Here is a 72,089-nt window from a genome sequence, read left to right on the forward strand (position 1 = left end):
GGCCTATAAGAATTAATCCAGATTTCTCACCAGAGAATATGAAAGCCAGAAGATACTGGACAGATGTTATGCAGACACTAAGAGAATACAAATGTCAGCCTAGGCTACTATACCCAGAAAAACTCTCAATTACCACAGATGGAGAAAACAAAGTATTCCATAACAAAAATAAATTCACAAAACATCTTTCCATGTATCTTGCCGTGCAAAGGATAATAATGGGGAAACACCAACACAAGGATGAAAACTACACCCTAGAAAAAGCAAGAAAGTAATCCTTCACCAAACCTAATAGAATACAGCCACAAGAAGAGAATCCTAACTTTAACATCGATAATAACAGGAAGCAACAATTACTTTTCTGTAATTTCTCTTAACATCAATGGACTTACTTTCTCCATAAAAAAACATAGATTAATAGACTGGATATACAAACAGGACACAACATTTTGCTGCTTGCAAGAAACCCAGCTCAGGGACCAGGACAGACACTACCTCAGAATGAAAGGCTGGAAAACTCTTTTATATGCAAATGATCCAATGAAAAATGCTGGAGAAGCCATTCTAATATTGAAAAATATGACTTTCAACCAAAAGTTATTAAAAAAAAAAAAAAACAGAAGGAGTGGCACTTCATACCCATCAAAGGTAAAATCTTGAAGAGGAACTATCAATTCTGAATATCTATGCTCCAAATGCAAGGGCACCCACATTCATAAAAGAAACTTTAGTAAAGCTCAAAACACACATTGCACTGCACACAATAATAGTGGAAGACTTCAACACTCCTCTTTCATTAATGGACAGATTCTGGAAACAAAAACTCAACAGAGACCCAGTGAAACTAACAGAAGTTTGGAAACCAATGGATTTAGTTGATCTCACAAGCGCTATTGTCTCGCCAGCAAGAACATACGTGTGTGAAACCGGATCCTTCTGCAGCAATTTTATTACACCAGTTTCAAAATGAAGAGGAAGACCGCAAGCACCAAAAAGTCACTGCTTATATACACCTTAGTGTGGCATTTTCACACCTGATTGGCTGCTCTCATAGGGCCTCATCACCACGCCCCAGGATGGGCCGTGACTTGGCATGAAAATACTCTCGCACATGCCATGCAGGCACAGCAGAAACTGCTTCCCACGTCTCCCCCTTTTGGTTTTATTAAAATGAGGCTGGTCTAGGCCTCTGCAGTTACGTTCATCTGCTGTGGCCCCTTTTTTAGGTTGTTCCTCTAATGTCACAGCCTTACCTACACACCTGCACAGCTCTCCTGACTGCTTGTGGCAGGTGCATCAAAAGGCCAGGATGTTGATTAATCTATGGCCAGATTTTGATTGCTTCAAAGAAGGCTCATGGATGAAGGTAGAGGTCTGATCCCCAGTGTGCAAGCATAGGGTCCCTACACAAAACCATCCCTTGGGCTCATCACCCAGAGAGGTCTTGGCCAGCTCCTGTGTTGTTTTTTCCTGGGGGAAGGAAACTAGGACACTGAACCTTCATGCAATCAGACGTGCCTTCCACAGGATGCCAACAGCAAGCTATCCTCTCTGCAGTGCTTAGCCTCACAACCCATGGCATAACGCAGCATTATAGGTTGTTCTGTGCACGAGGAAAGTTGCCCATCTCTGGATACTACAGTGCTGTGTGACAATAACTGCTAGATGGCCTAGGGTGAACTCTACGAGCAAGGCCAGCCAGGTTTTAAGGAAAAATTTTAGTGGAGAAATCATGATCACCCTGTCATGTGCAATGAGGAAACCTCAGCGATGTGCAAGGGCTGATCAATGATCATTGAGTCTCTCTCATCCCAGTGCAATGGATCCGCAGATCCATGGGGTGAAAAAGCAGAGAACTCAGACGCCGAACTAATTTCAGGGGAGGCCCCTTTTCAATGGCCACAAGTGCTTGAGTGATAACGACCTTGTCACATTTCTCTTGAGATCTGAGTTTGCAAACCAACCATAGCATAAACACTATCCCACAACATAAGGCTGCGCCAAACAATATAGTCCCCTCCCACTCCTTAAAATAATAAAATACAGAGACAAGCCAAGAGGTATAATCTCCAAGCGTCACTGGTTCCACTCTGGTCCCATTGAGGTTCAGGATCTGTATCTGCAGCCGCGTCTGCAACCTTTCCAGCTCCTGTGACCAGTACCCATTCAGGTGATTCGATAGGTCTGTACTCTTAATAAAAGAATCATTGATATACCTAATGGGAGTAATGCTCAATTAAAGATAATCTACTCTTATACACTCGGGGCTCTTGAGGAGTTTGTTGTGCATAAGGCACATCAAAAAATATTTCTTTGCAAAAAACAAAGGCAAGGTGAAAGAATTGGAATGTACAGATAAATGTACTGGCCATGATCTTACTATGGCCCACAGAGGTATACTTATCCTGGTCTCAATCATCAGGAGCAAGAGGCTCATCTTGGTGTTCCTCTTGCTCTTTCACAGTCCTTGTCATTCGCGTCAGGACCCAAAGTGAATTTTCTTCACCCTATAGAAAAACACAAATAGCTCCCCGGGATCTGATTAAAATAGGATCCGGGCCATACCATTTATTATCAAGGACATTTTTCCATTTGACCATTTCCTTTGGTCTATCGGGCTCCGAACTATGATGATCAGCCACAGAGTGACCATGTTCATCAAGATTTAAAAAATTAATAGTAAAGAGTGCCATGAAAACAGCTACTCTGGTAATGGAAATATCACGTCTTCCACAATTCCCCTTCTTTGTTTTATTAAATAAGCATGTATAGGCCGATGAGCACGTTCCCCAATGCCTTGTCCTTGTGGATTGTAAGGAAGGCCAGTCAGATGTGAAACATTCACTTGATGGCAAAATTGTTGAAACTTATTAGAAACATAAGCTGGCCCATTGTCAATTTTTTGAATTTTAGGTTTACCCCAAGCACTCCATGCCTCTAGGCAGTGCTGTATTACATGTGAAGCTTTTTCACCTGTCAAAGTTGTGGCAAACATGATGCCTGAACAAGTATCAATTGACATATGTAAGTATTGACTTCTTCCAAAAGAAGGGATATGTGTGACATCCATTTGCCAGACATGTAATGGTCTTATACCATGTGGGGTTATTCCCACATGAGGAGTAGGCAAAAATCCACAGCAATTTTGGCATTGAATGACAATTTCCCTACCTTCCTTTCTAGTCAAATTAAATCGGTGGCGTAAAGTTTCAGCCGTCACATGAAAGCATTTATGAAATTCTGTTGCTGTTTCTAACTGTGAAGACAATGCTGCGACTATAAGCTTTGTTGCTTTATCAGCCAAATCATTTCCATTGGACATTGGACCTGGGAGGCCCGAATGTGCCCTAATATGGGTTCTGTAGACAGGATGTCTTCTATTAATTACGTCAGACTGTATTTGTTGGAAAAAGTTAGCAACTCTGCTAGAGGATATTACTAATACTGCTGCTTCAAGAATATTAACTGCATTCACCACATAAGCAGAATCAGACACAATAGTAAGAGGTCCTTGTATAATCTTTGTCAGATGTCCTCCTGCCCCTCCTTTCCATGAAAGTGCTTTCCATGACTTAATGGCAGCAGCTGAAACCTGAGCTTATGCTTTGTCTGATTAGCTGCATATGGTCCCTGACCTGTCTGCAGATCAAACATCCAATTTCTCTGATCACCTTCAAATGCAGCATTAGCCCTTGCTTACATTTGAGAGATGTCATACCATAAGACTTTCCATTCTAAATACTGCCCCATATTAGTGAGCACAGCCTTTGCCACCATTTGCCAGTCTCCGGGAGTCATGGCCAAAGTAGCAAGTCTTTCAACTTGAGACAAAGTAAAATTGGCAGTATTTCCATAATTATGGACCGACTCAGCAAGTTCTTTGATCTGTATGTGCTCCACAGACACCTGAACTTGTCCTGCATCCGCTGCCTCAAAGATAGGAAACATCTGTTGTAATTTTTGCCGCTCATCTCGAGGGATAAAAGAATCTGAGTAGAAATTTTCTGCATAAGGTCGAGGGGCGCTAGGGCCCGGAGACTGAACCATGCCCTGACTTAAACCACCATTTCCTTTTAACTTCCTCCTTTGCTTGCTATTTCTACCCTCATCAGGGTGGTATCTTTCTTCCCCATAGTGGGCTGCTTCTTCCTCTAAGTCTTCTTCCTCTGAGGAACTAAGTTCTTCACTTGAACTTGAGCTCTCAAGTCCTAAACCCTCAATTTCTTTTAACGAGTAAAGGTTCTTCCTCGCGGGGGACCCTTCCCCTACTTTTTTCTCTTTTCCCCTTTATCTTTCCTCATCTTTCTCTCTCCATTCTCCTTTTTCTCTCCCAGGGCGTCCTTACCCTTTTCTCTTTCTTCCTCGGATCCAGAATCCTTGGAAGTGTCTTGTTTCTTAAGTATACCTTTTTTTTTCTTTGAGTTCCCAATCTTTTACCTCACTTTGTTTCTGACGTGCTGTCTTGAACCTCCTCCAGCACTCCCTGTCCTGCTTTCACTATAAGGAAAAGGATAAGTGCGGCAAAAACAATTACAAAGGCTCCCATTGCCCCTTCTAATTATAGAGAAAGACCAGAACCAAGCATGCCACTCAGAAATTAAAAAAAAAAAAAAAAAAAACAACCTGACTGCAGTTCTGAATCCTCCCCACAAAAGGAGGGCCTCCTCAGTGCTGGCGAGAGTAAGGCAGTTCCGGGTTTCGGCACGAATTCTCACACAGGCTATTGTCTCACCAGCAAGAACACACATGTGAGAAAACGGATCCTACTGCAGCAAATTTATTACACCACTTTCAACATGAAGAGGAAGACCCCAAGCACCAAAAAGGCGCTGCTTATATACACCTTAGTGTGGCGTGTCCACACCTGATTGGCTGCTCTCCCAGAGCCTCATCACCATGCCCCGGGATGGGCCATGACTTGGCACGAAAACATTCTCGCACATGCGCACATTGCTTGTTTACCAATTAGGCCATGCAGGCACAGCAGAAACTGCTTCCCACAAGTTGATATCTATAGAATATTTTATCCTAAAACAAAAGGATATCCCTTCTTTTCAGCACCTCATGAGACCTTCTCCAAATTTGACCATAAAATCATTCACAAACATGCCTCAACAGATATAAAAATATTGAAAAAATCCCATGCATCCTATTAGATCACCACAGACTAAGGCTAATCTTCAATAACAGTATAAATAATAGAAACCCCACATACATGTGGAAGATGAACAACAACAACCTACTCAATGATAACTAGGTCAAGGAAGAAATAAAGAAAGAAAAATTAAAGACTTTTTAGCGTTCAATGAAAATGAAGCCACAACATACCCAAACTTATGGGACACAATGAAAGCAGTGTTAAGAGGAGAACTCACAGCTTTGAATGCCTCTAAAAAGAAACTGGAGAGAGGATACAGGAGCAGCTTGACAGCATAACTAAAAGCTCTAGAACAAAAGGAAGCAAATTCACTCAAGAGGTGTAGAAGGCAGGAAATAATCAAACTCATGGCTGAATTCAACCAAGTGGAAACAAAAAGATGTATACAAAGAATCAACCAAACTTGGAGTTGGCGGTTTGAGAAAATAAACAAGATAGATAAACTCTTAGCCAGACAAACTACTGGGCACCAGGACAGTATCCAAATTAACAAAAACAAAAATGAAAAGGGAGATATACCAACAGAATCTTAGGCAATCCAAAAAATCATCAGATCCTACTACATGAGCCTATACTCAACAAAACTGGAAAATCTGGATGAATTGGATAATTATCTAGACAGCTATCAGGTACCAAATTAAATTCAGGATTAGATAAACCCTGTAAATATTCCCATAACCCCTAAAGAGATAGAAGCAGTCATTAATAGTCTTCCAAACAAAAACAGCCCAGAATCTGATGGGTTTAGTACAGAATTCTATGAGATCTTCTGATGGAAGCTGGCCTGCGGCTCACAAGAAAAGAGATACACCTGGGAGGCAAGCCAGGGCTGAAAAGAGAGGGGAAACTAGGCCGTCAAGAGAAAGAATGGAGCTCAGTCAATTTCCTGATCAAAGCTCAAATGTTTAATGGCAAATGTGCTTATAAAGTGGGAGGGGTGAGTCCCATTCCTGCCAATACTTCCTTGGAGCCTGGAACAAGCTGCAGGTGATGAGTTGCAGGATAGGGTGTCATCTCTAGAATAGTTCAGTTTTCTCACAGTAGGTAGCAGTATCATGAAGGGGAACAGCTGCAGTGGCTGAACAATACAGTGAACTAGGGAGGATAGCTCCACCCTAGGTAATATCCTTGGTGGCAGCAAGGTCAAGTTCTGACTCAGCCTGCTATAGGCTAGGGAGGTTACAATCTTCAAAGAATGTGGGGAGCCGCACTCACATTTGCCATTACAAGATGGCGCTGACAGCTGTGTTCTAAGTAGTAAATAATCTGCACATGTGCAGGGGCAGTTTTCCCGCCATGTGCTCTGCCTTTCTCGTGATGACAATTGGGCCGATGGGCTGCAGCCAATCAGGGAGTGACAAGTCCTAGGCAGAGGATAATTCTCCTTAAAAGGGACGGGGTTCTGGCACTCCCTCTCTTTGTCTCTTTCTCTTCGTCTTTTCCTCTGCTCTCTTCCTCTGCTCTCTGCCCCTCTCTCTTCATCTCTCTGCATCTCACTCTCTCTTCCTCTCTGCCTCTTTCTGCCGCACTCTTCCTCTCTTGCTCCTGAGTAAGCAATAAAGCTTTGCTGCAGAAGATTCTGGCTTGTTGCTTCTTTCCTGGCCGGTCGCGAACGCGCGTAAGAAAAGAAGACCTAGTACCAATACTCTTCAAAATATTGTGTGAAATCAAAAGATAAAGAACATTATTCAATTTGTTGTATGAAGCCAGAATTACAATTATACTCAAACCATACAAAGACCCATTGAAGAAAGGCAACTTCAGACCAATTTCCCTTATGAATATCGATGCAAAAATACTCACTAAAATTCTTGCAACCTGAATCCAAGAATACAACTAAAATATCATCCATCATGATTAAGTAGGCTTCATCCCTGTGATGCAGGGATGGTTTAATATACGGAAATCCATCAACTTAACTTACTATAGAAACAAACTAAAGACAAAAACCACATGATCATCTCCTTAGATGAAGACAAACATTTGAAAAAAAAACTACACACATTCATTTTAAAAGTCAAGGAAAGATCAGGGATTCAAGGCCCAAACCTAAACATAATAAAAGCAAGGGACAGCAGAGAGAGAGCCAGCATCAAACTAAATGGTGAGAAACTCAAAGCAATCCCACTAAAATCAGGGTCTAGACAAGGCTGCCCACTTTCTCCCTACCTATTCAATATAGTACTTGAATTCCTAGCCAGAGCAATTCGACAACAGAAGGAGATCAAGGGGATACAAATTGGAAAAGATGAAGTCAAAATATCACTACTTGCAGATGATATGATAATATATATAAGTGACCCTAAATATTTCACCAAAGAACTTCTAATCCTGATAAACAGCTTCAGTGAAGGAGATGTATATAAAATTAACTCAAACATATCAGTGGCCTTTCTCTACAAAAAGGATAAACAGGATAAGAAAGAAATTAGGGAAACAATACCCTTCAAAATAGTCAAAAATAATAAATACCTAAGTGAGATTCTAAGGAAGTGAAAAATCTGTATGACAAAAACTTCTAGTCTCTGAAGAAAAAAATTGAAGAACTCAGAAGATGGAAAGATCTCCCCTGCACATGGATTGGCAGGATTAGTATAATAAAAATGTATATTTGCCGAAAGCAATCTACAGATTCAATGTAATGCCTATCAAAATTCCAATTCGATATTTCAATGAGTTACAAAAGGCAATTTGAAAATTCATCTGGAATACCAAAGAAACAGTAAGATAGCAAAAACTATTCCAACAATAAAAGGTCTAGAACTGCATGGTACTGGTACAGCAACAGACAGGTAGATCAATGGTATAGAATTGAAGACTCAGAAATGAACCCACACACCTATGGTCACTTGATCTTTGACAAGGGAGCTAAAACTATGCAGTGGAAAAAAGACAGCATTTTCAACAAATGGTTCTTGCACAATTGGCAGTTATCATGTCGAAGAATGAGAACTGATCCATTCTTATCTCCTTGTACAAAGCTCAAGTCTAAATGGATCAATGACCTCCACATACAAGCAGAGACACTGAAATTTATAGAAGGAGAAAGTGTTGAAAAGCCTCAAAGATATGGGCACAGCGGAAAACTTCCTTAACTGAACAGCAATGGCTTGTGCTTAAGATCTAGAATCAAAAATGGGACCAGATAAAATTGCAAGGCTTCTGTACGGCAAAAGATACTGTCAATAGAGAAAAAAGGTCACCAACATATTGGGAAAGGATTTTTCCCAGTCCTAAATCAGATTGTGGAACTAATATGCAATATAAACAAAAATCTCAAGAAGATGGACTCCAGAAATTCAAATAACCCATTAAAAATGTGGTACAGAGCAATACCTCTCCTGGGCATATATCCAGAAGATGCCCCAACAGGTAAGAAGGACACATGCTCCACTATGTTCATAGCAGCCTTATTTATAATAGCCAGAAGCTGGAAAGAACCTAGATGCCCCTCAACAGAGGAATGGATACAGAAAATGTGGTACATCTACACAATGGAGTACTACTCAGCTATTAAAAAGAATGAATTTATGAAATTCCTAGCCAAATGGATGGACCTGGAGGGCATCATCCTGAGTGAGGTAACACATTCACAAAGAAACTCACACAATATGTATTCACTGATAAGTGGATATTAGCCCCAAACCTAGGATACCCAAGATATAAGATATAATTTGCTAAACACATGAAACTCAAGAAGAATGAAGACTGAAGTGTGGACACTATGCCCCTCCTTAGATTTGGGAACAAAACACCCATGGAAGGAGTTACAGAGACCAAGTTTGGAGCTGAGATGAAAGGATGGACCATGTAGAGACTGCCATATCCAGGGATCCACCCCATAATCAGCATCCAAACGCTGACACCATTGCATACACTAGCAAGATTTTATTGAAAGGACCCAGATGTAGCTGTCTCTTGTGAGACTATGCCGGGGCCTAGCAAACACAGAAGTGGATGCTCACAGTCAGCTAATGGATGGATCATAGGGCTCCCAATGGAGGAGCTAGAGAAAGTAGCCAAGGAGCTAAAGGGATCTGCAACCCTATAGGTGGAACAACATTATGAACTAACCAGTACCCCGGAGCTCTTGACTCTAGCTGCATATATATCAAAAGATGGCCTAGTCGGCCATCACTGGGAAGAGAGGCCCATTGGACTTGCAAACTTTATATGCCCCAGTACAGGGGAACACCAGGGCCAAAAAGGGGGAGTGGGTGGGCAGGGGAGTGGGGGTGGGTGGATATGGGGGACTTTTGGTATAGCATTGGAAATGTAAATGAGTTAAATACCTAATAAAAAATGGACAAAAAAACCTTAAAAAAAATGTGGTACAGAACTAAAAAAGGATTCTCGACTGAGGAATACCAAAGGGCTGAAAAGCACTTGAAAAAATGTTCAACATCCTTCACCATGCACTAGTATTTTCATGGCAGCCTTATTTATAATGGCCAGAATCTGGAAAGAACCCAGATGCCCCTCAACAGAGGACTGGATATAGAAAATGTGGTACATTTGAACAATGGAGTACTAATCAGCTATTAAAACAATGGATTTATGAAGTTCTTAGGCAAATAGATGTATCTGGAAAATTTCACCCTGAGAGAGATAATCCAATCACAAAGAAGTCACTTGAAATGAACTCACTGGTAAGTGGACATTAACCCAGAAATTTAGAATACCCAAGATACAATTTGCAAAACACAAGAAAATCAAGAAGGAAAATCAATATGTGGATACTTCATGCGTCCTTAGAATAGGGAACAAAATACCCATGGAAAGAGTTACAGAGATAAAGTTGGGAAATAAGGTGAAAGGATGGACCATCCAGAGACTACACCACCGAGGTATTCATCCCATAATTCGCCACCAAATGCAGACACTACTGACCATGCCAGCAGGATTTTGCTGAAAGGACCCTTATATAGCTGTCTCATGTGAGGAAATGCCAGTGCCTGTCAAATAAAAAGTGGATGCTCACAGTCAGCTATTGCATGGAACACAGGGCCCCCAATGGAGGAGCTAGAGAAAGCATCCAAGGAGCAGAAGGGGTCTGCAACCCTATAGGTGGAACAACAATATGAACTAATCAGTACCATCAGAGCTTGTGTCTCTAGTTTTTTATGTAGCAGAAGATGGCCCAATCGGCCAACTATGGGAAGAGAGGCTCCTATGTTTGCAAACTTTATTTGCTGCAGTACAGGGAAATGCCAGGGACAAAAAGTGGGAGTGGATGGGTAGGGGAGCAGGACAGGATTAGGGGGAAGGTATAGGGGACTTTCAGGATCGCATTTGAAATGCAAATGAAGAAAATATCTAGTAGAAAATTCTGAAAAAAATAAACAAAGAACAAAGAAACAAAATGAAAAGGAATACCCCTCACAAGAAAACTGGACAAGTTATGACATAGGACAAAAGGGGTAAAAGAGAAATATGCAAATTAAAAAATATATCATTATGTGTGTTTGTTTGTGTATGTGTGTGTGTCTGTGTGTGTGTGTGTGTGTGTGTGTGTGTGTATGTGTGTTGGGTTAACATAAATTTAAACACACCACATGTATGTCCTGTACCTGAAGAGGCCAAAGGAGTGCAAATAAGTGCAAAAAACAGTGGTTGGAAAAATGACTCAGCTGTTAAAAGCACCTGTTCTATGCAGGTGACCAGGCACAAAGCATCCACATAGTGGCTCACAATTTATGCACAGCTAAAGTTTCAGAAAATCAGTGCACACTTCCAGCCTCTGTAGGCAACAGAGTAATAAGTTAGAGAGAGGGCCTGCAGGGCCTAGCACACTCTTGTAATCAAGCTCAGTACCAGGAAGGTGGAGACAGGATGGTATCAGAATTATAGGGGATCTGAATGCTCCATTCTGATCGCTTAGGACAGAATATCCACGTGTGGTGTGCTTATGTACATGCCGAAAAAGTCCACACACATTAAATGTTATGAACATAAATAAATAGAAAACAAAATTGCATACAAGAGCCTCTACAGTTGAAATAAAGTAGTGCCATTTGCAGTGTTTCATATGTTTCACATGTATTCAAGTTTGTTCAAGTTTTTCAAGTCTGTAAGGGCTTATACATGTAGAAATTGTCTTAAAGCCAGTAGTAACTCATTCCCACCTCCTGAAAACTCCCTTAGAAGTGATGGTGTCTGGTACTCCATGTACGCATGTGCAGGGTATATTCAGCCAATCAGCGCAGTCCCTGGGTGAGACCTATTTTCTCCAGCTGGCATCACAAAGGGTCCTCAGAATCCTCTGTCCGGGCATCGTTGCTGACAACGGTTTTTTTACCATTGAGGATCTGAGCGTGGAAGGGTGCAGTTGTGAAGGTGTTCACCTCTGAGATAACCTGTAAGTGATAATCGGCTCTGGTCAGGGTTGTTGGACAGTTAATCAAGGTGTGACAGGGCATCTCAGGCCCAGGAGGCCACTCTGTGGGGAAAAGCCTCCTCATCGCCATTTCTATGGCTTCTGAGGGTAAAATGAAGGTGGACTACTGTATTCATGGCAGAGGATTGAACAGCCCAGGGCCTTAGAGAATTGTGAACCCTAGGAGGACACAATCTTGGGTCCCCGGGATAGGATCAGAGAGCTGGCTGCAGGACTGGCGGTCAAGGGAGCAGGGAGCCATTGGGTGAGGAGCCTTGGCACTTGTCCTGTGTGCTGTCCTAGAACCGTTAGAAACACACTGAGGATTCCTCCCTCTTCGTTGTTTTCTCTATGGTGTGTTCCTTTGGTACAGACTGTATGGAAATTGCAGACAGGGAAGTGGCATAGGAAGAATGAAAGTAAAGAAGAAGAGGAGACATTGAAAGAGTTTAATAAGTAATCTGGGATGGATTCAGACCAAAGATTCTCCTATTTCAATCGCCCATGTATTGGGATTAAAGACTTGGACCACCAAGTTCAGCTTTTTCTCTCAATTTTAGTTCCGTAGGATGGGATCTTCCTTTGTAGCTCAGGCTGGCCTGGCTTGGGCTGGCTTTGAACTTGCAATCTATAGATGTTTGAAATCCTGGGCTTCCCCCAATCCCTAATTTCTCCAATATAAGAATTTTCTGTGTGGGTGGCAGTGGTGAGTGTTCGTTGTAGACTGAGCATTGGGGTTTCTTGACATGGATATATAATTACCATGTTCATTATCTTTCTGCATAGTACTGTGATTTTACTTTAATACTGAGATACACTGAGAAACAGAATTGGTGATGTATTGTTTAAAAAGAATCTTTGGGGGATAGTATCAAAATTCAGATGCCTCAAAGGTTACATGCAAACACGTTTTGCTCATTGTTTTGGTGGGAAGGGGAGGACTCACATATTAAAGGCTAGCCTGTTTTTGCCTTTTTAAAACTGAGAAATGGCAGATTGTTAACTTTGGTTCTAAAGAAGGTTTTTAAATAACTAAGTTAAGTAAGTTAAAGAAGATTTTAAAACAAATTTGCGAGGGAGAAGGACATGATAAATGGGATACATGGAGGAAACCGAAAGGGGAAGCACACACACACACACACACACACACACACACACACACACACACACACACACATATATATATATATACATTCATACATATAAATATATATATACATATATACACACACACACATATATATATATGTCACCATATTGAATATATATACGTATATATATGTCACCATATGGAATATGTATACAAAATGCTCTGATAAAGACAAATTATTAAAAATATAACTGTTATAAAACAAAAGAAACAATCTTTCATTGAGCTAAGATAATTATTTGACCTTTTGACATGTTTAACTATTAAAATGATACCTTTGGATTCAGATAACTAATTTTTTTCTTTTTTCCTTTTTATTTTATTTTTTTAACTAAGAAGACATCTGAGTGCTTAAGAGAAAAATGGCTCTTAAGAAACTGTGGGCGATACCAAAGGACGGTTACTTATTACTTCTTGACTATGATGATGAAGACGATGACATAAATTTTTTGGAGGAGGCTCATTCTGAAGGTCTAGTATATCCAGTGTTGGGTATTGTGTCCTGCAGATATTTAGACTTTAAGTTAGTCACCTGAAATTGAAGAATTCTTTGCTAAGAGTTTTCATATACTTCCTTTCTAATTTTACCTATATCTATATATTCCTATACCTGAGTTTTAGCAGCACATATACTTACTCTTAGCGCTGTAGTCACAATATGTTTAGAAACAATAACTAGCTATGATTTTACCCCAGGAAAAGACCTGATGTTTTTCCTATATGTTAGCAGAAAGGGTGTTTATTTTATAAAACCTGCAAATAAATTATTTCATTCCTTTTTTTCTATCATATATTTTCTTTATTTACATTTCAAATATTATTCCCTTTTCTATTTTCCCTTTGAAAATCCCCTCTCCTCTCCCCTCTCCCCCTGCTCTCTGCCATACCCACTCACACTTCCTGGCCTAGGTATTCCCTAATTCTGGGGCATAGGACATTTACAGGACCAAGGGTCTCTTTTCCCATTGATAACTGACTAGGCCATCCTCTCCTACATAGGCAAGTGGTATGGTAAGTCCCACCATCTGTTTTATTTGATTGGAGATATATTCCCATGGAACTCTGGGGGTACTGGTCAGTTCATATTGTTGTTCCTCCTATGGGGCTGCAAATCCCTCATGTTCCTTGGGTACTTTCTCTAGGTCCATCATTGGGGACACTGTGCTCAGTCCAATGGATGTCTGTGATCATCCACTTCTGTATTTGTCAGGCACTGGCAGAGCCTCTCAGGAGACAGCTATATCAGTCTCCTGTCCACACGCTCTTGTTGGCATCTTCAATAGTGTCTGGCTTTGGTGTTGGTTTATGGGATTGATCCCCTAGTGAGCCAGTCTCTGGATTCTTTCAGTCTCAGCTCAAATCTTTGTCTCTGTAACTCCTGCCATTGGTATTTTCCCCATTTTAAGAAGGAAAAATATATCCATACTTTGGTCTTCTTTCTTCTTGAGTTTCATGAGTTTTGAAGATTGTATCTTGGTTATTCTGAGCTTCTGGGATAATATCCACATAGCAGTGAGTGCATATCATGTGTGTTCTTTTGTGATTGGGTTATCTCACTTAGGAAGATATCATCCAGATGCATTCATTTGTCTAAGAATTTCATGAATTCATTATTTTTAATGGCTATGCAGTAATTCATTATGTAAATGTACCATATTTTCTGTATCCCTTCCTCTGAAGAGGGACATCTGGGTTCTTTTCAGCTACTTGCTATTATAAATAAGGCTGCTATGAACATACTGAAGCATGGGTCATTATAACAAGTTGGAATATCTTCTGGAAATATGCCCAGGAGGAATATTGCTGAATCTTCCAGTAGAACTCTGTCAAATTTTCTGAGGAAACACCAGACTGCTTTCCAGAGTGGTTGTAACAGCTTGCAATCCCACCAGCAATGGAAGAGTGTTCTTCTTTCACCACATTATCACCAGCATGTGCTGTCATCTGAGCTTTAGATCTTAGCCATTCTGACTCGTGTGATGTGGAATCTCACGGCTATTTTGACTTACACTTCCCTGATAATTAAGGATGTTGAACATTTTTAGGTGTTTCTCAGCCATTCAGAATTCCTTACTTGAGGATTCTTTGCTTAGTTCTGTCCCAAATTTTTAATAGGGTTATTTGATTTTCAGGAGTCCAGCTTCTTGATATATATATATTGGATATTAGTCCCCTATCTGATTTAGTATTGGTAAAGATTTTTTCCCATCTCTTGGTTGCTGTTTTGTCCTATTGTCAGTGTCCTTTGTCTTACAGAAGCTTTGCAATTTTATAAGGTCAAATTTGTCTAATCTTAATCTTATAACACAATCTATTGCTGTTCTGCTCAGGAATTTCCCCCCTGTGCCCATATCTTCGAAGCTCTTCCCCACTTACTCCTCTATAAGTTTCAGTGTCTCTGGTTTTATGTGGAGTTCCTTGATCCACTTGGATTTGACCTTAGTACAAAGAGATAGAAATGGATCAATTCACATTATTCTACATGATAACCATTAGTTGTGCCAGCACCATTTGTTGAAAATGATGTTTTTTTTTTTCCACTGGGTGGTTTTAGCTCCCTTGTCAAAGTCAAGTGACCATAGGTGTGTGGGTTCATTTCTGTGTCTTTGATTCTATTCCATTGGTCGACTTGTCTGTTGCCATACAAGTACCATCCAGTTTTTATCACAATTGTTCTGTAGTACAACTTTAGGTCAGGCATGATGATTCCACCAGAGGTTCTTTTACTGTTGAGAATAGTTTTTGTTGTCCTAGGTGTTTTTTTTTTTTTTTTTTAATCCAGATGAGTTTGCAAATATCTCTTTCTAACTCAGTTAAGAATTATGTTAGAATTTTGATGGGGATTGCATTGAATCTGTAGATTGCTTTCCACAAGATAGCCATTTTTAGTACATCAATCCTGCCAATTCCTGAGCATGGGAGATCTTTCCATCTTCTGAGGTCTTTGATTTCTTTCTTCAGAGACTTACAGTTTTTTTCATACAGATCTTTCACTTCCTCACTTAGAGTCACATCAAAGTTTTTTATATTATTTGTGACTATTGTGAACGGTGTTGTTTCCCTAATTTCTTTTTCATCTTCTTTATCCTTTGAGTGTAGAAAGGCCACTGATAAGTTTGAGTTAACTTTATATTCAGCTACTGCACTGAAGTTGTTTATCAGATTTAGGATTTCTCTGGTGTAATTTTTATGGTCTCTGATACATGCTATCATATCTTCTGGATATACGATATTTTGACTTCTTCCTTTCCAATTTGAATCCCCTTGATCTCCTTTTTGTTTTCAAATTTCTCTGGCTAGGACTTCAAGTACTATAGTGGATAAGTAGGCAGAAAGGGGGCAGCCTTGTTTAGTCCCTGATTTTTGTGGGATTGCTTCAAGTTTCTAACCATTTATTTTGATGTAGGCTACAGGTTTGTTCTCTATTGCTTTTATTATGTTTAGTTATGGGCCTTGACTTCCTGATCTTTCCTGGACTTCTATTATGACTGGGTGATGTATTTTGTCAAATGCTTTCTCATCATCTAATGAGATGATCATGATTTTTTTTCTTGGAGTTTGTTTCTATTTTGGATAAAGTTGATGGATTTCCATATATTAAGCCACCCCTGCATCACAGGGATGAAGTGTACTTGATTATGATGGATGATCATTTTGATATATTCTTTGATTCGGTTTACAAAGCTTTTATTGAGTATTTTTGCATCAATATTCAGTCACTTACAATCACTTTAAAAATTCAGGCTGCAGCCCAGTGCTGAGTAGGTAGAAACAGCTAGCTGGCTAGCCAGGCTAGATACATTGGTGAGCTGCAGATTCAGAGAGACTCTGTCTCAAGATTTAAGTTGGGTCAGGCAGTGGTGGCACATGCATTTAATCCCAGCATTTGGGAGGCAGAATCAGGGGGGCAGGGGGATTTCTGAGTTTGAGGCCACTCTGGTCTACAGGGTGAGTTCCAGGACAACCAGGGCTACACAGTGAAACCCTGTCTCAAAAAAACAAATATATATATATATATATATATAATGTGTGTGTGTGTGTGTGTGTGTGTGTGTGTGTGTGTATGTAAGTTGGAATATGATTGAGAATACAGAGGATGTCCATTTCTAGACTCCATATGCAAACATATACTAAAATGTATACACATCATTTTTGCTCAATCTCTTTTTATGATTTACACAATCCATTAAAATTATGGTGTTTTTTTTCTTCTTTTTATGGAAATACACAATATTAGGAAAGTGTCATGTTTTTATAATGTCCACTGTATAGTAAAAATAAACACCTATCAAGAGAAATGATCCAGCATACCCTAAAACATGCACAAGACAGGGATGGAAAGATGGCTTAGAAATTAAGAGCACTTGTTGCTCTTGGAGAGAACAAAGGTTTAGTTCCTAGGACCCACATAATGGCGCACAGCCATTTGTAATTCTAGAACCAGGGGATTTGGCATCCTGTTCTAGTTTCTATGAGCACAAAACATGCATGTTGAACAAATACAAACATGCACAATCACGTTAGTTTAATAATAAAACAAATCAGAATTGCACACAACAGCCCCTTCGACTGAAACAAAGTAGGAGAGTCTTCTTTGGGGTTCATTTTATTTTATCTTTCAAGTTAGTATTGCAACCTTTGAAAAAGGAAGGCTTCTGGGTAGCAGTGGCAGCTAAAATACTAGCTCTTTTTTGCTAGTTCAATGACAGATGTCTGATAGAGCCTATATCACATTGAGTACGCATGTGCAATCACAGCCAATCAGCAAGGGTCATGTCTGAGATTGTTTTCCCACTGTCCAAACCCTGTTACCAGTATGCTTTGTGGTGGCTACCAAGACTAGTTCTTGAGGAAGCATGGTAGGGAGAAGTCTCTGTGGAGGATGTCAGTGACCTGTTGAAAGTTGGTTAATTATGCTTCAGCTGTGGGTCAAGGTGGGGTGAAGGTGTTGGGGCAGAGGTGTTACTTCAGGAGTAAGGAGAGGAGGTGAGCCTTACTGGACCCTGGATTATACCACTTCTGGGTTCACAATCGACTTTACCCACCTAGACCTCTGTGGAGAAAAACAGAGAAATTCGCTAAGGGCAGGAGTTTAAACAGACAGCACCTAGCAGAAAGCAGGAAGTCCAGGGATTTGGAGACCCTGAAAGTCTTTTTGGGGCCTGGGGATGTGAGGTGTGAGTAAACTGGAGGTCGATTAGTGGTGGAAACAGACTAGAACATTTTCTGTGTTGTTGCTGCTGCTGCCTGCCAGGAATTCATGAAAAACAAACTGAAGACCAGTCTTCATTGTCCTCTACCTGGTATTGAAAGTCCAGATTGCCGACATTTGTATATATAGGCCGCAAACTGCCTCCAAAACCAGAGGCTCCTCTCAGCCTGAGAAGTTCTGGGTCTTCAGACATAATTCAGGCCAGGCTGTGTTTATTTATGCATTGTTTTGGTTTAGGGAAGTGAACTCTAACTTTGTATCTCAGGAGTGTCAGAAACCTCATGTGCAGCTTGGACTTGCCTTGAAACTGAAGTCCTCAGCCTTACAAATGTACTGGGGCCTGAGTGAACATGCCTGCTTTATTTTTTTTTTAATTTTATTTTCATTGTTGAAGATTGAAACCAGAGTTTCTTGCTGTAGCAGTAAAATATATGTCCAGCCAGGCAGAACTTTATAATTTACATTTGCTTTAGATTTGTATTGCAATGAAAAAGATTGAGGAACTTGCTTGTGATAATAAGAACTATGATTTTATTTGGAGATTGAAATGCAGACAAAGTTGCTTAATTTTATCAAAAACCTGCAGGAATCGGACCAAAATGCAGATCCTCCTATGATTAGATATAAACCAAATTGATGTCACAGTTAAAGCCACCATAGCGTTTTTGTGTGTGTGTGTGAGAAAGAGAGAGAGAGAGAGAGAGAGAGAGAGAGAGAGAGAGAGAGAGAGAGAGAGAGTTTTTAAACTGAAAAATAACAACCTCTTAGTCCTTTATAGTAAGGAAGCCCAAGATACTTTATTCAACTTAAATAATTCTTTGTAAAAATTTGTATATATTAAAGACAAGGTTAATAATGGCTATTTTTGAAGGCAACTATTGTGTTCCATATTCAAATACTAAAGTCTTTTGGATTAAATAAGAGGGTAATAGAAATATGGTTTTATCTTTAAACCCTTCATGCAATTATGAAGTACTGTTTTTATAAAAATCATTCCTTAATGTTATTTTATATTTCAATTTTATTAGTTTAAATATTTTTTTGGATTCAAATGGCTTGAGAAAATTTATTTATTCATTTTTATTTTAATTCAGAAAACGTAAGTTTCTCAGAGGAATGGCAGCGTTTTGCAAGTTCTGTAGAGACACCAATAGAAAACAGGAATTTGTTAAGTGGTGAACAGCAAGATGGGAATGCTTCAAAATTGGATCTTATGGAAGGTACCAGATATTTAATGTTGTGCATTGATGTTACACTTCCTTTTTTTCTCAGTTATTCTAATTAGGCTTGTAAAGGAGATCGAAAATCTCATATTGTATCTCTTGTCTTTAAACACAACATGTAAATAAAGAACTTAAAACATATTTTAGATGACAATTAGACATTACTTCATTTTGTTTAAGTTCTAGACAAATAATAGATCTGTTTGAAACCTAATGTTGGCACTATGCCTGAATGATCACAAAGTATTTCATTAAAATTTGCAAAATAAAATAATTGTTTTAATATCATGTTTTATTATCAACCCAGAACAGAATCCAGTAACTCATGATGATGAGAATGAAATTCCTGAAGAAATCGTTGGAGATACACGGTAATATGTTCAAACTTATTATTTCCTTCTTAGTGTAAGTACTTCCAGAAAATTTTAATTGATTGTATAGCAAGTAATCTGTATTAATAATTGGAATGTGATGTATATTACAAACAATGTTTCCGTAAGATTAATCTGTAATTTGAGTGGTTTTCTTGGAGGGTATAGTGCTGTGGGTCAAATTCTCATCATCCTGCTTGTAGGACAAAAGCTGAGCCATCAAACTGTATCCCCATCATCCTTAATTTTTAGAACTTGAATTACTTCACAGATATCCAGTACAAAATATTCTGGGAAAATTTGAAGGAACATTTTAGATATATAATTTGTTTGAAACTATATAGTATTAACATAATTTACATATTAGGAAATATTAGTTAATATACTATATTATATCTTAATGAGTTATTCCTATTTTTGTAATAATTTTTATTTTAATTCATTTTTATTTTTATTAGATATTATCTTTATTTGCTTTTCAAGTAATAGCCCTTTCTTGGTTTCACCCCAGAAACTCCCTATTCCATTACACCTCTCTGTGCTTCTATGAGGGTTTTTCCCACCCACCCACTCCCACCTCCCCACACTTGTATTTGCCTACACTGGGACATCGAACCTTCACAGGACCAAGGACCTCTCCTCCCACTGATGTCTGACTAGGCCATCCTCTGCTATATATGCAGCTGGAGCCATGGGACCCCATCTTTGGTTGGTGGCTTAGTCCCTGGGTGCTCTGGGGGTGGTCTGGTTCTTTCATATTGTAGTTCTTCCTATAAGATTGCAAACCCCTTCAGCTCCTTCAGTCCTTCCTCTAACTGTTCCACTGGGGACCCTATGATTGGTCTGATGGTTGGCTATGAGCATCAGCCTCTTTTCTCTGAAAGAGCCTCTCAGGAGACAACATTATTAGGCTCCTGTCAGCAAGTACTTGTTGGCATCCACAATCGTGACTGGGTTTGTGTTCTGTCTGTGTATGGAATGAATCTACATGTTAGGCAGATTCTAGATTGTCATTCCTTCAGTCTCTGCTCTGTATTTTGTCTCCATATTTTTCCCAGGTTTATATAGTTCCCCATTCTAAGAAGGACTGAAACACCCACACTTTATTTTTCTTTCTTCCTGAGCTTCATGTTCTGTTAATTACATTTTGGGTATTCTGAGCATTTAGGCTAATATCCACTTATCAGTGAGTGCATGCCATGTTTGTCCTTTTGGGATTGGGTTACTTCACACAGGATGATATATTTTAGATCCATCCATTTGCCTGTGAATTTCATGAAGTCATTGTCTCTGTACCATTACCATACATTTTTCTCACTATTTCTCTATAATACAGCTTGAGGTCAGGGATGGTTCCGCCTGAACTTCTTTTATTGTTGAGAATATTTTTTTATATCCTGGAATTTTGTTATTCCAAATGATTTTTCAAATTCCTCTTTATATCTCAATGAAGAATTTAGATTCAATTTTGATGGAGATTGCATTGAATCTATAGATTGCTTTTGGCAAGATGGCCATTTTTACTGAATTAATTGTGCCAACCTATGATCATGGGAGATCTTTCCATCTTCTGAGATTTTCAATTTCTATTTTCAGAGACATGAAGTTCTTGTCATACAGATCTTTCGCTTGCTTGGTTCGAGTCACACCAAGGTTTTATAGTTTGTGACTATTGTGAAGGGTGTTGTTTCCATAAATTCTTTTTCAGCCTGTTTATCCTTTGATTAGAGGAAAGCTACTGATTGGTTTGAGTTAATTTTATATCTAGCCACTTTGCTGAATTTCTTACTGCTTTTAACAGTCTATCTTTCTTTATTGCATTTGTTGTTCTGATTATTATGTTTGGGGAATGATTTCTTTTCTGGTCCAGTTTATTTGGACTTCTAATATGTTCATGTGCATCACTTTCTTTAGATTTGGGAAGTTTTCTTCTATAATTTTGTTGAAGATATTTGCTGGCCCTTTGACTTGTGAATCTTCTCTCTCGTCTATACCTATTTTCCTTAGGATTTGTCTTCTCATTTTGTCCTGGATTTCCTTGATGTTTTGGGTTAGGAGATGTTTGCATTTTCCATTTTCTTAGACTGTTGTGCCAATGTTTTCTATGGTATCTTCTGTACCAGAGATTCTCTATTCTATCTCTTGTATTCTGTTCGAGATGCTTGCATCTATTTCTCCTAAGTTTTTTTTTTTTCTTTCTTTCTCCAGTTTCATCTCTTTGTGATTTTTTATTACCTCTATTTCCATTTTTAGATACTAAATGGATTTTGTTCTATTCCTTCACTGTTTTATAGTGTTTTCCTTCATTCTTTAAGGGAATTTTGTGTTTACTCTTTAAGGGCTTCTAGCTGTTTACCTGTGTTCCCTGTATTTCTTTAAGTAAACTATTTTTGTTCTTAAAGAACTCTATCATCATCTTGAGATGTGATTTTGAATCTGAATCTTTCTTTTCCAATATGTTGGGCTATCCAGGACTTGCTGCTGTGGCCAAACTGTGTTCTGATCATGCCAACTAGTCTTGGTTTCTATTGCTTATATTCTTGTGCTTACCTCTCACCATCTCATTTTCTTTGGTACTACTTTCCCTTGCAGTCTCTGACTGGAGCTTCTCCCTCCTGTAACCCTGGTTGTGACAGAACTCATCAGAGTCCAGCTGTCTCTGGGATCCAGGGATCCTGGGATCCTGATATGCTGGGTATGTCTAAGCTCGTGGAAGTCAAGCTGCCTCTTGGATCCTCAAACCCTGGTATAACCAATCTCCTGAGATCCTGTGTCAGAGCTCCGGGGAGTGAAGATTTTTCTTGGTGTTGCAAGATTTGGTGGGGTGCCAAGTCACTAGTTTTTCTCTGGACACAGATGCAAGCTGCAAGGAACCCATGCCTCTGTCTGGGAGGGTGTTTTTCTTTCCCTGGTTTATGTGGGGGGTGTCAGATACACAGGGTGTTGGGCAAGATGTTGTGCCCTCAGCTGTGATCTTCTGTCAGAACTGGAGTGTCCCTTGGTTTGTCTGATCTCCGTGGAGTCATGCTTCTTTTGTGATCCTGTGATCTTGGGCATTTCAGATACCCTTGAGTTGAGCTCCTTCTGGGTGTTTTAAGAGTGGGTACAAAGGCAGTACCCCAGGTCTGATCCAGCTATAGTTTCAGACCAATAGGGAACCATGCCACTGCCAAGGCAAGAATGCCTGTGTCCCTGGATCCTTTGGGACTGAGTTACTCCAGATGTTGGGGATGCATCTGGCAAGGTAGGAGTTCCTGTGTCCCTGGATCCTTGGGGACTCAGTTACTTCTGATGTTAAAGCCATTCTTGTGATCTTGGGAGTACTAGAGCACCTGGGAGTTGAGTTTCCTGTTGGTATTGTGAGACTAGGTGCAGAGTCAGCACACAAAGTCTACCCATGACACAGACTCTTGCAAATATTTTTGATTTAGCCCCATGGACTTATTTTTTTCTATGGTATAGAGGTGAAAATGGTGCTTTTTGAAGAGGTGTGACATTAATGAAACTTCATTTTTATTTTATTTTTTTGCATGTTTGTGTCTGTGGTACATGTATACATATGTGGAGGGCAGAGGAGATTGTTGGCTGTTGCTCTTTTACTTTCTACCTTATTCCCTTAAGACATGTTCTGTCACTGAACATGCAGCTAGACAAGCAGCCAGCAAGTCCTAGGAATTCTCACTCTGCCTACCACAGTGCTGCTATTGTAAAAGCAACCATTAATGGTGGCTTTTGTAGATGGGTAGTAGATTCAAACTTGCGAACCTCCTCCTTTCAGAGTAAACCCTCTTAACTTCTGTGGCATCTTTGTAACTGCTTTACAGGGATTTTTAGGGGAACAAAAATGATGTAAACATTTTTATTGTTCCATGTATTCAAAGCTAAGTGATATGTATACAAATTCTATACATGCAACAGTTTTTATGTGACCCAGTGTTAATTTTATATTAAGTCATTTTCTTTTCTAGGACTCCTCTGTGCTTCTGTCTTTATATGGCACAGTGCAAAAAAAAATTCTTTAATGAAACCCTTATTCCTTTTCTTAAAATTTCATTTTATGGGTATGTTTGTTTTCCTTGCATGTGTGTATGCTCACAGCTTGTATGTCTGGTAACTGAGGAGACCAGATGAAGGCATTGAATCCCCTGGAACTGGAGTTATAGGTTGTGAGCAAACTTAGAGGTGCTGGGAATCTAATCTCAGATCTATGGAAGGGAACCAGTGCTCTTAACTGATGAATCATCTCTCCAATCCCCTCACTGATTTTTTGTTTTTGTTTTTGTTTTTTTGTCTTGTTTTTGTTTTTTTTTAAAGAATTACATAACTGAAAGTAAAGACAACTTTACTAACCAGTGAGAGATTGATACTCAGATCTCAAATAATCTGTTTTAAATTATATATTTTTGAATGTTACATGAGCTTTCTTAGAAGACAATAATTTGTCTTTGAGATATGGTCTCACCATGTAGTTCAAGCTGGCCTGAATTTTGCCATGTAACCTACGTTGTCCTATACACTGGACATATCCTGCTTAAGATTCCTAAACTAGGATCATAGACCCAAAACTTCCTCCATGACTTAGGAAACAATGTTCTTAATACCTATTTTTTAGACTTATTTATGTGTATTAGTGTTTTGCTTGCAGGCATATATGTGCAGCACATATATGCCTGTTTCCCATAGATATCAGATGATTATTTCAGTTACCTTGGACCTGGAGTCACATAAAGAGAACACACATGGAAACTTATATCAAAGATTCTTTCAAAGGAAGCAACCAGAAGTTAGGACAACTTTGGCAAATGAACAAAAGGGAGAGGTAGAGATGTTAGTTTTGTAGGGTCACACTTGTATAGTTTTAAAAATTATATGTGGCTGAAGTTTAAAAAAAAGTCATGTCTGAGCCTTTAGTAAAAATGCGTGACTTTGATTTTGTCTAAGCATTTAACCTTATAACTTCATGCCTTGAAGGAAACTAAATCTAACTCTTAGAAGTCTGTGAAAATTATTATTTTCTACTTTAAGTAGCTGTTAATGAGATTTTAAATTTTGATTAACAATCATTGTGGAAACAAAGAAATCTTGCACAAAATCTTAGAAATGTAATTTCTGGTTTATTATGTTTAACAATATGGAAAAGGATCAATTACATATGCAGACAATTGGTATATTTTAATTGACTTATGTTTTGCACAAATTCTTAACTGAATCAATATAGGAAAATAAATTAGACCTTATATTTGGTAGAAAATAATGAAAAAATACTTTGAAATACAGTCAATTTTCTAAAATAAGATATATATGTATTAGAACGTATTTAATTTTGAAAAGCTAGAACATAAAATAAGACTTCTCTGATAATCTTTTAGGGAAAATTCTATGCTGATTTCCCATTAGATAACTTTATACTGCTTTTTTTCTTTTTTACTATGAAATGGTCAATTTAATTTGTTTTAAATGTTCTTTTTCATATTGGTTTGAAATATGATTGATATCATTACTTTGCTTTACAGGGAGATGATCAACAACAAGTCGTGTGAGCAGTATAAAACTACATTTCAGAAGTTTGATATGGATGTCCAGAATTTCAATGAACAACAAGAAAAATCAGTGGTTTGTATCATAACTACCTTTATAATTAACCTAGTATAACTATGTATCATGTAGGAATAGAGAAACTAGCCTTGTGTTGGGCACACAAAACATAATCAAGTTTCATTATCTATCTTTGGCTCTGTTCTAGTCCTACTGAGTTGTAAACCAGAGAGATATGGTCACATACTATATAAATGAAAACCACTAGGCACTTTATGGTAGACCAGATCTTAAATTTTCAAGAGGCAGACATTTGCTGAAGGATGAAGAGAGGATTACCAGTTTCTACAAAAGGAAGCAAAATATGTCAGCCTCAGGTACAGTCGAAAAGAGAGAGAAAGCTTTCTTACTGGTGTCATCTGGACTCTGTTATTAATATTAGAAAACCAAATCAAACTGGAAAATCAGTTCTCACAATCCTAAACTTAGTACAAATTTACTAACAACAGTGGATGGAAACAACCTTTCTCAACAGCCCTGGCAGAATATTCCTGTGAAAGAATATCACTAACTATTTTAAATCATCTCTCGATTAATGTACCAATTACTGTAGTCATCACATGGTTTCCAAGTAAGATCTGAGATGATGACCATAGTAACTAAATTTTATTTGATTGGTTAATAGTTTGGGAAGTATTCAATTTGAAATGAACAGGAGATCCATTCCTACCTGAAAAGCCATTTTCAAAAAAAAAAAAAGCCAAAATGAAAGTTCATTGGGTGGTGAGTATTTCATAACCACCAAACTCAGATTTCGTTCAGAGATAAGAAGATTCCCAGAGCTTCGTAGCCACCAGATGTAGCCGACCTTATGAGTCAGTTCAGAAAAGAGATAGGGACTAAAGATAGAAAATAAATAAATACTCCAATTGAAGGCAATTTTTAAACCTTGAACTCTGGATAAAATTTCAGGGGTGTGCTCATCTGTGTAAATGAGGAGTCTAAAGACAGACCCCCAGAGTATTTCAATACTTGTAATTCTGCATGGGGCGGAGGTGAGAGGGAACTAGTAAAGGAACATAATAATTGGTAGAAAGAAAACTATAATGAGTGAAAGAAAACTTTTAAGGAAGAAAAGATCAGTAACTGTGTCATATGCTACTAATAGGCAAAATAAGATAAATTTGCAGGGCTGGAAGATGGTTTAGTAGGTAATCTTTTTCACTGTAGGCATGGAGACCCGAGCTTATATTCCCTGCATAGGCATGAACACACAAACCACCGACACTATCAGCAACAACAACAAATTAGCAAAACTAAAAACAAACTACCACAAAAATGAAAGTTCATTGGGTGGTGAGTATTTCATAACCACCAACTCAGATTTCGTTCAGAGATAAGAAGATTCCCAGAGTTTCGTAGCCACCAGGTGTAGCCTAATGGATGAGCTCTAGGTTCAATGAGACACTTTCTCCCAACAGTGGGGTTCAACCAAAGAAGACACCCAATTTTAATCCGTTGTCTCATTATATCTAAATGTGCAGGTTTTTTAAGATAAACTTCACAAAGTGGAGGTCATTGTACTTAATCAGGATGATTTGAGTGGAAATGTGAGGTACAAAGCTGATCACAGTGAATAAAGAAAAAAAAAAAAAAGGAATGTAGTAGCCCAGGGAGAAAAAGAGTAAAGGGCTTGTCTTAAGTTTTTAAAAAATGCAAATTACCATGGTTGTGTGCTAAGATAAAGAGTACAAAGAGAAATTTGTATTAGTACTTCGCTGTATTACTGAGATTGGAACTTAGAGAAAACCAATCTACCACCAAACTTTGTCCACAGACATTTTTTAGGCTTTATTTTGAGGAAGGGTATCTTTAATTGATCAAGACTGTTCATGATCTTGTGATCATTCTAACTCAAACTTTATAAAAGTTAGTTGTATAGGCATTACACTGACAGCAAGCAAGAGTCATATATTTAAAATAACAGTTACAATTGATGAAATTCTTGAGAATAGTTGAGACAAGTGAAGACATTGGGCTTAGTAAAGAACAAGTATAAGGCATCCTTAAGAAAGGAAGAGAAAGTAGAAGACATGGCACATACAATTTAGGTGGAGGGTAGATACAGAGATGAGGTAGTGAACCACCTCCTGGGATTGCTTCTGCTATTAATTAAAAGGAGGCCATCTTATGGTAAAAGCATTAACATTACCTAGAGTTAAACTTCCCGGGCTAGGATTTTACCAAGTTCATGTTTACATCATGCATTCATATAAACATAACAACTTGGGAGGCAAAGGCCAATATGTGTAGCATGGCAAACCCTTTTTATAAAAAAGAATGTTACCCCACAATTTGTAGTATAAATTCATTTAATGTTACTGTAAAAATATAAGTATATTTATTCATAATATTTGTTAAAGTGTTAAATCAGGTGGAAAACTATTCCTTTTAAGTTTCATATGGAATTATGTTTGCTCATGTAACATTTTAGTATTGGAGATACATTAAATGGCTGACTGTTAGTCTAGCGTTCATGCTGCATGGTAGTAACAACAAAATTAACAGAATTGTTATAGTAATGTTTTCTTTTTACATTTGGAGAACAATTATAAAAAAGAAGAACAAGCATTAAAACTGTCCAAATGTAGTCAGAGCCACTTCTTGGAAGCAATTAGAGACATGCATAAGAGGTACTTGAAGGTATTTTGCTCATGGTCCATAAAATGTCCTTAGGAAACTAAATATGTTTTGGGAATCATAAAGTTTAACTACTTACTATTTTCAATTGTTTCTGTCTGAATTGACTGATATTATCTGTAACATCCTTATGGCTTTCTAGGAATTATTCAAGACCTGAAATCATCAATTGGGAGTTTGACCTCAGATGTACCTTATAGTTTATTAACACTATAATTATCCTGCTTAACTAAACATAGCACGTCTAGATATCATTTACACAGAATCTTTCATATTTGTATCCTTGGGAGCTTGTTTAGTAACAAGTGCTTTTCTTTTTTAGGGTTTGATGAACTTGGAGACCAACAACTCCGATATGCTTTTTGATGTAGATGGTGAATTGAGAAAATGAATGTCTGTGTTTAAAAGAGACATCATGAAGCATACTCTGAAGTACTCATCTACATTCCCATCTTGAGACTAATGAAGCATGCAAATTTTTCACTTGATAGTACATTTCTAAGCAAATAAAAAATCCGCTAACTTTTTGTCTCTTATGAAACAGAGTTTGAAAGTCTCTTTAATCCTTGTATTTCTGATGATTCTAAGAAGGAAGTTAAACCCTACTGATGTGATTATAAAGATAAGTAGGTGGTATACATTTAGAGACATAATAGAACTCCATTATTTTTAAACATCTTTAATTGTTTTTTTCTTTAAGGTTAAGATATTTTTATATTAAATTCCAAACAAAATCCATATAAATGAGTGAGTGGCAAATAGTCCTTTTGTACGGAACTTCCACACACTAATGTAGTGAATTCTTTAAAATTTATTCTTTAATCTTTTTTTATAAGTTCAGACTTTATCCCCTCCCTTGTCCACCCTCTGACTGTTCCACATCCCATACCTCCCCCCCCCACACACCCATCTCCAAGAGGATGTCCCCACCATCCTACCCCACTCCACCAGACATCCCTTCTCCCTGTAGACTTAAGTCTCTTGAGGGTTAAATTCACCTTCTCCGACTGAGTCCAGACCCGGCAGACCTCTGCTGTATATGTGGTGGGGGGCTTCATATCATCTGGTATATGCTTCCTGGTTGGTGGTTCAGTGTCTGAGAGATCCTGGAAGGTCCAGGTTAGTCGAGACTGCTGGTCTTTCTACAGGTTCTCCCTCTTCCTCTGCTTCTTCCAGCTTTTCCCTAATTCAACCACAGGAGTTCCCAGATTCTGTCCATTGGTTGCATGTAAATTTCTGCATCTGACTCTTTCACCTGCTGGTTAGGTCTTTCAGAGGGCAGTCATGATTGTCTCATTTTTGTGAGCACAGCATAGCATCAGTAATAGTATCAGGCCTTGATGCCTCTCTTTGAGCTGGATCCCAGTTTGGGCCTGTCACTGGATCTCCTTTTCCTCAGGCTTCTCTCCATTTTTGTCCCTGCTGTTCTTTCAGACAGTAACAATTATGAGTCAGAGCTTTTGACTGTGGGATGACCACCCCAACTTTACACTTGATGTCTTGTCTCTCCACTAGAGGAGGACTCTATAAGTTCCCTCTCCTCACTGCAGGATATTTCATCTAAGGTCCCTCCCTTTGAATCCTGAAATTCTCTCACCTCCCAGGTCTCTGGTACATTCTAGAAGGTTTTCTCACCTCCTACCTAACAAAGTTTTCTGTTTCCATTCTTTTTGCTGGTCCTCAGTGCTTCAGTCCTGCTCCCCACCCCCACAATACCTGATCATGTTCCTTTCTTCCTGTCCTTGTCCCCTTTTCCATCCAAGTGCCTCCTTCCCCCTCCCTGTAGTGATTTTTGAACCTTAACATTTCTAATTATTTTTATTCATAAAGATAGTTGAAACATTTTTTGATTCATTATCTTATTAGTTCCCGAAGGTACAAGATACAAATATCGAAGGCACATTGGTTTGGTTTTACTTCATTTATTTGATTTTTGAGATAGGCACATAGTATGTTTTGTATGTCTAGGAAGGTCTAGAATGTTTAGGTTCAGCATTCCATGTAGGTGCTATACAGGTATGTGACAACATACCTGGCTTACATTGTTCTTAAGAAAATAGTCCCAAAAAATCTCCTATAAACAATATAAAATTAAAACTGTCAGCTCTGAGAGATGAAAATATTTCCTGTTCGAAACCCATCTCAGGGAAAAAGACAGACACTACCTCAGAGTGAAAGGCTGGAAAACAATTTTCCAAGCAAATGGACTGAAGAAACAAGCTGGAGTAGCCATTTTAATATCGGATAAAATCGACTTCCAACCCAAAGTTATCAAAAAAGACAAGGAGGGACACTTCATACTCATCAAAGGTAAAATCCTCCAAGAGGAACTCTCAATTCTGAATATCTACGCACCAAATGCAAGGGCAGCCACATTCATTAGAGACACTTTAGTAAAGCTCAAAGCATACATTGCACCTCACACAATAATAGTGGGAGACTTCAACACACCACTTTCTTCAAAGGACAGATCGTGGAAACAGAAACTAAACAGGGACACAGTGAAACTAACAGAAGTTATGAAACAAATGGACCTGACAGATATCTACAGAACATTTTATCCTAAAACAAAAGGATATACCTTCTTCTCAGCACCTCACGGGACCTTCTCCAAAATTGACCATATAATTGGTCACAAAACAGGCCTCAATAGATACAAAAATATTGAAATTGTCCCATGTATCCTATCAGACCACCATGGCCTAAGACTGATCTTCAATAACAACATAAATAATGGAAAACCAACATTCACGTGGAAACTGAATAACACTCTTCTCAATGATACCTTGGTCAAGGAAGGAATAAAGAAAGAAATTAAAGACTTTTTAGAGTTTAATGAAAATGAAGCCACAACGTACCCAAACCTATGGGACACAATGAAAGCATTTCTAAGAGGGAAACTCATAGCTCTGAGTGCCTCCAAGAAGAAACGGGAGACAGCACATACTAGCAGCTTGACAACACATCTAAAAGCCCTAGAAAAAAAGGAAGCAAATTCACCCAAGAGGAGTAGACGGCAGGAAATAATCAAACTCAGGGGTGAAATCAACCAAGTGGAAACAAGAAGAACTATTCAAAGAATTAACCAAACGAGGAGTTGGTTCTTTGAGAAAATCAACAAGATAGATAAACCCTTAGCTAGACTCACTAAAGGGCACAGGGACAAAATCCTAATTAACAAAATCAGAAATGAAAAGGGAGACATAACAACAGATCCTGAAGAAATCCAAAACACCATCAGATCCTTCTACAAAAGGCTATACTCAACAAAACTGGAAAACCTGGACGAAATGGACAAATTTCTGGACAGATACCAGGTACCAAAGTTGAATCAGGATCAAGTTGACCATCTAAACAGTCCCATATCACCTAAAGAAATAGAAGCAGTTATTAATAGTCTCCCAAACAAAAAAAGCCCAGGACCAGATGGGTTTAGTGCAGAGTTCTATCAGACCTTCAAAGAAGATCTAATTCCAATTCTGCACAAACTATTTCACAAAATAGAAGTAGAAGGTACTCTACCCAACTCATTTTATGAAGCCACTATTACTCTGATACCTAAACCACAGAAAGATCCAACAAAGATAGAGAACTTCAGACCAATTTCTCTTATGAATATCGATGCAAAAATCCTCAATAAAATTCTCGCTAACCGAATCCAAGAACACATTAAAGCAATCATCCATCCTGACCAAGTAGGTTTTATTCCAGGGATGCAGGGATGGTTTAATATACGAAAATCCATCAATGTAATCCATTATATAAACAAACTCAAAGACAAAAACCACATGATCATCTCGTTAGATGCAGAAAAAGCATTTGACAAGATCCAACACCCATTTATGATAAAAGTTTTGGAAAGATCAGGAATTCAAGGCCCATACCTAAACATGATAAAAGCAATCTACCGCAAACCAGTAGCCAACATCAAAGTAAATGGAGAGAAGCTGGAAGCAATCCCACTAAAATCAGGGACTAGACAAGGCTGCCCACTTTCTCCCTACCTTTTCAACATAGTACTTGAAGTATTAGCCAGAGCAATTCGACAACAAAAGGAGATCAAGGGGATACAAATTGGAAAAGAGGAAGTCAAAATATCACTTTTTGCAGATGATATGATAGTATATATAAGTGACCCTAAAAATTCTACCAGAGAACTCCTAAACCTGATAAACAGCTTCGGTGAAGTAGCTGGATATAAAATAAACTCAAACAAGTCAATGGCCTTTCTCTATACAAAGAATAAACAGGCTGAGAAAGAAATTAGGGAAACAACACCCTTCTCAATAGTCACAAATAATATAAAATATCTTGGCGTGACTCTAACTAAGGAAGTGAAAGATCTGTATGATAAAAACTTCAAATCTCTGAAGAAAGAAATTAAGGAAGATCTCAGAAGATGGAAAGATCTCCCATGCTCATGGATTGGCAGGATCAACATTGTAAAAATGGCTATCTTGCCAAAAGCAATCTACAGATTCAATGCAATCCCCATCAAAATTCCAACTCAATTCTTCAACGAATTGGAAGGAGCAATTTGCAAATTTGTCTGGAATAACAAAAAACCTAGGATAGCAAAAAGTCTTCTCAAGGATAAAAGAACTTCTGGCGGAATCACCATGCCAGACCTAAAGCTTTACTACAGAGCAATTGTGATAAAAACTGCATGGTACTGGTATAGAGACAGACCAGTAGACCAATGGAATAGAATTGAAGACCCAGAAATGAACCCACACACCTATGGTCACTTGATCTTCGACAAGGGAGCTAAAACCATCCAGTGGAAGAAAGACAGCATTTTCAACAATTGGTGCTGGCACAACTGGTTGTTATCGTGTAGAAGAATGCGAATCGATCCATACTTATCTCCTTGTACTAAGGTCAAATCTAAGTGGATCAAGGAACTTCACATAAAACCAGAGACACTGAAACTTATAGAGGAGAAAGTGGGGAAAAGCCTTGAAGATATGGGCACAGGGGAAAAATTCCTGAACAGAACAGCAATGGCTTGTGCTGTAAGATCGAGAATTGACAAATGGGACCTAATGAAACTCCAAAGTTTCTGCAAGGCAAAAGACACCGTCAATAAGACAAAAAGACCACCAACAGATTGGGAAAGGATCTTTACCTATCCTAAATCAGATAGGGGAATAATATCCAACATATATAAAGAACTCAAGAAGGTGGACTTCAGAAAATCAAATAACCCCATTAAAAAATGGGGCTCAGAACTGAACAAAGAATTCTCACCTGAGGAATACCGAATGGCAGAGAAGCACTTGAAAAAATGTTCAACATCCTTAATCATCAGGGAAATGCAAATCAAAACAACCCTGAGATTCCACCTCACACCAGTCAGAATGGCTAAGATCAAAAATTCAGGTGACAGCAGATGCTGGCGTGGATGTGGAGAAAGAGGAACACTCCTCCATTGTTGGTGGGAGTGCAGGCTTGTACAACCACTCTGGAAATCAGTCTGGCGGTTCCTCAGAAAACTGGACATAGTACTACCGGAGGATCCAGCAATACCTATCCTGGGCATATATCCAGAAGATGCCTCAACAGGTAAGAAGGACACATGCTCCACTATGTTCATAGCAGCCTTATTTATAATAGCCAGAAGCTGGAAAGAACCTAGATGCCCCTCAACAGAGGAATGGATACAGAAAATGTGGTACATCTACACAATGGAGTACTACTCAGCTATTAAAAAGAATGAATTTATGAAATTCCTAGCCAAATGGATGGACCTGGAGGGCATCATCCTGAGTGAGGTAACACATTCACAAAGAAACTCACACAATATGTATTCACTGATAAGTGGATATTAGCCCCAAACCTAGGATACCCAAGATATAAGATATAATTTGCTAAACACATGAAACTCAAGAAGAATGAAGACTGAAGTGTGGACACTATGCCCCTCCTTAGATTTGGGAACAAAACACCCATGGAAGGAGTTACAGAGACCAAGTTTGGAGCTGAGATGAAAGGATGGACCATGTAGAGACTGCCATATCCAGGGATCCACCCCATAATCAGCATCCAAACGCTGACACCATTGCATACACTAGCAAGATTTTATTGAAAGGACCCAGATGTAGCTGTCTCTTGTGAGACTATGCCGGGGCCTAGCAAACACAGAAGTGGATGCTCACAGTCAGCTAATGGATGGATCATAGGGCTCCCAATGGAGGAGCTAGAGAAAGTAGCCAAGGAGCTAAAGGGATCTGCAACCCTATAGGTGGAACAACATTATGAACTAACCAGTACCCCGGAGCTCTTGACTCTAGCTGCATATATATCAAAAGATGGCCTAGTCGGCCATCACTGGGAAGAGAGGCCCATTGGACTTGCAAACTTTATATGCCCCAGTACAGGGGAACACCAGGGCCAAAAAGGGGGAGTGGGTGGGCAGGGGAGTGGGGGTGGGTGGATATGGGGGACTTTTGGTATAGCATTGGAAATGTAAATGAGTTAAATACCTAATAAAAAATGGAAAAAATAAAAAAAAAGAAAATATTTCCTGTTCACTTACAAAATTCATTGACAGAATGTATATTTGTCTCTTGAAAGAAACTAAACTGCTAACTGTGAGGAAGGATAAAATGACTGATTAGTCCCATCTCACTGTTCCAGGGCCAGCCCCTTCTCTCTTTTCCCATTGTTCTTGTTTCTGAGCTCTCTGTCTTTGTTCCCAGCTTCCCTTCTATCTGTTCTCTGTCCCACTTTTTCTGACCTAATGGCTTTGCTTCTGTCTGTGTGCCTCTATCCCTTCCCCAGTTCCTCACTCCTCTCCCCTCTCCCAATAAATCCATTTTATACCAAGTCTGATGCATGGTGTAATTTCTCAGGGGCACACCTTTCATGAGCCCAACAAAGGTACTCCCTTGCTATGTTATATTACATAACACTAACACATTGAATGCACCTGAAAAAAAAACCTATAAATAATTAGTTTGAGACATGGATTTTTGTATTCCCATGAAGTCATCAAAACATCATTTCATTGAGCTTGGCCTTCAGATAAATGACACCTAAACTTACATAATGATTAAGCAAGATTCACATGTTTCTTCATAAATAATCAAGAATGCCGTCTATTTTAATGCTCAGCAAACATACAGAAGTTTGATTTTAGGTTCATTTTTTTTAGTATTAGTATTTTATTTATTCAGGCAGATCCAACATATATATTATCCAACATAATCTTATGTGTATTGAAAATATACCATAATGCAAACACTCAAATACGAACAAACTGAGTCAATATATTTAGATTCATTCTTAAGTTGTTAATCTTCATTCCTCATTATTTCAAATATTCATTTATAGATAGAAAGAATTGAAATATTTGTTTTACCAAATATTCAGTATTTAAACTTTTCTTTTAAATCAATCATATTGTTTTTCTAAACTAATTTAAATGAATTAATCATTCCAGATAAGCTGTTGAGTGACTTCCTCTATTTATATCCATCTTATTTTGAGATAGTTGTTCTCATTGAACCTGGAGCCCTAGCATCTATCTCTCTTCACTCCTCCAGGGCTGGGTTAAAGACAAGTGCTGGCACACTTAGCATTTACTGTGAGTGCAATCACTTTACCCAGTTAGACAACTTCCTAGCCCCTATTCAACTATTTTTAAATTAACATTAAACAGTTTTTATATCAAAGTAATACCCTACTTTGTGTGCTGAATTATGGACTTGTTTTTCTCCTTGCAACAACATAGGTCTATCATTGCCCTTTGACACACATAAATCCACAACCTTGCTCCAGTAGCTAGAGCATTGTTCTTTAATCCAGCCATAACAAACGCAGATGCAGCAGGAATAGCAGCTGCCCCAGATCATTTCAGGAGCTCTTGCATTTATATCCTCTCAAGAGTCCCTAGAATTTCAAACATAAACTATCTGCACCTGGAGAAATTATGAAGCAGCCCCTTATCCCACACATGAGATTAAAACAAAACAAAAAAACGTACTCATATAAAATAACTGTTTTTTTTTTAAGCAAATTACTCACACATTCCTTCCTATAAGGAGGATGGAGGATCCTACAACTCAGAACTAAATAAAACTTGCAAGTTTTAGGAAGCTCAGAAAGCTGTAAGGTTTCCTGGGCCATCCCAAAGGCTGGGAAAGATTAAAAGAATTGCTGGGGTGAATAGATTATATCTTTGATATATCTGCCTGCTGGTTGAGAAGGGAGCTCCTGGGGCCAAAGGTCACATGATTTAGCACTCATGATAGAGTTCCTTCTCTGTGATGCATCTGCATTTACAGTCAGTCATGTTCCTGTAAAGACATGCCCCCCTTACAAAAAATCAAACAAACAAACAACAACAAAAACAACAACAAAAAGTCAACTCACTGTTTGACAAGGTAATATACTTAGGTAGAAATATATCTGTCACTGTTGCCCTATCAGGAGTAAATAGGCAGCTAACTGTACCTGTTCTGAATGTGTCTATTAGCATTACTTTACCTTCTATGGACAGGATAAATAGCCACTACTTGTTAGGTTTAACCTGGCCCTGCTTTGTGGGCCCAGCCTGCTTATTCAGTTATCTACTGTATTTGTCTGACTCAGTTGGGCCAAGGAGTTACTTGGACCCTGCTTTATTTACCACATCCACTTTTCAAGTGTAACAAAATCACCTTCTCCATCTAACAACATGGGAGACAGTATGTATTGATACACAGTGCTCCCCAACAGTGGAATGACAGGAAGACCTAAGCTGTCCCCTAAGGCAGGGACAAATGATGAAAAAGATACTATTCTCTAACCTAGGAAAACCACTGTCAATAATTTCATATGTCTGTGCAACCATAGAAATATTGTCTCTGAGTGTGAATGAAGGCTAAATGATAACTGCATTTTTGAACATCGTTCAACTCTGGCAAGATGCACCCCTAAAGCCCCCCCCCCCATTTTTTTTTTACTGTTCCTACTGGGAGCACATCTTATGAACCACCTGGCAGGAAAAGTGCAAAAATTGTGCTCCTTCAAAAGGAGCCTGCTGAATCACACTGTCAACCAAGGACCTGGTAACCTTCTAATTTCAGTATCCCTAACTTAAGAAACCCCTGATACAAAACTGGCTGGCAGACTGTAAAGGGCATGAACATATGGACCGTGTTATATTTCAAGAGAGTTTCTATAATGCACTAAGCCACATCCAGGCCTCCCATTCTTTTTCTTAGGAAATAAAATTTAGCCCACTTCTCATAGCTGCTATAGCAAGAAATCTTTTTTTGGTCCTAGTAGACACTAGAGCCCAGAAGCTAAGGATCTATTTTGGACATGTATGTGAAAAAACTTATATGGAAGGTCAATGGCCTGGAGAGACAAAAAAGAACTGGATTCCTGCAATCCTTTTTTATGAGACAAGATGTCCCAGTCTTTCTACAAAGGTTTGACTCCCTAAAACTTCAATTATTGGGGCTGGGTGTGGTAGTAACACGAGCCTTTAAAACTAGTACCCCAGAGTCAGAGGCCTCTGTGAGTTTGAGGCTAGCCTGGTCTACACAGTGTGTTTCAGGTTACTCTGAGCTACATAATGAGACCCTGTCCAAAACCAAAACCAAGACTGAAATAATTCTTCACTTGTTGGTGAAAACAGACCTACCTAGTAGAAGTGTGATTTAAACTTTTGCTGGGAGCCCCACATACTTGGGCCAACGATTCTATAATGTAGTCACTTAGGAGATCCAATGGTGTGGATCCCCAAACCACTTTGAACAAAAGAAAACATCTGTCCCTTGTCTAGTTTCTCTCATCCCTGCTTGGCTTGAAACAATGTCAATGCAGATATCAGGTACCATGCCCTCTGTGGACTATACTGGATAAATAGTGGACACAGACTAGATTATACTTTCACTCAGCTCATCAGGATTGTGTGTGTTGGGGTCTATCTGTATAGTTTTCTTCCTGTTCCAACTCCCAGAGAGAACCATTTAGAAATCTCAAGTTCTGGGAGTCTCAAAGTAAATGGTGTGCCCTAAAAATTGGCAACTAGAAATAAAATTAATGATCACCTGAGTATAAAATTCATTATCATGGTCCAGCTCCCTGGACAGAGAATGGGTCCTGATGCTACCATACTCCCAGGTATATGTGAAACCATGTTATCAGGATAAGGCAGAGTTGAAATGATTATTATAATATTACATTGTGACATATAAAATTATTATTAAGTGTAAAATACAAGTACATTTGAAATTATTACTAATATAACTCCAAAAGCCCTTAATAAACTGTTGTATAATAGTGTCCTCAGAGGATCAAAACCTTCCACCTTGCAGGAATCTCCTTAAGCAGAGGGATAAACAACTCAAAGGAGCTTCAGGAAGCTCTTTAAACAGGAATGCAAATGCCACCAAAGAGCTTCAAGGTGTCCCCCAAACTGACAACAGTCACTAGGTTCCTCCATGCCAGAGGAAGGACTAAAAGCTGTAATTCTCTCTCAGATGCAGTAAGCTGAGCTACAAAAGAGGAGTCTCGGTGAAGATGAGACTAGTTGCCCAAAAGAAATAGAAACCAGGGGAGCTGCAGCTGCCATGCCTGGAAGAGGTTTAGACTCAGCGAGACACATGGAAAAGACTCTCTCCAACCTGTTATGCTGCCTTCAGGCTGTGCAGTGTGCTCCAGGTCCCAGGCTTTGTGAGCACTCACCCATCCTGGGGTGGGCTTTGGTGGTGCAGCTGCCTCCGAGTCATTTCTGCTTCTGTAAGTAAGTCCTCACACATATTCCTGTAAGGAATCCTAGTAAAACTCATTGGTCCACCAAGGTGGACTTCAGTGACATTTATAATATAGTCAGTCCTGATTCTACCACAGTTAATGCAATAGTCAAAAAGTTGCCTTTATTATTACAGATTATTTATATTCGCTTGTTTATTGTGTATAAGAACAACTCAGTGAAATTCTCCCTTTCTCCCATGTGGATTCAGGGCTTGAAATCCAGGTGGCAGGCAGGGAAACAAGACATTTGACTGGTTCAACCTTCTTGCAAGCTCTGATTTTGCCATCTTTAATGCATACAGCAGGCAATGGCCTAAAGTTCAAATTATTTGGATTTATTTATTCAAATTCATTTGTTTATTTAATGTGTTTGTGTGTGCATAATCTCATGCCACAGTACACATGTGTGGATGTCAGAGAACAACTTGCAGAAATTGATTTTCTCCTACTATTTTCATACTAGGGATCAAACTAAGGTCCTTAGGCTTAGCACTAAGCACCTATACAAGGTGAGCCATCTTTATATCCAGAATTCTACCACCTTGAATGGGTGAAGCTAAAATGACTTTAATTCTTCTCTTTTTTGAGTCAAATCTCACTGTGTTCCTCAGGTTTATCTTAGATATGTGTCCTTCTTGAGCTTCAAGAGTACCTAGAAATCATTTAAAGCAATGCACAACATTTTTGCTCCCTTTTGGCATTACCAGGTCATTGAACTGTTGTTTTAGAGAAATATGCTAATTTCATCACTTTAACAACATTGTAGTCATGTCTGGTATATTTCACTTCATTACAGATTATTCTTATATAATTTACATTTTTTGAATATTGGAATTAATAATTAACATTATTTGAATACTGATGAATTCTCAGTTGTGAACATGAATTTTCCAATTTAGAAAGTAAGGTGAAACTTGTATTATAACTGAGCTAGCTAGTGTATGCAATGGTGTCATTGTTTGGAGGCTAATTATAGGATGGATCCCTGGATATGGTAGTGTCTAGATGGTCCATCCTTTTGTCTCAGCTCCAAACTTTATCTCTGTAACTCCTTCCATGGGTGATTTTTTCCAATTCTAAGAAGGGGCAAAGTGTCCACACTTCGGTCTTCGTTCTTCAGTTTCATGTGTTTTGCAGAATTGTATCTTATATCTCGGGTATATTAAGTTTCTGGGCTAATATCCACTTATCAGTGAGAACATATCATTTGAGTTCATTTGTGATTGTGTTACCTCAAGCAGGATGATGCCCTATAGGTCCAATCATTTGCCTAGGAATTTCATAAATTCATTCCTTTTAATAGCTCAGTAGTACTCCATTGTGTAAATGAATCACATTTTTGTATCCATTCCTCTGTTGAGGGGCATCTGGGTTCTTTCCATGTTCTAGCTATTATAAATAAGTCTGCTATGAACATAGTGGAGCATGTGTCCTTCTTACTGGTTGGGACATCTTCTGGATATATGCCCAGGAGAGGTATTGCTCGATCCTCCAGTAGTAATATGTCCAATTTTCTGAGGAACCACCAGACTGATTTCCAGAGTGGTTGTACAAGCTTGCAATCCCACCAACAATGGAGGAGTGTTCCTCTTTCTCCACATCCTCGCCAGCATCTCCTATCACCTGAATTTTTGATCTTAGCCATTCTGACTGGTGTGAGATGGAATCTCAGGGTTGTTTTGATTTGCATTTCTGATGATTAAGGATGCTGAACATTTTTTCAGGTGCTTCACAGCCATTCGGTACTCCTCAGGTGAGAATTCTTTGTTTAGCTCTGAGCCCCATTTTTAATGGGGTTATTTGATTTTCTGGAGTCCACCTTCTTGAGTTCTTTATATATATTGGATATTAGTCCCCTATCTGATTTAGGATAGGTAAAGATCCTTTCCCAATCTGTTGGTGGCCTTTTTGTCTTATTAACGGTGTCTTTTGCCTTGCAGAAACTTTGCAGTTTCATGAGGTCCCATTTGTCAATTCTCGGTGTTACAGCACAAGCCAGTGCTGTTCTATTCAAGAAGTTTTCCCCTGTGCCCATATCTTTGAGGCTTTTCCCCACTTTCTCTACTATAAGTTTCAATGTCTCTGGTTTTATGTGGAGGTCCTTGATCCACTTAGATTTGACCTTAGTACAAGGAGATAAGAATGGATCGATTCGATTTCTTCTACATGATAACCACTAGTTGTGCTAGCACCATTTGTTGAAAATGTTGTCTTTCTTCCACTGGATGGTTTTAGCTCCCTTGTTGAAGATCAAGTGACCATAGGTGTGTGGGTTCATTTCTGGGTCTTCAATTCTATTCCATTGGTCTACTTGTCTGTCACTATACCAGTACCATGCAGTTTTGATCACAATTGCTCTGTAGTAAAGCTTTAGGTCAGGCAAGAACACATTAAAGCAATCATCCATCCTGACCAAGTAGGTTTTATTCCAGGGATGGAGGGATGGTTTAAAATAAGGAAATCCATCAACGTAATCTATTATATAAACAAACTCAAAGACAAATCCACATGATCATCTCCTTAGATGCAGAAAAAGCATTTGACTAGATTCAACACCCATTCATGATAAAAGTCTTAGAAAGATCAGGAATTCAAGTCCCATACCTAAACATGATAAAAGCAATCTACCGCAAACCAGTAACCAACATCAAAGTAAATGATGAGAAGCTGGAAGTAATGCTACTAAAATCAGGGCCTAGACAAGGCTGCCCACTTTCTCCCTACCTATTCAACATAGTACTTGAAGTCCTAGCCAGAGTAATTCGACAACAAAAGGAGATCAAGGGGATAAAAATTGGAAAAATGAAGTCAAAATATCACTTTTTGCACATGATACCATAGTATATATAAATGACCCTAAAAATTCCACCAGAGAACTTCTAAACCTTATAAACAGTTTTAATGAAGTAGCTGGATATAAAATTAACTCAAACAAGTCAATGGCCTTTCTCTACACAAAGAATAAACAGGCTGAGAAAGAAATTAGGAAAACAACACCCTTCTCAATAGTCAAAAATAAAATAAAATATCTTGGTGTGACTCTAACTAAGGAAGTGAAAGATCTATATGATAATAACTTCAAAACTCTGAAGAAAGAAATTAAAGAAGACAGAAAGATCTCCAGCTTTTTTCTTTGGACTGTTTGCTTGGAAATATGTTGCCAGCCATTTTCTCTAAGGTAGTAGCTTTCTTTGTGCCTGAGGTGAGTTTCCAGTATGTAGCAAATTGTTGGTCTTGTTTATGTAGCCATTCTGTTAGTCTATGTAGTTTTATTGAGGAATTGAGTCCACTGATATTAAGAGATATTAAGGAAAAGTAATTTTGCTTCCTGTTATCTTTGTTGATAGAGTTGGAATTGGATTCTGTTCTTGCGGCTATCTTTTTAAAGTTTGTTGAAGGATTACTTACTTGCTTTTTCTAGGGCATAATTTTCCTCCGTGTTTTGGAGTTTTCCCTTTATTATCTTTTGAAGGTCTGGATTCATGGAAAGATATTGTGGGAATTTGATTTTGTAAGGGAAAACTTTGATTTCTCCATCTTCAGTAATTGAGAGTTTTGCTGCATATAGTAGCCTGGACTTGCATTAGTTTGCTCTCAGGGTCTGTATAAAATCTGAGAAAGGCTTACTTTCCCATGGTATGGTCTCCAACATCTACCCCTTTTGAATTAATTTATTAGGCCACACTTAACTGAGGTGACTAAATGTTCTTCTCATCCTTGGATGAGTTGGCATTAATCATGGCTGGGGGAGCATTGACCTGATTCCTCCCGTGGGTGCTGTCATGACCCACACTCATGGCTCTTGGTACCTTTTGGGGAGGGGAGGCAGAGCCTTAGAAAGATTCTTCGGTTGTAACTGGAACTAGATACCAATCTCCTTGTAAACCGGGAGTGTCTCTCAGGGAAGTCAGAAATGGTCTAATTGGACCTTCACCTGCAGTGCTTAACCTCATACCCAAGCTGGTGCCCATACTGAATTCATATTATCAGGAACCAGCATACACAGTTCTGAGTCCTGTGCAGCTCCTAAAGGAGAATTGTCAACCTCTGATTCAGTAAGGCCTTTGTGGGCTGTTCCTACAACAATTATGCCAATCATAACACCACAATTTTTGGCTCTCAGGCTATATTAAGAGATGGAGATCATCTTCTTCATCTTTATTGTCTCCATGGCTTGAGGAACCAAGGGGACTCTGCATTTGCAGCAAGGGAAGAAAACTGGAGGCCAGCCGCTGCTCTTTCTGTGTTGGTGGAAGGAAGATCTTTGTCTGAGACTTAGATACTAGTCAATGATAGTGAACTGCAACCGGCTTGCTTAAAGCAGCTTCAATCTGTGACTTAACAAAGCTGGATAATCTATTAAAGGCCCAAGGGCCAAAAGATAAAAGCAGCAAAATACACACGAAAGTTCCCAAAAGGCTGGGAAGTAGGGTAGTGAGCCAAGGAGAAATAGAAAATCAATTTTGATACCAATATTCTTGTTTCTCTCTGTTGCGGTTTCTCTCTTCTAAACTAATTTTAACTTTATTTATGGTATCTTGAACTAAGCCAGTCTTACAAGAATAAAAACAACATTCTTCTTTGAGAGCTGCACTTAGCCATCCCTCTTATAGGAATATTAAATCAAGGCCTCATCTGTTCTGTAATACTACCTCAGACAGAGAGACCAAGAAGTCTTTTAAAATTTCAACCCTTTTTTAACTCTTGTATATCTCTGTCCACAGCAAGGCTAAGCTGGGTGTATTGCTGTTGGAAGGTGACCAAAGAGGCAATGCCAGTTCCTGTACCTGTGGTTCCTAAGCCCAGGATTACTGCTAAGTTCACTGCAGAGATAGGCTCTGTCTTATCAAAAGGTAGGTTTGTGCCTCTCTCCCAGAATCGGAGGAGGTCCTCTGCATGGTGTACTGTCAGTTTTGGGAGAAGCTGAACCAGAACACAATAATCTCTTTCATTTAAAAAGGTCTGGGTAACTACATCGCTAGTAAGCCCAGTAGAACATGCTAAATAAGTACCATTAGGTTCTCCCAGGTATCAAGAGGTAGCATTTATAATTATAGTCTGATTGCATACCTCTAAGAAGGCCTGAGGGGGAAGCGTGGAAGGCCCCAAAAGGCATAAGCCTAGGCCAGACACCTGACTCAGAGTGAGCCTGTCATGGTTCTTCGGGTTCCATCTAAGTCTGTTGGAATCATTGATTGCAATAATGAATACAAATGTTGCCTCTCTTTTGTAAAAGGGATGTTGAGGAGAAAAGCACATCCAACATTCTTCATATTGGGTAGCATTAGCGGCATGCATAGTAGCAATTAATGCATTTACCAAGGATAAAATCAATTCTGAGGAGGAGGGATATCCAACAGGTAAAATAGGCTGTAATATAGTAGTCCCAAGTGGACCCAGGGTAATGGCCTGTGGGAGACTTAATCTTTTTTGTGATTTGGGATGCAGAATAAGGTTGGGGCCTATAGCAGCCGACCCTAAGAATGGGGTGTTCTTAAGTATCTGGATTTTGAAAATTACTCTGAAATCTCTTTCTTCTCTATAGATGTGTAATCCCCACTCAGCCCCCTCATATATTTTCCCAATTAAATTATTTTCCTGAGTCAGTAAAGGAACTCTCCAAGGTGTTGCACAACCCTAGGGAAGTTTGGTTGGAACTATTACAGGCTGCATGATCGGGCCTGCACTGGACCTTTATTAGGTCCCAGTTAGAGGTGGGTTTCCAACAGATGTCTCCTGTGGTCTCACAGCCCCAGGAAGCACAGAAATAATCAGGGAGGAAACCACATTTATAATTAAAAGTGTGGCTCCTGTGACTGGGGCCAGGACAAATATACATGCCCCATCCTTTTAAAACACTGATGAGTGTTCTCCTTCGACTTAAGCTAGCACATCCAGGGGCGGGAGCAGTAACTTGTCTTGGATCGTCAACAGCTAGTTCTTGGGGCATGGATACTGAGAGGGTTCCCCAGTCATTGTGGCCTCCTGGGGCTAATTTACAAAGTTCGACCCTCAGGATGGGCCATGGGATAGAACCTTCAATTATGGAGGTGGCATTAACTCTGTTACCAGCCTTGTTAATGATCAGCCAGGTGTAATTATAGAGTCAGTAAGGAGTTTTCTTAGCTTGGCCTACCACTGGCGATATACTTCTCATCAGGCAAAGACACAGCCAAATCTTGATGATCAGGAGTGGGTTCTTTCGAGGCACTTTCATTTTTCTGCAAAGAAGCACATTTAGAAACTTCCTCAGTGTTTTTCTTCCCTGGACAGTCATATGGTTTATGAGGTGCTCAGGGAGCCATCTAGCATTTTGTGCTCTTGAATCATAGATGCAAGCATGTCCTTTGCCCCATATAAGGACTGGGTCTGGATCCTGCCATTTATTGGACAAAGGGTCTCTCCACATAGCTTGTGCATAATTATTAGCAATACAAGGATGCCAGAGGTGATCTGGAGCAGAGTGTCTGCATTGTCTTATGTAAGAAAGTTTAAGACAAATAATTCATGATTTAAAAGTGTCTTGGAGTTACCAGACTGAGGATGTAGAATCCCCCCTCCCAAGACTGTAATTTCAAAAGCATGTTCTAAAGGGTTTGATGAGTTTTTTCTACAATACCTTGGCCTTGGGGAATATAGAGAATGCCAGTAATATGTTTAATGCTTATTTGAGCACAAAACTGTTTAAAGCTGGCACTAGCATATCCTGGGCCATTGTCTGTCTTGAGGATCTTAGGCTGTGGCACAGCTGCCAAGCAGGAAAGAACATGGCTGATAACATGTTTGGTGGCCTCTCCCGTTTGTAAAGATGCACAGATAAAACCACTAAAGGTATCAACAGCGACATGAATATATTTTAGCTTTCTAAAGGGGGTAACATCCATTTACCACAGTCACCAGGAATTACTCCGTGGGGGTTATCTCTCATATGTGGCTCAGGTAAAAGTGTCAGGCAGAGCTTACACTGCAGAAAATTTGTCAAGCCTGTTCATGGGTGATTGTCAATCACACCTGGAAAGGAGATACTATTAACTGCCCAATTATCATTATTTTGATTAACCACTGAACTTGTGAGGTATCATAGGGATAAACAATAACATCTGGATCTATGCCAAAAAGCTTACAGGCAGCTTTTTCTCTGCCCAGGCACAGAACATTAGCAACCACCTGAGGATATGTGGGCAGCACTCTAGAGGGAGAGGCTGGCATGTGGACCCAAAACAGAGGTTTAAGTTGCCACAGCAGACCTGTGGGTGAAAAAGGATTAGGGAAGACAAGGAACTGAAGGGGAAGTTCTGGGGAGAAATATACAATATTTTATTCACTGATGGCCTGTTCTACTCTAGCTAGTGACTCTTGTGCCTCTTGAGTTAACATGCATGGAGAGGACAGATCTGGGACTCCAAGCAGAATGTCAAACAAAAGTTTTGGTTCTCCTCTTGTAAGTTTAAGATAAGGGCAGATCCAATTAATATCTTCTAACACACGTTGAAAATCATTAAGAGTCTGCAAGGGATCTTGTAATTACCTGAACATTTTGAGAGAGAATTTTGTTAGGAAATAATTCAAAACCCAAAAACATGTGAGGATGGTGGATCTGAATTTTCTCTGGAAAAACCTGGAGTCCTTGATTCTGAGGGGCATTAACAAGTTTTCGACCTGCAAAATATAATTGGTCTATATCAGGTCCAGCAATCAAAATTTCATCTATGTAGTGGACATCGTATAGATCAGGGTAAGATATTCTGAATGGATCAATAATTTGTGCCACATATTTCTGACAAAGGGTGGGACTGTTGGACATGCCTTGAGGAAGGACCCTCCATTGGAAGAGAGGAGAAGGCCCTATAAAATTAATTACTGGGAGGGTAAATGCAAAGTGTTTAAAATCTTCAGGATGGAGAGGAATGGAAAAGAAACAATCTTTTAAATCAATTACTAATTTGGCATATCCCCTAGGAGTAGCCCCTTGAGAGGGGATCCCAGGTTGTAGGACCCCCATGGGCACCATGGTCTTATTAACTGCTCTAAGATCTTGTAACAACCTCCATTTACCATTTCGTTTTCTTATAACAAAGATAGGGGTGTTCTAAATCGAAGTGGAAGATTCAATGTGTCCAGCTCCCAACTGTTCCTGCACCAAGTCTATGGCTGCTGACATTTTTTTTCTGCAGGAAGGAAACATTGGTCAAGCCAGACAGGGGTGTCATCTGTCCATGTAATCTTATCTGCCTGGCATGCAGGGAGAGCATTGGTCCTTAAGAAAAAATGGGAATTGTAACCTAGGCCTGTATGTTCGATCTTGGGAGGGATCTCAATTGGCTCAGGCCATCTTGTCCAATTTTACCTAGTCCCTGTCCAGGGAGATAACCATGGGCGAACATTTGTTGAGTAATGACTTCATTGGGACTGCATATAACGACTCTCATTTGAGAGTGAATGTCTCTTCCCCACAAGTTAACAGGCAGACCAGGGACAACATAAGGCTGAATTGAGCCAGTTTCCCTCACCATCTTCCCAAGTCAACAGCTGTGAACTCTGGAGAGTATTTTTGATTGTCCAATTCCCTGTAAATGAGTTAAGGAGACAATTAATGGCCGGGCAGTGGCCCAGGCACTTTGTGAGATTACAGTGGTATCAGCACCTGAGACTAAGAGGCCCTCAAATCTTTTGCCATTTATCTTAAGGCAGAGTGTAGGGCGGTCTTTGGTAATTGCTTGGACCCAGTAAAGGTCTGATGACCCTGGCTGTGTGGAGCCACGGCATGTGCCCATTGCTGGATAAGAAGTGTCTAAAGGTAGAGGCAGGGCTTGTGCTAGACGTTGCCCTTTGAATATAGATATTGAACCTTGAGAGGCACTAACTGAAATTTTAATTTCTCCAGTGTAATCAATATGCGCCAATGAGGGATGGACAGTATGTCTTTTTAAAGTTGCAGAAACACGAACTAATATTAGAAAATATGTATTGGGTGGAGGAGGCCCAAAGACCCCCGTAGGAAGGATATGAACTCCATCCTCAGGTGTTAAAACTGAGTCAGTGGTGGAACACAAGTATAATCCTGTGCAGTGGCTCTGGAGAGACCAGTGGCTGGTTTGTTTGCTGGCTGTTCCCCATGGCCGGAAGAAATGGGATGGTCTTGGGGACTCAGGGCTGTACCCCATAGCCATTTCCCTGAAAGGGAGGCAGGAAATTACCAGAAACACCTGTTGGGGATCATCAGGTGTTGGCACAATATCTGCCTTTTTTGCAGTGTGGACAAAGAAAATTGGGCCGTGTAGGCCGAAAAGAATGGCCAATAGACGGCGCTGGAGCACCATTAAGGGAAGGCGCAGTGAACACTGTCATGGAAAGTGTCCAAGCTGGCCACATTTAAAACAGATTTTCTGTGGCTTGGCTTACTTAAGAGCTGTGCTGATTGCCATGACAAGCTGGAGAGCTGCACCCATAGCAAGATTGACTGTCTGAGACATTTTGTGAGTGAACATATCTACATCACGGCAAAGGTGAATCATCTCATTAAGATCTTTGTCACTTTTCTTACTGTGAAAGACAACATTGCAGGCCAAATTAGCATTTGCATAAGCACATTGTCTAATTAGTTTGTTATCTGCGTCATGACCGAGGGTCCTCTCTGCAGCCTCAAACAAATGACTCACAAATTCACTATAGTCCTCTTCAGCCCCTTGAATAACTTTAGTTAGAGGTGTAATGAAATCGGCTTTCCATGAGAAAAATTATCCAACTGTTCACACAGTTTGAATTACTCTGATCCACTCACTGGGGAGCATATGTCTGCTTCCTGGAAGAACTTCTAGGAGTGAAAGCATATAGGGGGCAGATGGGCCATAAGCTCGAACTGCAGAATTAAGCTCTTTTAAGTACTTACAATGGAATCTGCAGAATTCTGTCTGTTGGACAGGAGCAAATATTTGTTCCTCTGGCTCATGTCCCACTTTGTTTTCATTCTCATTTTCCTCTCCACCTTTGCTGTTAGTTTCTGTGGAGAAGTTGGCCTGTGGCGTTTCTAAAGACCCAATTTCTGCAGAAGCAAATTCGGCATGGATGACTGGGGGTGTTCCTTTGCTGTAGAAGTGGGCGGGTCAGACCTAGCAGCTCTTGTGGAACAAGTGATTATGGGAAAGCCATTGTTAAGTTTTTATGGCCAAGGCACTTTCTTTTTTATGCTACCTGAGGCTGTGGCTGGGGGTTGGGCAAGGATAGTCTCTTTTAAAGTATTTTGGAGTGAAGGGAGCTCTGTAGAAAGGCGGGCTTATTATTGTTGGAGCTCTAAAAATTCTTGTAATTCTGTTACCTGAGACAAGAGTTTGTCTTTAGCATCAATGAGAATAGAGAACAGCAATGTCTCAGGCCATGGCTGGGGAGCAGAGATAGGTGGCAGATAGGGCAGAGCACTGCAGGAAGGAGCTGAAGCATGAGGCAGTCGCTCAGGCTTACAGGGATAGACTGCCTCTTCTTCTAAATTATCTGGTCGACAGAAACTAAAGGGCCTTCAGCCAAAAGTTTTTTAAAGACTGGATTGATTAGTGGCAGGTCAGAAGGAGATGCGGGGGTAGAGAGCAGCCCACGGAATTCGGACCTGTATGCATCTATTGGAGGCTTTTTGGTAGGGAGGGAGCTCTCTGAAGCTTCATGAGACAGGGGACAGAGGCAGTAATCTGCTACTTGAAAAAGCTGCTCTTTCTCCAGATCATCGACTGCACTCTCTACCAAATCACTGATTAGACTCCAATAAGTAAATATATTTGCAGGAACAGCATCGTGGCCCTGCTTTGCTAAAATTTCATTTTATTCTCTACCTACTCTTCTCCATTTCTTGAGATGTATCTCTGCTCCATCTATAATAAACCATGGACATGCCTGATGAATGAAAATAAAAAAAAAAGTTTATCAAATCTTTCTTTTTATCTCTAACTCCTCTTTCCTGGAGAGACATCTTTAAGCCTTTTATAAAAGCTGCCTCTTTCAAAAGCTTAGTTCCCATTTCTCACTGGAGATGAATCATTTAAAGAGAGCTAGTTTCTCCCATGATGTGTAAGAGCTGTCCTCCACTACTTATTTCTTCTTCGGGTTGTTACAAACTTCTCTGGGGGAGTCAAACTCCATAATCTCCGCCTAAAGTAAAGGTCGGAACCTTGGGCCCATGTTGGGCACCACTTGTCCTGTCCAGCAGGACCCAGTTATTCGTGGGTTTGAGAGGGAACACAAACCTGAAAGAGAAATGAGCGAGAAAGTAGAGTGGAGAACAATGAGAATACCTATCACAGTTTATTAGGCTGAAATGCCAGGTTATAAGCACACAATGAGGGGAAATAGGGAGGGGCTGAGGGGGAATTAACAAAGAACAAAGTAGTGGGCATCTGAGGGCAAATTTAGACTGCATGTGGGAGGCACTCTGAGTTTTATCTCTGGAATGTAATTTCATCCTTAACAGTCCTGGGTGTCAAGCTGGGCTCATCAAATAACTCATGGCCTTTGAAGTCTTGGGAGACAGGAAGAGATAAGGAAGATGGGACTATAATTCAATCTTTTAGGTTCTTTGTTGCCAGTAAGATATAGGGAGGAGCAGGCTACCATCTCCTTAAAACAAGGCCATTTGGCTTATTAGGGTGGGAAACTGAGAAAGGCTTACTTTCTTATGGTATGATCTCCAACAACCATCTGTTCAGGATCTTCTTGCTTTCATAGTCTCTAGTGAGAAGTCTCATGTAATTCTAATACTTCTCCCTTTATATGTTACTTGACCTTTTACCTAACTGCTTTTAATATTCTCTCTTTATTTTAGTTAATTGGTTGTGCTGATTATTATGTGTTGGAAGGAATATCTTTTCTGTTGCAGTCTACTTGGAGTTCTGTAGCTTTCTTGTATGTTCATTGGTACCTCTTCTTTAGGTTAGGAAAGTTTTCTTCCATTATTTTGCTGAAGATATTTACTGGCCCTTTAAGTTGAAAACCTTCATTCTCATTTATACTTTTATCCCTAGGTTGGTCTTCTCATTGTGTCCTGGATTTCCTGGATGTTTTGAGTTAGGATCTTTTTGCATTTTGCATTTTCTTTGATTGCTGTGTCCATGTTTCCTATGGAATCTTCTGCACCTGAGATTCTCTTCCATTTCTTGTATTCTGTTGCTGATGCTTGCATCTCTGGTTCCTGATTTGTTTCCTAGGATTTCAATGCCCAGATCTGTCTCCATTTGCATTTTCTTTATTGTTTCTACTTCCATTTTCAGATCTGGGATGGTTTTGTTCAACACTATCACCTGTTTGGTTGTGTTTTGCTGGAATCCTTTAAGGAATTTTTTTTTTGTACTTGCCTTAGTCAGGGTTTCTATTCCTGCACAAACATCATGACCAAGAAGTAGTTATGGTGGAAAGGATTTATTCAGCTTACATTTCCACATTGTTTGTCATCAGTGAAAGAAGTCAGGACTGGAATTCAAGCAGGTCAGGGAGGAGGAGCTGATGTAGAGGCCATGGAGGTATTCTTTACTGTCCCTTCAGTATTCCTCAGTTGAGAATTCTTTGATTAGATCAGTACCCAATTTTTTAATGGGGTTATTTGATTTTCTGGAGCCCAGTTTCTTGAGCTTTTTGTATATGTTAGATATTAGTCACCTATCAGATTTAAGATTGTTAAAGATCTTTTCCCAATGTGTTGTTGGCATTTTTGTCTTATTGATAGTATCTTTTGCCTTACAGAATCTTTGTAATTTTATGAATTCCCATTTGTCAATACTTGATCTTATAGTACAAACCATTGCTATTCTGTATAGACATTTTTCCCCTGTGCCCCTATCTTCGAGGCTTTCTTCCACTTTATCCTCTAAATATCAGTGTCTCTGGTTTTATGTGGAGGTGTTTGATCCACTTAGACTTAAGCTTTGTACAAGGATATAAGGATGGATCAATTTGCATTAATCTATATGACAACTTACAGTTTTGCCAGTACCATTTGTTGAAAATGGTGTCTTTTTTCCACTAGATGGTTTTAGCTGCCTTGTCAAAGATCAAGTGACCATAGGTGTGTGGGTCCATTTCTGTGTCTTCAATTCTATACCATTGATCTACATGTCTGTCGGTGTACAAGAACCATGCAGTTCTTATCACAATTTTTCTGTAGTACAGCTTAATGTCAGACATGGTGATTCCACCAGAAGTTCTTTTATTGTTGAGAACAGTTTTTGCTATCCTAGGTTTTTTTTTTTTTTTTTTTTTTTTTGTTATTCCAGATTCATTTGCAAATTGCCCTTTCTAACTCAGTGAAGAAATGAGTGGCAATTTTGATGGGGATTGCATTGAATCTTAAAGAAATTAAAGAACTACAGGAAAACACAACCAAGCAAGTTGATGGAATTGAATAAAACCATCCAAAACAAAAAAACAAACAAAACATAAAACAAAAAAAAAAGCAAAAAAAGGGAAGTAGAAACCATAAAAAACAAAAAACAAAACAACAACAACAAAAAAAAACAAAGTGAGACAACTCTTGTAGATAGAAACCCTATGAAATAAATCAGAAACTATAGATGCGAGCATCAGGAAGAGAATACAAGAGATGGAAGAGAGAATCTCAGGTGCAGAAGATTGCATAGAGAACATGGGCACAACTATAAAATGAAATGCAAAATGCAAAAAGATCCTAACTCAAAACATCCAGGAAATCCAGGTGATAATGAGAAGACCAAACCTACGGATAATAGGAGTAGATGAGAATGAAGATATTCAAATTAAAGTGCCAGTAAATATCTTCAACACAATAATAGAAGAAAACCTACCAAACCTAAAGAAAGTGATGCCCATGAACATACAAGAAACCTAGAGAACTCCAAATAGACTGGACCAGAAAAGAAATTCCTCCAGACACATAAAAGTCAAAGCAACAAAAGCACTAAATAAAGAGAGAATATTAAGAGCAGTAAGGGAAAAAGGTCAAATAACATATAAAGCTAAGCCTATTAGAATTACCCCCAAACTTCTCAACAGAAAGTAAGAAAGCCAGAGGATCCTGGACAGATGGTATGCAGACCCTAAGAGAACACAAATGCCAACCCAGGCTACTATACCAGCAAAACTCTCAATTACCATAGATGGAGAAATCAAACTATTTCATGGTAAAACCAAATTCACACAATATCTTTCCACAAATCAAGCCGTTCAAAGGGTAATAACGGGAAAACACCAACACAAAGGACAGAAACTACACCCTAGAAAAAGCAAGAAAGCAATCCTTCAACAAACCAGAACAAGAAAGCCACATTTACAGAATACCAACTTTAACAACAATATAACAGGAAGCAACAATTACTTTTCCTTAATTTCAATTAACATCAATGGACTCAATTCCCCAATAAAAAGACATAGACTAATAGATTGGCTACACAAACAAGACCCAACATTTTGCTGCTTACAGGACACCCACTTCAGAGAAAAAGAAAGACACTACCTCAGAGTGAAAACCTAGAAAGCAATTTTCCAAGCAAATTGTCCGATGAAAAAGTCTGGAGTAGCCCTTATAATATCGAATAAAATTAACTTCCAACCCAAGCTTATCAAAAAAAAAAAAAAACTAGAAAAGAAAAGAAAAAGAAAAAAAATGGAGGGGCACTTCATACTAATGAAAGGTAAAAGCAACCAAGATGAACTCTTAATTCTGAATATCTATGCTCTGAATAAAAGGGCAGCCACATTCATTAAAATAACTTTAGTAAAGCTCAAAGCAAATATTGCACCTCACTCAATAATAATGGGAGACTTCAACACCCCACTCTAACCAATTATCATATCCTGGAAATGAAAACTAAACAGAGACACATGGACACTAACAGAAGTTATGAAACAAAAGGATTTAATAGATACCTATTATAACAATTTATCCTAATACAAAAGGATATACCTTCATCTCAGCGAAACATGGTATCTCCTCCAAAACTGACCAGATAATTAGTCACAAAACAGGCCTCAACAGATACAAAAATATTGAAATAATCCCATGCATGCTATCTGACCTACACAAACTAAGGCTGATCTTCAATAACAACATAAAAAATAGAAAGCCAGCATTCCCATGAAAAGTGAATGAAACTCTACTCAATGATTGCTTGTTCAAGGATGAAATAAAGGAAGAAATTAAAGACTTTTTAGAGCTTAATGAGGATGAATCCACAACATACCAAACTTATGGGACACAATGAAGGCAGACATAAGAGGAAAACTCATAGCCCTGAGTGCTTCCAAAGAGAAACTGGAGAGAGCATACACTAGCAGCCTGACAGCACACCTAAAAGCTCTAGAACTAAAGGAAGCAAATTCACCCAAGGGGAGTTGATAGCAGGAAATAATCAAACTCGGGGCTGAAATCAACCAAGTCGAAAGAAAAAGAACTATTCAAAGAATCAACCAAACCAGGAGCTGGCTCTTTGAGAAAATAAAAAAGATAAAGAAACCCTTCACCATATTAACTAGAGGGTCCAGTTACAGTATCCTAATTAAGAAAATCAGAAATGAAAAAGGATACATAACAACAGAACCTGAGAAAATCCAAAATGTCAACATATCCTACTGTAAAAGGCTATAACCAACAAAACTAGAAAAACTGGATGAATTTGACAACTTCCTAGACAGATACCAGGTACCAAAGTTTAACCAGGATCAAATTAACAATATAAACAGTCCCATTTCCCCTAAAGACATAGAATCAATCATCAGTAGTCTCCCAATCAAAAAAATCCCAGGTCCAGATGGGTTTAGTGTAGAGTTCTATCAGACCTTCAAAGAAGGCCTAGTTCCAACTGTCCACAAGCAATTCCACAAAATAAAAGCAGAAGGTACTCTACCCAATTCATTCTATGAAGCCACAATTACTCTGATACCTAAAGCACACAAAGATCCAACAAAGAATAGCTAAGGTAAAAAACTCAGGTGACAGCTGACGTTGGTGAGGATGTGAAGAAACAGGAAAATTCCACTCTTGCTGGTGGGATTGCAAGCAAATACAACTACTCTGGGAATCAGTCTGATGGTTTCTCGGAAAATCTGCCTAAAGACCCAGCAATGCCATTCCTGGGCACTTACCCAGAAGATTCTCCAAAATGTAATAAGGACATATGCTCCACTATGTTCTTAGCAGCCTTATTTTTAATGGTAGAAACCTGAAAGAACATAGATGTTCTGTTCCAATTCAACAAAGAAATTGACACAGAAAATATGGTATATTTACACAATGGAGTGCTACTTAGTACTTAAAAACAATGAATTCATGAAGTTCTTTGACAAATGGATGGAACTAGAAAACATTATCCTGAGTGTGGTAACCCAATCACCAAAGAAGATTTTTTTAAGATTCTATTACGAAGCTGTTGCAGTGTTAATATCAAATTGTAAAATGGAACCACAAAAGTCTTTTGGGAAAGAACCAGATGAAATATATATCTCTTATTCTAAAGAGTAATTAAATTGGTTATTGCAAATTAATGATATTTGGCCTATGCATATGCAAACTTTTCAGTGAAAATTGATAATCATTATCCAAAAGACTAATTTTTACAATTTGCCTCTATGCATGTTTTTGTATTTCTTGTAAGTATGTGCATGCAGCCTATATAAAATGTGCTTATTGTATTACACATGGTTCATCTAAAGGGAATGCAGAATATGTAATTGTATAACAAGTTTATTCTCTTGAGTTTCTCCCTGCTTCAGCACAAATTATTGAATTACGTTCTGTAGCCACTGTTTATAAAATGCTGAAAAATCCAGCTTTAAATTTGCATACTGATAACCATTATATAGCTTATTGTTTGCAATTGCTTGAAATTCTTCCCATTTTAAATACTGCTTATTCTCAAATTTTGCAATTATTTCTGTAAATACATCTCAGTTTAAGAGAACATACACTTCCTTATTTGTAGGACATTTAAGAGCTCATACTGGATTGCCTGGACTCCTTAGTGAGGGCAATGCCACAAGAGATTTCTATACCGGGAATTTTATAGGCCTTACACTGGAACAATTAGTCAAAACAATCTCATGCTTTACATCATCAAAATAGCAATAGCTTGAGACAACAACTTAGTGTTTCTAGAGAATGTACATGTCAATTTTCAAAGACTTGTCCACAATGTCTTCAATTTCTTCCTATAGCACATAATGGTTTTAATCCATGAACTTATACCTAATGAATTATGGGAAATAGGTCTTACTCATATTTCTGATTTGGGAAAATTGAAATATGCACATGTGATTATTGACACTTTTTCAGGCTTATTAGTTGCAACTGCCTTAACAGGAAAAACATGTAAAAATGTAATTAATCATTTCCTATTTTTTTCTAGGTGGTTTGTTTTAAATCAGATTAAAATAGATAATGGAATTGCTATTGGAGTCAAGCATCTGAGTTTTTTTTTTTTGGTTTTTTTTTGGTTTTTTTTTTTTGATGATTTAATATTACACATATTGCTTGTTTCCTCATAATCTTCAAGGACAAAGTATTGAGAAACAAGTATTGTAGAACTTTAAAACAAATATCTTCATAAAATAAAAATGGGGGTGCAATATCCCCATACACCTCAAATTTATTTAAATCATGATCTGTTTATTTTAAAATTTGAATTTAAATGCCAAGGACCTCTATGAGTGTCTATGGCACCCTACAACTAGGCATAATTGTGTCTAGGTGAAATGGAAAGACCACCATGCTGGCATATGATATGATCTTGATCAGGTGTTAAATATGGGGAAGAGGACATGTTTGTGTTTTTTCTACAGGATGCTGAAGAAGCATTCTAGCTGCCAGGGTGATTGGTGTGACATACTGATGCTGGGACAAAGAATGATGCTGACTTGTGGGCTTGCTGAGAGCCCTGACAATGGTGACTATGAAGCTGTATTAGACATATGTTCCTGAACCACTTTTATTTGCCTATATCTCAGAGTGGACAAGCTGCCTTGCCTCAAACTTTTAGACTTCATATGATAGAAAACATGGAATATTAGAATACTGCCTTCAAAAAATTAATCAAAGAAATTAAAATGACCCTTCTGTTTCACTTAATGTGACCTATCTGATTCTATCGGTACTGGTCTGGAAAGCAATCAAATATTGTAAATAACAGTCTTTATTTGGATGGCTTATTCTGGACATTTTCACAGACATATTTGGAGGTTAGCTGCAGTTATCTATGAGGTTACACTGTCTATTAATAGAATTGGGGCAGGATATGACTTTGAACAAATGTTAGTGCATGTGTTAAGGTTTCTAATCTATTATTAATTGGTCATTTTAAAATAACTTTTATTTCTTCTACATTATTTAATGTAAATTAAATCGATTGTATACTTCCTAATTGTTTCATTGTATTGAAAATTGGCATTTCTGTTATTGTGTGTGAGGAGCCGCCCTTGCAATCACCATTACAAGATGGCGCTGATATCTGGTGTTCTAACTGGCAAACAATAGTCTGCGCTTGTGCTGGGGTAATTTTTCCATTTCTTGTGCCCTGCCTGTCCCGTGGTGTCATCTGGGCTAATAGTGAGCAGCCAGTCAGGGTGAAATATGTCTCCAACCCCTCTTGTGGCCTATTTAAGGACCGAGGTTCCTGTTCTGGGCCTCCTCCCCCAAAAGCTGATGATCTTTCTCTCGAGATGCATTAAAACTATGCTGCAGAAGAACCCGTGTGTGCCCTGTGTGTGTGTCCTTGCTGGGGAGACTCCATATCACATAGGAACATCTGGTGCCAAAATTCCCGGGAATTCTACAACATCGCCAGGATGGAGGAAGTCCCCTGGAAATGGGGCGGGGCCATAACTGCAGTGGAAAACGTAAGTTCAGAGAGACATGCTTAACCTTGAGCCTGTTGTTCCCTTTAACTTTGGTCTCAATCTAGAAGCACTGTAGGACGGGTTGGTAGAAGCTTTGGATTTTGTAACCCTGGCGTTTATTTTCTTTCTTCTGGTATTTTATTGTGTTTATAGTGGTTAGTGTGACCTTGAGGTGCGTTCAGTCCTAGGTAAATAAAAGGCAGCACTGACAAGCTCAGTCAGTCTCTCATAGATAAGAGAGCAGAACGTGGCAGCTTACTTTCACTTCTGCTCCGGGAGCAGACTTCTGTTTTGGGAGCAGGCTTCTGTTTTGAGAACAGACTTTTGCTTCAGGGACGGACCTAGATAGAAAATTTGAGAAAGTAGACTTATGCCTAGGCACTAAGGCAATTTGGAAATTAATAAAGAATTGCTTGGAAGATGAGACCTGCCAACCTGCAGTGGTTGAGGGACAAGAAATGTTAGAAGAGGTTCAAGACAGCATGCCAGAAACTGAATGGTGCGAGAGATAAGGAGCTCATAAAAAGAAAAAAAAAAAAAAGACATGTCTAAGGGAAAAAGCACCTCCCCTACAAAGTTAGAAAAGGGGAGAGTTTAGAAAAGGAGAAAAGAGAAAAAACAAAAGATAATATTAAATATAAAGATACAAAAGATATTATAAATTATAAAGATACAAAGGATAATATAAAGTTAAGTCAATTTACCCTCCTCTCAAAGACTTTGACTAAAGAGGCAGCTTTCATTAAAGTCTTAGAGATAGCTCTCAGTGTCACTGTGCCTTCTCTCATTCACTGGCAATATTCCCAGAAGAAGGAGATAAGAAAGTAGAGTCTGAACATGAGTGAGAGAGGATGAGTTTTAAAAGAGCAGTTGTCCCCTGTTTGGGATCTTTTAGCCAAAAAGAAAGGAAATGAAAATAAGCTATTTCAGAGCGCTCCTGGAGAACAGAAGAAAGATGGGAGGTGTCCTGCTTTCACTCTGGCTCCTATGGAGATTTTCTTAGCTCTGGTTAAAATATTTGTGTCCCTTTGAGACACCAAGTTCTATTTGCTGTCTGTCTATTGTATCTTTTTGGTGCACCAAAACAAATTGCCCATATGTCTGTCAATTCCTCTTTGTTTTTGTTTTGTGGTTTGAATGGCTATTGTTCTGTGTTTCATGTTGAAAAATATAAGTGGTAAAATCTTGTTTTAAAAGTAGTTTCAATTTGCACAAGTACAAGCTGATAAATTAGCTGCACTGAGGGTGGGAGCCAAGTACAGCTGGATAAGCCTTGCTGAGGGCCGATTACAAACAGAGCTCTTAAAGGGGGCAGGCAGCCTTTTGCTAGTAACAAAAAGTTAGCTTAAAATTGGGAAATCAAGGTTAGAATCTTTCTAAACAACATGAACAAACACAAGAAAACAGGTCTTTAAGGATACTTCAACATAGGGATAATCTTTGAGCCAAGACTCTGGCAGAGTGTTCAGATTGAGAAAAGTTTACATCTGGGTTGAGGCAGAGCTCAGAGGGGAGCAGCTTCAGCGCAGCTTGTGTGGCACTTCTTAGAGCCTTATTATAGACCTAGCCAGATGTTGTTCTAAATAAAATTAAAATTCAAAAGTTTATAAAAGGTCAATCAGGCTATAAAACTTATAAAGGCATTTCAAAATAACTTGCCTACTTCATATAAAATTATTATAGATTTTAAAGTTTAATTTTTTCCCATTTGTAAAGAGTTTACTTCTAGTGAACTGGTGACCATTAAAGGTTTTTGCCCCTAGGTATGGGTAACATAGCTTAACAATATGTAAAAAAAAAAAAAATTATTATCAGCTTCAATACAAGAAGCAAAAGGTTTAAATCTTTCAGTATATATTGTTTCATAAGTGAAAAGTATTTTATTAGCTAATGTCTCTAAAGAGAAGTGTAAAGTCCTGGGGAATAGTTGTTGCTTCATAAGATTCAGAGGCAATATCTTTTTTAATAATTAGGGTTTCAGCTGTACTGGAAAATAGGTACAAATTTACTTCAAAATTTTATTTCCAAAAGCTTACAGGATATGGTAATTGGCTAAGACCTCACCTTAAACCTAAGCCACAGGAGAACCTAAGCCTTTGTAAGGTGCTTTCAAGTGAGATTCCAATTAACTGGTGAGAACCAAAAAGGCTTTAACAGAAAGTAGAAGAAACTTCTTTAATCTATTAGTATTAATTGTAATTAGTGGTAATCAAATATTAGTTACATATTCTAGTTATTTTTATTAAATGTGTCTACAGCTATTTTTTGGCAAAGATAAACATTAATGTAAAATCATCCTTCTTCACCTCAAAGTTTTAACATTCTATTATATATAAGGCTGCTGTGGTGCTAATTAAGAAATAAAATTTCCTTGTTCCAAACAGCAATTGGTTATTTCAGAATATTGATATTTGACCTATTACATACCATCATTTTAAATAAAATTGATATTCATCTTAAGATAAGATAAAAATTGCTCATGCATGCTTTTGTATCCTCATGCATGCTTACATCCCATTTACTGTATTAAAAAACAACCCATCTATGGGAGAAAATATATGTAAATTAGATCACATGATTATTCTTTTGAGTTTCCTCCTGTTTCAGCACAGATAATTAAATTGTGTGCTGAAGATGGTGTTTAAAAATATTGAACAACCAAACTTTAAGTAGTATATTAATAGATAATATTATATCTTAGAACTTACAATTGCTTATGTGCCGCAGACCCTCTGGGTCCCTGTGTCGGCATGGAACGGGATCTCTTAAGCAGATGGGCAAAGAGTCGGATGGGGTGTCAAACAGATGAACACGCAACAGTGGTGCTGAATTCGAATGTAATTTTCTGGTCGAGCTTAGACTAATTATATTACAGCGAATATCATAAATTCTAAAACATAACAGATACGGTACAATGAAGTTTTCCAGGTGCCAGAGGAGTGACTAGAAAAAGAATTTGCAGGAACCAGATAAATGTTTACACTAGGCATTAGTATCACTCCAGATGCAAGAGGAGTGACTTCAAAAGGACTATGTTTACATTAGAGATTAGCACCTGCTTCGGATCAGCCCTGCACCAGGCAAGAGTTTCACACCTTAGCGTTAATTGGGCTAGGGGGTATAAACACTTGCCTGGCTTCAGGAATAAAATAGTGTCATGAACCTTGGAATTCTTAGGCCTTGTTAATTCTTATCTATGTCTGGAGAACTCCCATTTATCAGTATAGTATATTAATTTGCTCTTGGCATGAAATGTAGTCTGTAATATGAATTTCTATCTCAGTGAGAATTCCAGACTCTTTGTGCAGACAACTGAATTAATGGCTAGTGCTTTATTGTTTTATGGAAGTGCTTAATTAGTTACTTAATAGGTTAAACTCCTTGCTGCTATCTGGAATCTAAGAACACTGGAAAAGGCTTTAGCTATGTTAGAATACAATCTTAAAAGGCATTTACTATAAGGTAATATTTAATAGAGTACACGTGAATCTATACATTAGACTAACTTGGTGGAAATTTGATTATTATGGGTTAGGGGAAAACGCTAATACTCCGGGAGGGGAATTTCCATGGAACTCTTATCCTCGTGTACAGCTTCCAGGCTCTTCACCTGTCAAACTCACCCAAACTGGAGAGCTGACTTTCGTCAGACTTCCAGGAGGAGAGTCCTAGAAATTCATTTCTCATGAGCAGCTTTTTGGCATTTCTGCCTCAGAAGCTGACTCCACCAGAGTGCCCTGGCATCTCACCCTTTTTAATTTTTAATATTTTATCTTTATTTCTCAGCCAATGTTCCAGGATGTACCACTTTGTCATAGCTACATATCTCAGGAGCACTCTAAAGATGTGAGGAAACACAATGATTACTAATAAAGTAATGCCAAAAATAATAACATGTAGGATTATATATTGAACCCAATCAAGGGGGTTCAGTGCACTTAAGTTGTTTTTCAAGTCTCTGGCCAATTCATCAATGTTCCAAGGTTCCAAATGGCTTTTACTAATATCTGAAATTTTTATTTTTAACACTTCTAAGTCATAAGAAATATCAGTATCTTTCCAAATCCCCTGTAAATGTGTTTTTGTCTTAAGCCACTCAGTAGTTGTACTATAAGGTAAGGGAGTGACACAAATGTACTGGGAAAAAGCATGACATTTAGTAGCTAACCTGGTCTTGATATTAGCAATATCTTGCCTTATTGCCAGTACTACTTCTTCCAGGGCGTTAACCTTTGCTTCCAATTTTTTATCTATGAGATTCAACTCTGACAAGGCTACAGAGATATTCTTATGCATGCCATTAAGAAAATGAGTGGTATGCTGTTGCTGTACTAAGGCTGTGGTGGATATTGTAAAGGAATTTAAGACTGTAATTAAGGTTGTAATTCTTAAGATCAGTGCTACTACAATTCTCTTAGGTCCAATAAGTTCATTTAGTCTTTTTAAAGTTTGTAATTTAGAATTTTTAAACCAAGGATCATTTTTAAAATCTACAGGCAGCAAAGCATAAGCAGATCTTTTTAACAAAATCATAACAGTAGATTCCTTATTTAAATTAGGATCTACACAATTAGTTGATTGACCAAGAATTACAATGAATATGGAAAGACTTGCCAAGATTGGTGATCTTGACTTCTAAAATTATTTAACAATAAGCATACAGGTAAGGTACACAGCTTTCACAGTTATAGGGGAGTTGGCCTGAACGGCCAAAAACAATGTCTCTGATGAAATTTTGTCCAATATTCTGTAGCAGTCTTTCTGCCTCATGAGTCAGATTTTTTAGTTGTCCCCAAGTTGACACTAGGTCGGCACTCCTTGCTGTAGCACATGGCGGAGATAGGAAGAGTTTCTTCATTTGTTTGTAAGTGGCTGCTCTCTGATTTCTCCTTCTCTGTACGCTCAACACAGCTTTCTCATCACCACTGTCAGGGCACTCACAGGTTACAGGTTAGCCTGTCACATTGGAAGCTAGCATGCTCTTACAGCAGTCTGTGAAAAAGCAGAAACATTCCCCCTTTCCCCCATATTAAGTATCTGAACAGGATCATGCCATGTGCCAATAAGTGGATTCCTTCATCTCATGAGTATGTCTGATTATAGGGTATCATAGACACTCAGAGAGTTTTTTGGCATATAAATTAAAAAGATATAGATTTAAAGTTCCACAGTACTGTCTCCTTGAGAATTATAAAAATCTCAGTAATATGGATAACATTAAATTGTTGACAAAACATCTCAAATGCTTGGCTGTAATAGCCAGTTTTAATTTGATTTGGAACACCAAGTTTAAGAAAAAATCAACATAGGAAATGACGAACTATACTTTTAGTTGCTTTTCTTGTTAAAGCAGTTGTAATTAGAAAGACTAGAAAGGTATCAATAGTCACATGTGCATAATTTTATTTTTCTAAAATAAAAAAAGGAGTATCCATTTGCAATAATTGATTAAGTATAAGTCCTTGAGAATTAACACCAATGTGTGGGAAAGGTAGAAATGAGGACACTGAGAGTAAATCTTTACAATATGACATGGATATTTATTTATTTATTTATTTATTTATTTATTTAAAATACCAAATCATAATCTTAAGCCATTACTATTTTGATGATGTAAAGAATGAGATTATGTGGCCAATTATTTTTTTATAAGATCCATAATCTACCTGGGCTATAAATCTACTGTGGCATTGCCTTAAGAGGTCTTTTCTAGGCAATCTTCAACATTTTAAAACACCATCTATAGCACATAATTTAATTATCTGTACTGAAGCAGGTGGAAACACAAAAGAATAAACATGTGATCCAATTCACATATACTTTTCTCCCATAGAAGGGTTGCTTTAAATACAGTAAATGGGATGCATGCATGTATGAATTTACAAAAGCATGTATAATAAGCAATTAACTTATTTTTAGGATGAATATCAATTTTATTTAAAATAATGGTATACAATAGGTCAAATATCAATATTTTGTAATAACTAATAGCTGTTTTGAACAAGGAATTCTTAATTCTAAATGAGCACCATAGGATCCTTATATATAACAGGATGTTAAAACTTTGAGGTGGAGAAAGGTGATTTTACATTAATGTTTATTCTTGCCAAAAATAGCTGTGGACATTTTTAATAACAATAACTAGAATATGTAGCTAATATTTGATTACCACCAATTACAATCGATACCAATAGATTACAGAAGTTTCCTTTACTTTCTGTTAAAGCCTTTTTGTTTCTATTCCAGTTAATTTGAATCTCACTTGATGGCACCTAACAAAAGCTTAGGTTCTCTTGTGATGAATTTAAGGTGAGTTCTTAGCCAATTAAGATCTCTTGGAAGCTTTTGAAAATAAAATTTTGAAGTAAATTTGTACCAATATTCCAGTAAAAATAAAACTTTAATTATTAAGAAAGATATTGCCTCTGAATCTTATGAAGCAACAACTATTTCCCCGGAAGTTTAAACTTCTCTTTAGAGACATTAGCTAATAAAATATTTTCCACTTAGGTATCAATATATACTGAAAAATTTAAACTTTTTGCTTCTTGTATAGAACAATGAACAATGAAAATTTTTGGACAATGAAAATTTCTTGCATAATATAAAGCTATGTTAGCCATACCTAGGGACAAAAATCTTTAATTGTCACCAGTTCACTAGAAGTGAACTCTTTACAAATGGAAAAAATAGGCCTTCAATCAAATCTATAATAATTTTACATGAAGTAGGCAAGTTTTCTTGTAATGCCTTTATAAGTTTTATAGCCTGATTGACCTTTTATAAATCTTGAATTTAGACTTTATCTTGAACAACACCTGGGTAGATCTGAAAAGAAAAAAATAATTGTTTAGCTAATCTTCCTCAAGGCAGGGAGGTGTGATGTTTTAAGATCTTCCTTAGGCACAGTCTGTAAAACACAGGAAACTTTACACAAACTTCCCTGAGGCTGCTCTAAGCTTTGTATCAACCCAAATGTATATATTTTCTAATCTGAGCATCTTGCCCTCCTGCAATGAGGACAGATTCTAGAGCAGCAATTTAACTGTCTGACCATGACTCTGATTTTGGACAATCTTTCTTAAGATGACTTATACCATAAACATTTTCTTTTATGACTTTTTATGGTCCTGCAAGGCCACAGTCATAGTCAAACTGATTGTGTGAGGATCTAATTTCTGCACAAAGATGAATATATTTAGTTAATTCTGCTTTGCTTTGTATGGCTGAATGGTCCAAGTGAGCAGCATAAGCACTCTTATAAGTTGATTATTCTTGTAATAAACTTAATTATGGGTCAGTTAAAAGTCTTAAGCTTTTGATTAAACTGCAAACTGTAGTCAATGGCAATTTTAACCATAATTTTTAAGTTTTTGTTGAAATATTAGAATATATCTATAACTTTTAGAAAGCAGGACCCAATTTTAAACAATTTATTCTCCTTAAAATCAATACTAAAAACATCACTACCACGTTACAAAATTTGGGTGCCAATTCACTAATGTATGACAGTTTAAATTTTAATGTTTCATTAAACAGACATTGTTTTAAAATTTTATCTTTATAAGTCTACCTTTTAGGATAAGAATTAAACAAAATTTTATCTCAATTTAGAAGTATCTTTAGAGGACTAGTTTTCTGGGCTGGTTTATGCCAGGTGCTTTTGTTTGAAAATGACTTTATCTCTGAGTTACTACTTTTAAGTTAACTTTGTAACCAGTGTTACATCTTTTTAATCATACCCAAATAACTTATGAACCAATTTTCTATGACTAAGATATGCAGATCATTTTTATACTTTTAAGACAAATCAAAAACCAAATGAAGTGGCTACATGAATCTTATAAATTTAGATTAATCAAAGAATTTTACTTTTTATAGCTGTACTATATGATAAAAAAACAATTTGTCATTTGCAAAACACAATAATCACAAACTTGCAGAGAATTTTTTAGGAAAAACCACTTTTAGCTTATTTGCCTTAGAACAAGTTTTTCAGTAGTACTTTTCTTGCTGTGCTTGATTTTTGGCTAAAGTGAAGGCTCTGTCTCAGCCTCCTTTGTGCAAACTGAGAGTGAATCAGCAGGTAAAGTTTTAACCATTTATTTTTGTTTTATTTTTTCAACATGAAACATAAAACAGTCATTCAGACAACAACACAATAATTCAGACAACGACACAATCATTCAGACAATGAAACAAAAGATATACACAAATTGACACGTGATTGGTGCACCAAACGTTAGACAATTTAAAGAGGGTAGAGAATTCCTCCTGTAGGGGCCAGAGAGAATAAAACAGGGCATCCCCCGATTTCTCTCTGTCCCTGGGAAAATTCTAAAATCCATTTTCTTTTAGCCCTTCTTTTCCTTTTCTGCTTGTAAGAGACAGGTTGTCAAACCAAGGTTAAAATCCAAAATTTTCTAACAGCTTCTGTCAAGCATCCAAACTTCTAATTTATTCAATCTGAGGGCTATTTTTTTGAGAAAACACACAATCACTATACATTGAATGTCTCAAATAGCCTAAAGGTTTACCATGCTGAAGCTTTTTTGAAGCCATCATCGGTCCACAATAAGTCAGATATTTTATAGTCATCTCTAAAAATGCTATTTTCTGTAACCAACAAAAATACCATTTATGGAATGAATTATATATGTTTTTGGAGATGACTTAACTTTTAATAAAGCCTTTTAATGAATTTTTAGCACAATGTAGGATTGGGAAATTGTAAATAAGGTAACAGTAAGAAGTGACCTATATTTTGACTTTTATGAAGTCTCTTTTTTATACTTTGACCATAATTTAACCATAACTCTTAATTTTATCTAAAGTATCAGAATCCACAACTTGAAGTTTTTCCTATAACTGGAGCTGTGTCCTATAATGAGCTCCACAGTTCCTGAACGGTGCTAAGAGACTGCCCCTTTAGTTTTTTGCCTTACCTGCTTTTTTAGTGAGTGGAGTACCACCCTTGTGAAACTTTGATTTACACTCATTTTTCCAATGTCTTCCTTTGCCATATCGTGGGCAGGGACCCAAAGGAACGTTTTTCTTATTTCCTGAGAGATTCTTACAATCTTTTCTCAGGTGCCCTGGTTTTTTTAAACCGAAACATGTAATTCCACACATAGCGCTTAATTTCTTCCCTTTCCTTGCTGTGGCTTAAGCAATCTCCTGCATTATGGCCGGTAAGGCATCTACACATGTTTTAATATAATCTGGTAGGGAACTTGTCTTATGGATTGGTCTGTTCAGGTTTTGGCACAAGGTATTCACATATCCCCAAGCCAATTGTTTTATTAATATATTAGTCCCTTCTGAGGGAGGAAGCATTCTACCTACTTGCTTCCAATCCTGCAATGTTAAGCTTCCCTCCTGTGGAAACCAGGAACTGATTTTTTGCATGAAATTATAAAATTTATCCGAGACCTTTAGGCTTCTTCCAGACAACATGTGCTTAAACACTGAGAGGAACAATTTTTCCCTTTTGATTCTGACTGCCCCATGATAAAAACTTACTCGTCTTTTTAACGCCTACACAGGTCTGCCCGTCTACAGCATGGTCAGTGCAAGTACCTATCTTTGCCTGAGAAAATAAAGAATAGGAAGAAAAAAGAAAGAGAAAAAAAAAGACTAATCTGCCGGGATGTCCCTGTTCAGGCGCCAATTGCCACAGACACTCTGGGTCCCTGTGTGTGCATGGAGCGGGATCTCTGAAGCAGATGTGCAAAGAGTCGGATGGGGTGACAAATAGACAAACATGCAAGAGTGGTGTTGGATCTGAATGTAATTTTCTGGTTGAGATTAGACTAATTATATTACAGCGAATATCATAAATTGTAAAACATAACAGATACGGTACAATGAAGTTTTCCAGGTGCCAGAGGAGTGACTAGAAAAAGAATTTGCAGGAACCAGATAAATGTTTACGCTAGGGATTAGTATATCTCCAGATGCAAGAGGAGTGACTTCAAAAGGTCTGTGTTTACACTAGAGATTAGCACCTGCTTCAGATCAGCCCTGCACCAGGCAAGAGTTTCACACCTTAGTGTTAATTGGACTAGGGGGGTATAAACTATTGCCTGGCTTCAGGAATAAAATAGTGTCATGAACCTTGGAATTCTTAGGCCTTTTAATTCTTATCTATGTCTGGAGAATTCCCATTTATCAGTATAGTATATTAATTTGCTCTTGGAATGAAATGTAGTCTGTAATATGAATTTCTATCTCAGTGAGAATTCCAGACTCTTTGTACAGACAACTGAATCAATGGCTAGTGCTTTATTGTTTTATGGTAGTACGTAATTAGTTACTGAATAGGTTAAACTCCTTGCTACTATCTGGAACCTAAGAACACTGGGAAAAGGCTTTAGCTATGTTAGAATACAATCTTAAAAGGCATTTACTATAAGGTAATGCTTAATAGAGTGCATGTGAATCTATACATTAGACTAACCCGGTGGATATTTGATTATTATGGGTTAGGGGAAAACGCCAAACTCCGGGAGGGGAATTTCCATAGAACTCTTATCCTCGTGAACAGCTTCCAGGCTCTTCGCCTGTCAAAGTGACCCAAACTGGAGAGCTGACTTTCGTCAGACTTCCAGGAGGAGAGTCCTAGAAATTCATTTCTCATGAGCAGCTTTCTGGCATTTCTGCCTCACAAGCTGACTCTACCGGAGTGCACTGGCACTTATGCAACTTATAAGAAAAATACTGTTTCTTTAAGAAAATTTTTTTTGGGCAGTTAAGAAATTATTCTAAGTTGCCTGGAAAAGACCCCCAGGATTTGCTTTTCTGTTATGGAGGTTTACATAAAGCTTTAACTAATAAAGATTACAGATAGCTCCTGAAAATATACTAATTATGTTTCTTATATTTATTTGGGTTTTAAAAGGTAGTTATTTGGGGAGACAATTTAAAGACTTTCTCTAATTTCTGATTAATAAATAAATAAATTTTACACATGTGACTACAATGACCTTTCAAGCATTCTAGGTACAATCTAACTTCAAGAGAAACAACTGAAAGTGTAATTAGTCACTGTTAATGTTATATTAAAACTGACCTTCAGTTTAGTTCTAAAATTTTGATGAAAATACAAGATTGTATTTTGATGCGTGAGCACCCTTTTTATATTCAACATATTAGAGCACATGCATCATTACCTGGCTCCTATTCAAGGGAAAAATTCCTAAGCTGAAGTTAGCCAGTGACAAGAAAGACTAAACAGATAAGTCCCAGCTGTTTATTTTGTAAATCTAAATAGTATATATGACTGGGCTGAATAGCCATCCTAGAAACAAATGTTCTGTTCTTGTTAGTCAAAAACATTCATGACAGTTTTGCCATCAGATGAATGTGACTCATCTAACTGGCCTTCCTTATAATCCTCAAGGACAAGGCATTGTAGAAGGTGCCCATCGCACTCTCAAGTCCTATTTAATTAAACAAAAAGGGGGGATAAAGACTATGACGCCAAAGATGGCTCTATCCCTTATAATATTTACTCTTAATTTCTTATAATATTTACTCTTAATTTCTCTTAATTTCTTAAAATTGGATAATGCTGGTAGATCACCAGCTGAAAGGCACAGACAATGGCTTCAATCACTCTATGAAATGATCATGTGGAAGAATGTCCTTGATAATAAATGATATGGCCCGGATCCGATTTTAATAAGATCCAGGGGAGCTATATGTGTTTTTCCACAGGAGGAAGATAATCCCTTTTGGATTCTGGAGCGCCTCACTCGAAGGATCCAGCTCTTGGACAATGAGTCACAAGAAGAAGATCCCACGACATCAGTGGATCATACTTCTCATTTTGGAGATTCTGGTTCCTAGTATATCTGGGGAGTTAAGATGGGGAATTATGTCAACTTTCTCTTTTCCTATGCCAGTTATGCATAATGCACAAATATTTCCACTCTTTTGCACTGCAGATAAAGAACTGGGACGTGCTTATTTATCCTTAGATGAACAGATTCAGGCTTTACTAGAAAATAGAACCTTCTTCCTACACGGAAGCCTGTGCTTTATGATAATTTCCTCATTACAAGACAAGAGCCAATGTATATCCTTGCATTATCAATCAGCAGCCTGGTTAAGAAAGAGCTCTTGGGCATAACATCTGATATAAAGGCTGATACCATAGTTATTAGTGGATGTTGGCCTAGCCGAAATCCTGGAAATAAGCCGCCTTCACAACCAAGAATGGCACCCTTTTGCAAGGAAGTGTCCATGGAAGATTTAATGTTATCTTGGACAGGTTGCCAAGCTGAAAAATATACTTGGACGGTAGAGGATTTTTTTTTCCTTTTCCCCATATATTAGTAGAGAGTATAATGATACTTTTGCTGGATATAATCTTAGTAATATGGACCCCCATCCGAACTAATACTAACCCTTTTGATCAGTGGTTTCTTTGTGGGGTTAATGGAAGCTGTACTGTTCTCTCCCCATGGAAATGATTGGAGGAGGTTCTAGTGAGAAAGGAGAATTGAACTTTGATTGGAAAAGTACCTTGAAGACCAGTTGGTCTGATAAGCAGAGTTCAAATTCTTTTAAATGGACCACCTCCAACGTTAGATATAAGAAACAGAGAGAGGTAAATTTTACCGCCACCCCGGTACGTGTATGGCCCCCTTTTTTGTGGGTGGTAAGTAACACAAGCTCAAATCAGAATCAGATAGAGATAGATTGCTCACAAGAAAAATGTTTTAATGCCTTATGCTGGGATGCTAAGAAATATCCTTTTGCTTTGGTTACCCGCAGGCCTAGATTTGTTTCTGTTCATGTAGACGCCCCTAAAAGCTTGACTTTGTTTCAAGGGAAAAGAAATTTTGGTATTTCTGCTATCATAGTTGTACTGGTGGCCACAGCGGTGGTTGCAGCCTCTGTCATGGCCTTGGCACTCGCTCTATAAAATACTGTTCAAACAACACAAACTATTAATGAGCTTTCTATGACCGTAACAATGACCTTAGATAAACAGGCCACAACCAACTCACATATACAAGGAGGGTTAATGTTGATAAATCAATGCATCAAACTAGTCCAAGAGCAAGTGGATATTCTTGGGCAGTTGGCTCAATTGGGCTGTGATTGCAAGATGCCTGGCCTTTGTGTTACTTCTGTTCAGTTTGAAAATTCTACAAGAGCAGCAAATTTGTCAAAAACTTTGTCTCGTTATATGATACAAAATTGGACCATGGAATTTGAGCAAACGCTTCGAGAATTGAGAGTTGCTATTCTACAAGTGAATTCTTCGCATCTTGACCCTTCGCTGATGAAGGGCTTCTCCACCTAGATTTCCCCTGCAATTTCCTACTTTAAGGAGTGGGTGGGGGTAGGCTTGTTTGCCGTGATCCTATGCGGTGGAGCATTGCTTTTGCTCTAGATGGTCTGTAAACTTAAAGTCCAAACAAAAAGGGACAAGATGGTGATAGCCCAAGCACTTGCAGCATTAGAACACGGTGCCTCTCCAGATATATGGTTATCTATACTTAAGCAATAGGTTGCTGGCCGCTCAGCTCTTGCACCCCATGAGCCTAGTCTCATTGCACGGGATAGATTGAGTGTGCTTCAGCAGCCCATGAGAGTTGCACAGCTAAGCACTGCAGTAGAAAGGCTCTGTGGCATAAAATGAGCCTATTCTAGGGAGACATGTCATCTTGTATGAAGGTTGAGTGTTCAAATGTCCTTCCCCCAGGAAAAACGACATGGGAGCGGACCAAGACCCCTCCAGGTGATGAGCCTGGGAGAAGGTTCTGTGTAATGCCCCTATTTTGCACACTGGGGATTTGACCTCTATCTCCACTCTCAGCACTGGGTGGTCTGTTGCCTTTTAAATAAAAGAAAAAGGAAAGATGTGAGGAGCCAGCCTTGCAATTACCATTAGAAGATGGTGCTGATATCTGGTGTTCTAATTGGTAAACAAGTAGTCTGCGCATGTGCTGTAGTGTTTTTCCATTCCTTGTGCCCTGCCTGTCCCGTGGCATCATCTGGGAGCAGCCAGTCAGGGTGAAATATGTCTCCAACCCCTCTTGTGGTCTATTTAAGGACCGAGTTTCCTGTGTTCTGGTCCTCCTCCCCTAGAAGCTAATCATCTTTCTCTCAAGATGCATTAAAGCTATGCTGCAGAAGGATCTGAGTGTGTCCTGTTTGTGTGACCTCTCTGGCGAGACTCCTTATCATCACAGACACAAATTACTTACTACTTTCAATTGTTTCTGACTGAAGTCACTGATATTATCTGTAACATCCTTATGACTTTGTAGGAATTATTCAAGACCTGAAATGATAAATTGGGAATTCGACCTCAGATGTACCTCATAGTTTATTAACTCTACAATTATCCTGCCTAACTAAACATAGCAAGTCTATACACCATTTGCACAGAATCTTTCGCGTTTGTATCCTTGGGAGTTTTTTTAGTAAAAAATGCTTCTCTGATTTAGGGTTTGATGAACTTGGAGACCAACAACTACGATATGCATTTTGATGTAGAAGGTGAACTGAGAAAAGAAATGACAGTGTTTAAAAAATACCTCATGAAGCATGCTCTGAAGTACTCTTCTACTTTCCCATCTTCAGACTAATGAAGCATGCATATTTTACACATGCTGGTACATTTGCAACCAAATAAAAAGTTCACTAAATTTTTGTTTCATATGAAACACAGTTTGAAAGGCTCTTTAATCCTTGTAATTCTGATGATTCTAAGAAGGAAGTTAACCCCCAGTGAAATGATTACAAAGATAAGTAGGAGGC

General features: G+C 38.3%; 1 protein-coding gene across 2 annotated transcripts; it reads left to right on the forward strand.

Annotated features, from left to right (window-relative positions):
- The first annotated feature begins 11,415 nt into the window (after positions 1-11,415).
- Gm16405 (predicted gene 16405) lies at positions 11,416-28,266 on the forward strand. Of its 2 annotated transcripts, none has more exons than XM_017318332.1 (6): positions 11,416-11,516; positions 13,024-13,155; positions 18,991-19,116; positions 19,427-19,490; positions 25,004-25,103; positions 28,048-28,266. In XM_017318332.1, the coding sequence occupies exons 2-6, from the start codon at positions 13,047-13,049 to the stop codon at positions 28,114-28,116; spliced, it is 468 nt and encodes a 155-aa protein (XP_017173821.1). In that variant the 5' UTR covers positions 11,416-11,516; positions 13,024-13,046; the 3' UTR covers positions 28,117-28,266. The 2 variants fall into 2 exon arrangements, with proteins under 2 accessions (XP_017173821.1, NP_001160118.1); NM_001166646.1 differs by having other exon boundaries at positions 11,458-11,516; positions 13,021-13,155; positions 28,048-28,263.
- The last annotated feature ends 43,823 nt before the right edge of the window (positions 28,267-72,089 follow it).

This window comes from Mus musculus, chromosome X (assembly GCF_000001635.26).
Source record: "Mus musculus strain C57BL/6J chromosome X, GRCm38.p6 C57BL/6J".
Taxonomy (NCBI): domain Eukaryota; kingdom Metazoa; phylum Chordata; class Mammalia; order Rodentia; family Muridae; genus Mus; species Mus musculus.

What these genes read in the sequence shown, in the direction of transcription:
- Gm16405 (XM_017318332.1), top strand. Translation starts at nt 13,047, where the DNA reads ATGGCTCTTAAGAAACTGTGGGCGATACCAAAGGACGGTTACTTATTA. An exon ending in GGAGGAGGCTCATTCTGAAG is followed by an intron (nt 13,156 to 18,990) that starts GTCTAGTATATC and finishes ATTTTAATTCAG; the next exon opens with AAAACGTAAGTTTCTCAGAG. An exon ending in AACAACAAGAAAAATCAGTG is followed by an intron (nt 25,104 to 28,047) that starts GTTTGTATCATA and finishes TTTCTTTTTTAG; the next exon opens with GGTTTGATGAACTTGGAGAC.